This window comes from Ambystoma mexicanum, chromosome 6q, assembly GCF_040938575.1.
Source record: "Ambystoma mexicanum isolate Mex_15411 chromosome 6q, UKY_AmexF1_1, whole genome shotgun sequence".
NCBI lineage: Eukaryota > Metazoa > Chordata > Amphibia > Caudata > Ambystomatidae > Ambystoma > Ambystoma mexicanum.
The window spans coordinates 667,632,498-667,704,586 of NC_090937.1; the positions used below are offsets into that span (position 1 = coordinate 667,632,498).

Sequence of the window (72,089 nt, forward strand, 5' to 3'; positions counted from 1 at the left end):
ATTTGTAATAATGCTGCCAAGTGTGTGAGCTCTAATTAGAGATGGTAGCATTTGAACAGGATGGCTCTTTTCATGTGGTAACGTTACATATACTTATATTCCAGCTAACATTTCTGGAGATCCATGTGCTTTGACTCGATTAGGATTAATGATGTTTTCTTTACACTCAGTGATAACTCGAGGTAAAAGGTCAACCTTTGAATCTATGGGATTATCTCCTGACTGTGATTCACATGCTATCAGAAGCTGAGGTTTTAGCATTAACCCTTACATTAGTAGGTGTTTGGGGTTTAGCTGCTGGAGGTTATAAATCTTTGATGAAATTAGCGTGTTTAGTAGTTAAGAGTCTTAATCATATTTCGCAAGCTTTAGAAGAGTTGTTCCTTGATAGTCAAGTTATTAGAAAAGCTACTTTGCAGAAGAGAGCTGCTGTTGATTACTTATTGCTGAAACATAATTTAGGGTGCCTTTGAGGTATGTGTTGCTTCAATTTGAGTGACCACTCACGATCCATTGAAAGTCATATTAGAGGTTTGAGGGATCTCATTTCTCTAGTGTTTCAAGATCAAAACAGAAACTGGTGGGATTGGTTATTTTCATGGATACCTGATATTGGGGGTGCACTACGTTATATTTTTGCTTGCATTTTTATTAAATTGACTATTATAATTGCTTGTTGTTGTTGCCTTCAATGTGTTCCCAATTTAGTTTTAACATTTCGTAGGTTTTAAAGACCAGTTTCAGTGCCACATGACTACGGAAGATAAATATCCAAAGGGTGGAGATGTTCTGCTCAATTTATGCTTAAAGACCAGTTTCAGTGCCACATGACTACGGAAGATAAATATCCAAAGGGTGGAGATGTTCTGCTCAATTTATGCTTAGTTCAAAATGGCGCAGGCACAATTCATTCTGGGAGTGCTCGGAGCCATGTTGGATATTTACTTCACTCCGCAGTGAAAGGCTGCACACATTTTGCTGAAGTGTTAGATTCACAGTGCTGAGACAAACATGCTTTTTTCAAACTTGGTATGCAGTCAAGGCCATTTCTGTTGGGAAAAGCTAACGTTGTTATGACTTGCTACTGTTCTCCGTGGAGCATATTTTGAGTTTTAGAACAGGGAGGCCCTGCATTCCTTGGGGGGGGGCTCTCGATTGACCCAGCTGGCAACCGACGGCTGTTCCTCAACTGCGCAGGTGCAATTCCAGAAGGTTCGAGAATTAACTCCTTTTTTTTGGAGAGCCTATATAGGCGGAAGATCTGGAGGGGTCAGGTGAGACTTCAGCCAGAGAAGGACGCTCCGTCTGGCCTTCCTGTGAGCTGTGGCACTCTCGTCCTGGCTGTCCTCAGGGTCTTCCAGCCGTGAATGGGCGAGATGAAGAATGATAATACGCTCACGGTGATGTATTCTTTCTTTGACTTCTTTATGTTTTCTGTGATCTATGTCCATGTTAGTTTAATGAGTTATTTCTATGTACTTGTAATCTTTGAATAAATATCTGTAAAGAGCTGATTATCTTCTAAAGCGTGCGTGGCTGTGAATTATTGTGTCTATTTTTGTGTTGAAGTATTTGCTCTATAATTGCATTGGTGATTTATGGTAGTTCTGTGCACTTTTCAGAGGAGAGCAATACACTAACCTCCTGTCTAGGAGGAACTAACTGCGTGCTGAACCGGACTAAATCTGTAAAAGAAACTGCAATCATCATTCTGAGCTGGTGAAGGCGGATGTGCCAGGAGTGGAATGTATCGGCTCTGAAGCCCAGTGACCTGGCTTCCTTGTGGTGACGGTGTTGCATGAGCCACCAGGCCTCATTCTACAGTGGGGCGAGTCCGTCGAAGCTGGCACGAGCCCAAGTGCGTTTGACATTTTAGGTATAAGTTTGAATGAAAAATAGAACTAGACAACCATTGATGGCTGCAGATGTTCCTTGGTGTGGCCTTGATTACCAACATGGTGGACTAATACCAAAGACTTCAAAGGCAATAATCTTCACAGCTAGGCTTTATTCAGAAGCCGTATGTGGACTAGATCTCTGGGATAAAAGTTTGGCTATGTTTAAAAAAAAAAAAAGTATAAGCCAGTGAATCAGGGCAGAAGGGGGACCTACAACCACACAACCCCGACAAAGTGCTAAACAGGTTCTGCCCTTAGCAGTGCAGTCCTTTGCAGGGATGCGCGGCAATGCGACTCCTGAGGTGAGTGGGAAGGAACTGCTTCCTGGTCAATGATAAATTGGCCTTACCTTGTATTGGCCACCAAAGAGAACAAAGTCAGGCAGGACGAGGGTGAAGGCAGCATATGATCCAGATGTTCTCCATCACTCTTTGGAGCAAGCGCGGGCTGTTAGGGGGGCCACTGGGAGCGCAGGGCTCTTGCTAGCTCGCTTTTCATACTGCATGCTACTGGGGTCGTGCAGACACATGTCCTTATCTTGGCCAATGGTATGTCCATGGGAGATACTGTTTCACCTATTGTGTTTGTGTTCTAACTCCTTGAAGCATCTCTTGTGCTAGATGGAATTACCAATAACAATCTCAGACCCAAATAACCCGACAGACTCAAAGAATATGGCAAAGTATTACTTTACTACCAGCATAAAATAAAGTAGGGTAATCTGGTGAACAGCAAGTTGTAGTTCAAACACTCACACCCACATTTGGTTATACAAAGGTTTTATACCTTGATATGCATCATCTATGATGTCATCCTACATGGAAAACTGTAAAATCTATTGAAGGGAGGGATTGGTTAGAGAACATATGTACCTATATATCATGTAACTATTAACAGTATTACTGGATGTTATTTATCTGTTAGGCACGCCTCAAACCACCTCTAAGAACACATAATACTGTTTATAGCAGAATACTGGCAGTGGATTGGTATTTGCAACATTGTATAGCATGTTGCTACATAGACCCTATCAATGGTTGGCATGCTTTCTCAACCTTAGACCTTCGACTTGTTAGCAGCACGTAAGCAAAATGGAATCCAGGTGCCGAGAGTAACATCAGACTACTCCCCACTTTCCCAATTATTCCATCACCTGTCATCAGTCCGGCCCTAAGTTAAGGCTTCTCCTTAGTAGTTGATGTTGCAGCCTGTTCTTGTTTCTGGGACTTTTAAGAGAGTGTAAGCACACCATTATCTTCATCTTGAGCTTAATGAATAGCTGTTTTCGATTTCTGAATCACATGTGAGGAGACCACGAATGTGTCAAATTCAACCTTCTATTTACTGCTATTTAATTCAATTGTGTTGGGTGTCATTACTTCCCTCAGGCCTTTAGGGACTTGCTCACTCCACCTTGCATAGACTTTTGCATTTTTAATTGTCCAATACTTGGTCCTTGCAGGTGTTTTCTTCTTTACTTAATGTAAGATAAATATATCTTACTTACATGGCTTATTCATTTCACTCCCCTTGTGCCTTTCAATTATTACTTGAAGTAGCATTCTTGACCTCAGGGCAATAGACACCTCTTCATTCCTCAAACAAAGCTCTTCTTCCAGCATCTCCTGACACTGGAGAACTGGTCTGTCTCTGAGGTAGTTTAATTGATCTTAATATGAGTCCGGCGTCCATCTTTCCATCATGGCTGCCCCAGCGTCATTATTTTTTCTTCTGCAGCATGCTTCTATATGTCTCGTCTACCTTGCATATCGGCATATATACATTCATTAGCCAACAGGTTACTTTGACTTCTTTGCATACATGATTTCTTCATATCCGATTACATATTTATCTTGTTACTTCAGCAACATCATTACTCTTAAGTATTTGCATATCATTTCAGTGCATCTGAGAATTTTTCCTTCATGACGCCACTCTGCTCTTGTCAGATTTCACTTATAGCTCTATGATGTTCAATGGTGTGCCGATGGTGTTGTCTGAAAATTTGTGGTATGATAATCCAAAGGGGGAGATCAGTTGACTGAGGGATATCTTCCACTCTTCTAGTGCAAGGATACATTTGATACAGTTTTCTGAGTGCATACCATCTTTCATACACTCAATGTGGTATTGGTATGATACCCGGTGTGCCACATAGGGTTCTTATGCTGTACCTGTACCCACCTGCTCCTCTACATTCCCCCCTCTGGTCGAGTCCTCCACCACCTCCTCCTTTTCAATCTTCATACCTAGATTTCTTTGGGATCCATATCTTTGTCACCCCCCTCAGGTCACCTACATTCTTTATATGCTCATCCACACTCCAGGTCATGTGACAGCATTCTCCAGTTGTTTGACAGAATACCTAATATCCTACATTTTTCTTATAATCATTAGGATAGTAGAACTTTGTTCCTGGGGGTGACAGGGGGCTTTTCTTTATGTTCTCATGGGTGGTGTCTTTAGTCTGTGGTGTATGGTGTTCCCATTCAAATCGATCATTTTCTTCATCCCAACAGCTTTCTTAACTGTCTTCTGGCATTGTCCCAAAATGATCCTCCTAAGACAGAATCCTAGCAATACTAGCACTAGTATTGCTCCAAATAGCTTGAAGGCATTTGCCAGCCAAGTTGGAATCCATGAAAACAGAGATGAAAACCAGTAATTTCCTGCTGTCTCATCAACTTCACCCTCCATCTTCCTATGGAGGGTTGCCAGCATAGTTATGGCTTCTGTCAGGGTTCCATTTTCTCCATCATGGGAAGGTGTGAATGTTCAGCAAGAAGGCCCTACCTTGGCACACACGCCTCATTCCATTGCTGTAATTAAGTCCAGGGCATACCTTTTCAGGAGGGTCAGAAGCATAATGGCCCTCTATTCTTCTCTAATTGCATTACATCCTTTTATTGTTGCATACATCATATGCAGCAACTCCCATCTGGTAATCTGCAGCCTCTTGGCATTCACTGCAGTCTGGAGTCCGGACATAAATATAGTTGTCATTATCATCGCTGTCTTGCTGAATAATTTATGCTCATATGTAATATCGGTATAGTATTGTAATGACTTTGATGAGAAATAGTTCTCCCTCTTCTGCAGGCAGAGGTCGAGCGATCTCTTCTTCCACTGGTGTTCATCCATCTTTGCAAATTTGTCACTATGGAGGTCACTTTGGAAAATCACTAATGCAGGAACATGTATGACCACAATGGAGCGTACCCATCCCCAATTTTCAGGCAACTGCATATAAGCGCTGGATCCACAGGCCATATATCAATCCATCAGGATGGCAGTCCCTCTATTCATTCCTGGTACTTTGAGCACCTGCTCACATCCTTTATTTTCTCCAACCAGAACCAGGCATTCATTCTTGAAGCATGTTGTCACATTAGTTATGGGTATAATAGATAATGGCGCTGCTTCATTGTCCACCCATGTTAGTAGCTTACAGTACTTAGCCCATGACTCTAAACACATGTCATCCACTATTTGCACTACGCTTACTGATTCCTTCTTTAATACGTGTGCAGTGCAAGATAAATTCCTTCTTCCCATCCTGTACTGGTGGCGACTCGTCAATATAACAATAGCTGAGGTATATCCCAGCATCCTGTTACTCCTGATCTTTCCACTATGTCTGAACAGTCGACCCTCTTCATTTCGAAAAACCGTTATTCGGTCTCCAATCAGGGTTGGATACATATATTTTTTTGCTTGTCCTTCCCATTACTTTTCCCATCCTCTGTGTCTTCACATAAGTATCTTAATATGGAAATGTTCTCCTTGATCGCCATCGTAGGGTTGCCCATTTTCCTTCGAACTGTCCTCTGGTTGTGCATGGTGCTAGATGACTAAGGCACTTTGCATCATGTGCAGGAACATCTTTTGCAATAAATGTTCTGGCTGCGTTCATTGCATAGGGGATGAGAGAATATACATAGCAGCTTTCATCTGACGTTCTCTTTCTCACCGCCTTCATGTGCTGGTATCAAAGTTTATTTAAGTGAGCAGAATTTTCAAGATTTCATATCATTTGATTTATTGTGCATTTGTTAGGCGCTTATGCAGTAAGTCTATTCTGTTTCAAAGCACCCACAGGGCAACAGGGAGGGAACATGGGATTGAAAGCAATCAATAACATGGAAGATAAAGACAAACCTACTATGCATGTACTTATGTCTTTATGATCCTCGCCAGCTTCTCTTTTAAGTCGAACAAGTTGTTCAGTAAAGTTAGGGAAAATCCTGCTTATGCTTTTGTTAGGGATCATAAAGTTTGTTTTATTGTACCCCACTGTATCTGCATTTTATATCATTATGTGTCTAACTGCCATAATAATAATAAGGAAGAAAAGACAAATCATAAAATTAAATCACAATCATCATTCCAGAAATACTCATCAACTTTCTTGATGGTAGCGAGTACCTCATATTTTGGAACCATCCCATTACGATTTAGTTCAATATATAATTTGTTTTTTATTCGCTGCAGGTCACACTTTATATTAAAAACTGCAGAATAATTGCCACAATGATTCTGAAAATAATATGCTTGTTTTTGGGAGTACTGAGAAATGTCTTAATGTCCACATGTTGTCTTATCAGAACTGGATAAGACTGTAATATGAAGGTGAAAAGATCAATAAATTAGAGGTGCCAGACCTGCAGAATATTGTTCCCCAGAAAACAAAGGGTGCATTCCGGAGCCATGACAAATCTCCAATATGGTTCTCCAGTTCTCTTATTCCATTGAAAGTACTTTTTTCTCATCAAAACTATAAAGTTCACAAGGGGGTTGAGAGGGATTGTATGACTCTTGCCGCTTCCCAGGTTCAATTCGTTAACTACTTTTTTGGATGCCAATTCCTCTAATTTAGCTTCTCTTTGAACCAGAATAGGGGCATGAACTGTTTGTGAAATTGTCTATAGGGGATATACCTAATTTTGTGGTGTTTTGCTATTGTGGTAAAATAGTGGTAGGTTTCACTGTAGTAATGCATTGGTGTCTTCCCTATCTAGAATGGTATTACTCCCCTCAGAACATACACTAATATCTGTATTCCATCCCGGGGCCTCACAAAGTAAAAGTTACTGGACTTATTACACTTGTATTTTGATAGTGTCACTGCTTTTTCCCAGCAACTTATCTACGATGCTGGGCTAATGTCTTGATGGCAGATCTGTTCAGCTGTAAACATGCAAAACAACATACTGCACACTCGCACACTTTCTAACTACAAAGCCCACAATAGATCATTCTCATTAAAGCATTTACCATTAGGCACTTGGCTGTATGAGCAGATTAAATACAATGACCCAAATGCCGTGAAATATCAGAACACAAAGTGATTTTTGTAATGTGTTTTTATCATGATAGATAATTTACCAATTAGATACTGCAAAAATCATACATGGAACACATTTGTCAGTGCGAATGTGGAGAAGAAGAAAACAAAGAAAAAAAACACTATTTCAAAAGGCACAACTCAATAATAGAATGGACTGTAGTCAGCCCAACCCGACCTTGAATTACAGGACTTCGCAGAAGTTACGCTTCATATAAAAAATGTGTAATTTTATAGCTGCATGCACTTTTGACATTGAAACATTACAAATGAAATGAGTTTCCCCAGGCTAACTATGAAACCGCATCCATTCAGGCATGCCCTCTCTTATTGACTGGTATGTTCACCTTAAACTCTGGCGTGATCCTTTCTCTGCTATCTCTGGAACACCTCTCTCTGTGGGTTTGGCAGCCAAAAGAGGTGGTGCGACCTACCCGCTCTCCGGCATCTCGCAGGAATGAAACGACTTCGGAAACACTTCTGAATGAGTGCGATATAAATGAAATATCATGTCATATGCCAGGATAACTGCTTCCCCGGTCCATCGCCCGTCTCCTGCTATCTCCCAGGAAGTTTCTGAAGCTCTGCTCTGCCAGTCCCTCTACACCCCCCCTCTCTTGCTTTTAAAGGTTAAACCTGTCACTCAACAGAATCCTTCCCCTTTGACAATCATACCACTGAAACCCATGTGGTTGGATCACAAAATGATACATTACCTACCTTTTGGCTTCCTGGCTTACAATTGTGCCTCTCAGCAAAGCATATTCCTTTTTCCCAATTTGTGCCATGTTGAGAAAAACTGCATAGCCAGAACAATGTTTGCACATTTTAACTCTATTGCAGAAAAGCACCCACATTCAGTTAATCTCATCTGAATCCATTTTGCACTGATTTGTTAATGACAGGTTACCAGTTGTGGGAAGGGGTTGTTAATTGATTTGTTCATATTAGCATTATGTACATAGTGCTAACCAGATAGTTGATCTGTTTACCCTGAAGTAGACCATTTTGAAATATGTGCCAGTGTCAGAATGTGTGCATTTCATTTACAATGTGCACCAGCCATTCCTGATGCTTGCATTTTCTACATAAGCCCCCTACCACTATCTATTGCTTCCTCTGTGTGTCATTGCCCTCAGTGCCCCTAGATATTCCCTCTTTTTTTCTACTGCTGAGATCCCCCGGGTCATCACTACAAGAGAAAAACAAACCCTTTAAAAGGTATGTGCTCCCAACTGAAATGCCAGATTTGAAAATAAATACTATACACATTAAAATCCAGGCATCATAAATTATATATATCCCCCAGCTTCATGCAAACAATCAACATTCCCAATCATAGATACAATAGTGATATTTCAATACATCAATAAACAGCGTATATTTTTTAGGTAATGTTATTTTTAATCAGATCGCATCATCATTTATCAGTGGTCTGATCTTCAAATTATTATTTTTTTAATGATATATTTTCATCATTTTTTTAAGACCACTTTTTTTAAATAGATCTTTATCTTTTTTATTATTATCCGATCACCATCTTTGAATATATATTTGTTTTCATTATTTCTCTTTTACTGATGATCCAATTATATAAAGTCTTTTTTTAAGTGTTTCAGGCACAATTACACCATCAAAACTTCCAGACAACATACAACACATCTCTGGCATTTACCTAAATACAAAAGAAAAAATGAAAATAAAATAATATATATATTAAAAAACTGTGTGTGTCCTATAGCAAGAGAGCTTGTGGTACTATGCCACAGGTATATGTGGTCCATTATCCTTTGCACTACCAAGGCACATAAAACTGTCATTGGTAGAATTCCTCTAGTCCGGCACTCTATGGGACCTTCCCCTAAGGTGTCATCTGCATGGCATCTCAGGCTCCTTATCTTCACCCCCCCTTTTTCGGTCCGGGGCTTTCCCAGGGTATCCGATCCCATGGCATCCTCCAGTGGTCCAGTGCTCCAAGAACCCAGAGATGACGAGGCAATCAATTAGTTATCTAGAGTAAAAAGAAAAAGACAAATTAAGTACCCAGCACAGTACATTTTTTATTCCTCTTTCACTGGAACACCTAAAAATAAATGCATCATTATACTAATGAAAACATACATATCATATCATGTAACCAAAAGAATTTCACAAAAACACACCTCCCCACATTACATCTGCATACCAGAATCCCATTAATACTTCCCATGTATGACTGTGTACCTTAACTCCCTGGCAAGGACAACCTTCCCTCCTGCACTTTATTTTTTACCAGTTTCAACTTGTTCAAGCCTCTTCACCTCATGTTTCAGATGGAATGGTTTTATTTGATTTACATGGACAAACTGTTCCACAGTCACCTCACCCTCCTTTTTAGCTATCCTGTACACTGCGGGCAAGATCTTGTCTATTATTTTGAATGGTCCTTGCCATGCTGCAAGAAAGTTCGAGTTTTTATGTTTGCTCTTTCCAAAATTGAACTTATAAACCTGATCTCCTACCTCATACTCCTTTACAGATGTTTTCCTGTCGTAATATGTTTCTGCAGCAGCCTTCTCCAGATTCGGCTGCACAAATGCAAATGCATGTTGTAAGTGCTTCCTCAACTCTTTCACATATTCGTGAATTGTGGAGGCATATACAAGTGTCTGCTCATGGGTCTTGTAAAGTAAATGCTGTGGCAACACCATTTTTCTTCCTGTCAGTATTTTATGAGGGCTGAGATTTGTTGATTTAGGGGGAGTCAATCTAATGGCCATCAATACTAAAGGCAGTTGAAGGTCCCAGCTAGAACCTGCTTCAGCCACAAATGTCTTTCATGTATCAACAATTGACCTGTTGTTCCTTTACACCCCACCTGAAGAAGAAGCCCGGTATGAAATGTATAATTTCCTTTTCACATCCAATATCTGTCAAATTTTGGCCATTAATGCACTAGTGAAATGACTTCCTCGTTCTGACTCTATCCTTTGTGGTAACCCAAATCTTGAAAAAATATGATTCACCAGCAATGTGGCTGCCGTTTGGGCACTGCAATCCAGTGCTTGAATGCACTGCACCCATTTGGACATTAAAACAAACTACCGTTAACAAATATTTGGTTCCTCTGGCTGATCTTTTTATAGGCCCGACATAGTCGATTTGCAAATCAGACCATGGAAGTGTCAAACCTCTTTTCATTAATGGTGCTGTATGCGAAGATGAAGCGAGTTGAAATTATGGACATACTAGACACCCTGTGGTATATAGTTTAACATCTTGGGACATGTGTGGCCAATAGGCATAATCTTTTAAAATGTCCAAAGATTTCTGGCAACCTATGTGTCCTGCAGTTATCGCATCATGTGCATGATGTAACGTCAGTCCCCGAAATGACAAGGGCACCACCCATTGGATTTGACCTGTCACGGATTCCCTAATTATCAATCCATCTTGTAATCTAAATCTCTTTTTTTTTAACCACACCCTCTTCCTCTTTCCCTTTACAATCTTCTTCAGTTAGGGGATTTTGTTCTTCATCTGACAGGTGATCATAGAATATGCCTAAAATTGAATCTTCCCTTTGCGCTTTGATCAGGTCCTTATCTGGGGTATCAACACTCCATTGCACTACAGGCTGTTCAACTACTTTTGGAGATTTGGAGCGTGCTATTGCATCTATCTGTATTTCACCAAGTAGGTGTTCAATAGGAAACAACTCTCCTATTACAGCTCCAATTTTGGCTAACTGATCTGCCTTGTCATTCCCCTCCTTGTCCTCACCTGGTGTCTTTAAATGGCCTCTAATTTTTCTCCAATATATTACCAAATCATTTCTGAAACAAGTTTGTCTATGTCTTGAATCATCTTGCTATGTTTAAGGGGTTTTTTGTTATAGGTGAGCATGCCTTTTACCTTCCAGCCAGGTAAATATTCTACAAAACGATTTCATGCATAATCAGAATCAGTCACTACAACAATCTCTTTTAGCCTGTTTTCAACTACAGTAGCAACTGCTTTGTAAATAGTGGCCAACTCTGCTACCTGACTACTTCTCAACCCAATCCTCAGGCTTACTCTTGGAATGTTGTCACATTTAAACCAGATATTTCCTATTCCTGCTACAAGCTCTTTTCCTGTGTTATTTTCTACATGTTATGCACAACCATCTACATATACAGTTGGTAAATCCCTACATACTGCTCATTGAATGCCTTGTGTATTCAAAATCATCCAAACTTGATTCTATCTCTGCTTCATCGGGTGCACATTCGGCCGCACAATCATGCAAATCCGCTAACCCTTGGACAACTGGGTTCTTTTTATTTTGTCCATATTTTACCTCAACAGGAAATCCCTGTAACACTAATGTCCAGGAAGTAATTCTGGATTGCGCCAAAATTCCCTGATCTTATTTTCTTACTTTGCAGAAATTGCAGGTGTTGGTGTTTTGTTTCAATAATTACTCTTTCCCCTTGAATGATTGGACAGAAATGTTGCAACGTCCAGACAGTTGTTAAAAGCGCTTTTTCACATTCACTGAATTTAGTTTCAACCTCTGATGAGGCCTTTCTAGCATATGCAATAGTTTGGTTATTCACATCATGCTTTTGATATAGTACTGCTGACATACACTGATCAGTGAAACCTATCGCTACAAAGAAGTACTGGTTCTTTATGAGATATGCCAGACATGGCTCTTTCATGAGACATTCTTTTAGCCTGGCCACCGCTTCACATTGCTCTTTTTCCCACTTCCAGGGCACACCCTGCTTTAATAAACTTGTTAAAGGTTGTGTAATATCTGCATCATTCTCAATACATTTCCTGTTATAACCTGTCATCCCTAACTAACTTTTTAATCATGTCAAATTAGTAGGATCTTTCAATTTATGTATTGCCTCCACCTTCTTCCTTTGTGGATTTAACCCATTGTCAGTCACCTCATGACCTAAGAAGTTCACTTTCTTTTTACACTATTGCTCTTTCTGTAAAGATACCATGGCTCCAGCCTTCTGCAACTGGCCAAGTACATGTCTAATCTCATTGAAATGATTCTTCAGATTCTCATTTTAGTTAGACTATCATCTACATAAACTATTGTTCCACTTTCCACTGCATCTGGGTGCGCCTTCCTCAAAAATATTCAGAATTCACTCCCACTATTGACATATCCAAAAGATGTCCGGGACCATGCATTTTGGGATTTGTCAAAAGAAAATGCAAACATATTTTGGATATATTCAGCCAGTGGCACACACCAGTAACCAGCTGTAAGATCTAATCTGGTAAACACTTTTGACCCATGGAACTGTGCAAGACCTTGATCAATAAATGGAAGCAGCCACCTGGAAACAGGTACTCTCTTGTTTAACTCTCGTAGGTCTGCACACAAACGCCATTGGCCATTAGGTTTTAACACCCCAAAATGGGAGTATTTGATTTGCTGTGAATGATCCCTCTGGATTCTAAATTCTTAATTATCTCAGCTAATGATTCCCCACATGCCTGGGGAAAGCGACATTGTCACACAAATACTGCTTCCCTAACAAGTCCCTCTGGTAATGTGGCAACATGCAAATCTGTTAGGCCACAATCATACACATCTTTGGCAAAAACGTCTTTAATTTCCATAAATATTTTCCTCAACTGATCCTTTTCTTCTTCATTTGTGCATGCGTTTGCAGCCTGATCCTGCTCTTCTACCATTTTTGAAAATTCGGAGAAGTCCTCTAACAGAGGAACCTCTGTACTCTCCTCTAACTGTGTGGCTGTATCTCTATAGATAGTTGACACATTTTAATATTTTGGAATATTGACTTTCATCTCAATATGCTGTGTTTCTGTTTTATCTTTGTTTACATTAAATAGGATGCAATCATCTCAGTGACAGCACACTGGGCCTTATTATAACAGTGGCAGCCACGGTGTGAATGGTGGCGGTAAGGCACCAGCACTGTTCATACCGGGCCGCCACATTACGGGTTCTGCTTGTGGACTCCTGACAGCCTGCCAGGTCTTATCTGGTGGGCTGTGGACACCCGTGAGCAGAACTCGTGATTGCACTGGCACTGTTATCAATGGTGCCGGTGCAACCATGCTCCCCACCTCCATTCTGCCGCATGGGGCAGAATAGGGACCGGCAGTCCGGCATTACCACCTCCCACGAATGGGCAATTACCTGCCCACTCATCTCGTAATGGGCTAGTTATTGCCCAATCGCGGGAGGCAGTGCCGGTAGCGAGCATGGCGGTAGCCGTGCCTGCCATACAGGCACGGCTACCGCCATGCCCGTAATAAGGCCCACTGTCTCACTTGATTCATAAGGATACACAGACTGAATTTTAAACGTTCCTTTAGGTTGAGAAGCCAATGATTCCTGAAACTCACCCTGCACATTCACATATCTTTCAGGAATATTCCCAATCACTGCATTACTGAAATCTGCAGTGTAAGGAGATCTTTGTATTGCCATTCCTAATGCTGAGTTCTCCTTTAAATGAATGTCCTGGCATCCTTTATTGTCCACCAGAATTCTAATGGGTCCATCCCCAATCTCTACCAGTGGTGTATATTCACATTCTAGCCCTTTTGTCTTTCATTTGGTGGGAACTGTCCCCTATATTGATTTCCATTTTCAATTAATCTATCCACGTACCGTGGTCTTTCTTGGTGGCCATATACCAATGTATTAGGATCAAACCTGCTTTGTGCCCTCAGTGTCTGGAATGGGCCATTGTTCCTTTGATTTTGATTGTTATTCATGCCTGACATATCGGGTCGGAATCCTACTCTATGAGTATCACCCATGTATCTAGGACTAATGTAAGTCTCTCTATTGCTCAGATCAACTGATTGGAACATAGGAGTTTGAGGTGGCGCCCTATGTGGTGGCGTGCCCCTCTGATTAGGTGTCATGTTGTTCCTTGCCTTGGTTTGGGTGGCATTTTTGCAGATTTTATCTCCATTATTGTTGATTTAGATTCTTTAGATTTCAATTTTGTTTCTCTATTCCTAGACCCCCCTCTCTCTGACAATAGATTACCTCATACAGTTTGGTCCCTTGTTCTACTATCCATTCTAATGATTTTTCTCTGTCAAATTCACAAATTAACTGCGATATAATATCTTTTTGGAGACCAGAAAAGTATGCAGTTTGATATTCTACAGACTTAGGGTTAAGACACATCAGAACAGGAAAATGCTCTTTTTAATTCTTGGAGGAACTGTCGAGGTGACATATCTGGCTTTGCTATATTTGTATATGCTGCTTTTTTAGCCTCTTGCATCGAATGGTATGGTAAGAAATGATGTCTAACCTCTTTCTCAAAGTCTGGCCATGACAGGTTTTCGTGCTCATTGAGATCCCGAATGACACTAGCAGCTGCAGAGTCAAGCGTTAGGTGAAAGTACTGTATATACTGTCCCATAGGTATCTGAAGGACTTTAAATATATTCTGTACTGTCTCTAAATGGTATTCCATGCAACAATCACCTCCCTTTTTGAATGGTTTAATCAAAGTTTTGATTGATTTCATTATTTTGATAGGGCTACTTGGCACATACTGGGGTGCATTATTCTGCTGCCCATTTCTTTTCTCTGGTGGGCAGAACTGATGGTAACCACCGGCGGGTGAATTAAACCCCCCAATGGGCTATAATTAGGCCTAGCCACAGGTATAGCTATCGGTACAGTGTTCGCTCAGGCAGAGCTGGGGCTAATCTCAGATCCATTAAATGTAGTGCCCCGTCACTTTTCCTGGGATTTAAATCTAAATATTTGCTGTTCCAAATCTTTGCACTGATTATGAAGTCGTTCTGCCTCCTGACAAAGGTTAGAGTTCTCATCACTAATTTTATTAATCATGGCCTGCAGTTCACTTATTTGCATTTGGCACTGGTCAAACCCCATGTGCTTCTTGTCATTCTCCTCTAATATTGTAACCATTTCTTTTTCTAGATCATGAAATTCCTTATCTTTCTCCATTATTATTCTTCTGAAGCGTTTGCATTTCCAAAATGGTTTCATCCTTGTCTTATTGCTTCCATGACCCCTTTTAAGTGTATCAATTCTTGTCCACTCCTCAAATTGCTTTTTCTTCTGATTCAACTGATTATCCATATCACTACATTTAGACTGCATCTCTATGTTAGATTGCTCTAATTACAATTTTTAAACACTTTATTTGCTCAACTGCATCATCCAAACTGGCCTGTCATTTATTAATTACTTCAGAATCATTCCCCAGCATTTTTAAAGACCGCTTTAGGAGAAACCATAGCTTGGCGCACAATTATATTATGCTATTCTTTTCCCCATTCTTGTCTGAAGCTCTAAAAAGTCTCAGCAGGCAGACATGCACAACACTCCCTTCTTCAAAAATGTCCTGCAATGACTCCTTCTGCACTTCTTCACATATTTGGTCCCTCCATAAAACTGCATGTTCTGATGACCACACCCCGTGGGCAAAGAGTTTTGCCTCAAGGTATTTCGCCAGCTCTGAAAAGTCAGCCCCAATTTGTGACATGGTGATGCTGTGCAGAATACTACAATATCACTTCACAGAGAATTAATTCCCTTTTTAAGTGCACAGAATGGCTGTACGTAATACACTGCCACGCCCAGTAACTACTTTAAAGTTTCCACAGGCCAACACACCATAATATGTAGGTGAAAACATCAATCAATTAGAGGTGACAGACCTTCAGAATATTGTTCCCCAGAAAACATGGGGTGCCTTCCGGAGCCATGACAAATCTCCAACCTGGTTCTCCAATTCTCTTATTCCATTGAAAGTATTTTTTCAATGGGCATGAACTCTTTTCTCCCCAACCTCTAGCTTAAATAGAAAGTGTGAACTACTGGATAACTCAAAATATATTTTCTTTATGTCATGGATTTCATGGACTTGACCTTAGTTTGCCACCATACAGGCATGTTCTTCCCCGAGATCAATTTCATGTGGATTATCTCAGGAATGTGTTGGAATAAAAAAAATAAAAACACACTCAGAAATCAAATATGGAATAGGTGTGTCACCCTTCTTGTCTGACTCTTGTTTCTCCCTGCATTCAGAGAGCAAGACATAAAAGCTTTTACAAGGGAAGATACATGTATTTTTTCTGGGCTTTCACTAAATAGGGTTTTAGTATGTTCAAATTGGACCTTTTGTCTAGGGGCATCTTGTTGAATTTTAATATTGTCAGAAACTGTTTCTTTGATTTTTATGCATTTTTCTTTAAAGGTGTCAACCCACCTCTGAAAGACAGAACCACTAGCTGTCTGCACTGCACTCTCCTCCCTCCCAATTGTATTTTGTTTTACTTCAAGAGATGAGGAATAGTCTTGCTTTCTGTCAGGAGTATTTTCATAGGTAATAAAATAATCTTCCCCTAGGGCTTGCCATATATTTTCCCCTATAACCCCTTTTTTCTCTTAACGCTGGATATTGTAATTATGTTCAGGTTCCTCCTGTTATGGTCAGGCTGATGGGGCTGCTTCACCCAAGGGATTATTTTGTGGAATACTGGAAATGGGAGTGGCCTGTTGAGGGTATCAGGTAATATTATCCCCGCCAATAATATCGCCATATCTATGGTCGTTGGATAAGGCGATAGGCCATATTATTAGTGAGGATAATTTATGGGGTTATTGGGACCAGGGGTTAAGGGGGTGTCCCCTGCTCTATTCAAAAAATGATGGGGTTTCAGGGGTGTCCGCCGCAGGTTCCATGTCTTAATATCGCTGCAGAAATATGGCGATATTTTTGAATGGCAATATTTTTGCGGGGATATTAACACATGGAACCCTGTTGAGTCCTTCACATCTGTCCAATATTCTCAGTCAATTGTTTTATATGATGCTCCAAAAGGGAAATCTTTTTCTCGCCATCTGGGCTACATGGATATCTTTGATCATACCGTTGCTGCTCTCTAGAGGGGTAGCTGTTCCTTCTAGCAAATAAACTGTTGCATGGTTGAAAATTTGGAGTTGTAGGATTGATTTCTGCGTCTCCACTCATCCTGGTAGTGGGACCTATTTTCTGGAACCTAGAAGGCGAAGAAAGAAAATTGTTCTGGGAATTTGGATTTGGGGGAACGTTACTTTGATAAGTTGGATTTGGATGAAAATTGCCTCTGTAACTAGCACTTGGAAGAGGTGTTGGATTCCTTTCCCATGGGGAATTTTGATTTAAATCTCCTTTGAAACCTGCTCCTTGATTTCGGTTTCCCCATGTGGTGGTGGAGTGTGTCTTGTAATGAATGCTGCAGAGTCATCAGTAAACCCCAACCTTGGATCTCCTCCCATGTGGCCAGGGGAAGGCAGCCTGTATCTGATCCTTACCCTTGGAGAAGTGTTGTGAGGGAGAACCACATGGAAAGAGATGACTATCAAAGGGAAGTGGTGGCTCCTTCAAGAGGGATGCAGTATTCATCTTCTTCTTCTAAAGATGAGAGTCCCATAATTTCCAAATACCTAATGGCATGCTGTCACTGCACTCGTCTCTCCCATGAAACTACCCAAAGAACATGCTATGAAAAGTCATCTAAACAGCATAAGGTTTGTACCTTGGGAGATCAGAATTTAAATATAACATTCTCTGATTGTATTGATTCTGTCTCAGGTAAAGGTCCAAACCCAATGTTAATGGACACCTGAGTGGGACTTTTAAACTCAGGAATGAGTTACAGATGGAGAGATACGCAGACGGAGTAGCTGAGGCAGAGGCAGTCCTCATTGCTGAGGTGGTTCTATATTATAAATTCAAAGCCGACAATAACGTGGCTCAATACTGCAAAGCTGAATGATTTGTATTTCTAAAATGCTGAAGGCACTGAAATGACAATTGTCCTCCGCTTTCTGATGTAGTGTTAGCAGGGGACACCCCTGCAACCTTCGTACCCATAATGCCAAACTATCGGAAAGATGGGACACCCCCACAGCCCCTGCTTCCCTTTTTTGGCATTTATGGATTCAAAGTTTCTGACCATCCCGAATGTGCACAAAACTCACATTCTGCATTTCTTATTCATTCTTTTTGGGTAATATGTGCTGAGATTGCAACAGAAGCCGAAGGAGGACCACTAGCTGATGCCGACGTGAGAAGTGAAGGTGAGCGACATTGCAGAGTATGCGCAGCAGGAAGTGGCGTCAGGACTAGAAGCCCAGTCGAGAGTGAGATGTGCTCCGAACCCGATGTGTGGCTCTTCAGTGTGTGAGAGGATGCAGAGGACCAACAGAGCTGACAGAGCACCAGAGAAAAGCAGTACAGACCACTGAAGTTACACAGGAGGTGGTAATGGAGAGAGCAAGAGGTCCACCGCAGCAGCAGACATTGAAGCAGTAACACTAAAGAAGACCAGTGAGTTGGCCCGAAGTTATAGGTGACTTCCATGGGGCACTCCTTGCTGGGGCACACCATGCAGGACTTTTGACTGCAAACAATAACTTTAAATACCAAACAAATAAAAAGAGGCCACAAAGTCACAATTCCCCTTTTATGGGTCACCAACTGGGAGTAACCTGAAACCTGCATTGCCAACAGTCAAGAGTCTGCAAAGAAGTAGTAAAGAGATGACAGGGGCGCAGTTCACTTTCATGGGACACACACTGGGGGAAACCTGTAACCCTTATTGCAAACAGATAAGAGGCTACAAAGAAGCAGTACAGAGGCAACAAGGGTACAATTTTATGGGATAACAACTTAACATGGGGAAACATGTAAACCACAATAACATGAGTCAAGAGACTATAACGAGAGGCAGCCATTGTTCATCCATCCTCACATAGGATACGGGTGTAGATTATCTTAGAACAAATATTGCCAAATCAATTGTAGTTGTAGGAGTTTTTCATCCTGACAGGTGAGTGAACCAGGAAAGGGATCTGTAGTAGTTAGTCCTAGCAGGCGAGCGGACCAGGAAAGAAGATGTTTTGAAGCTGTATGATAGTGGCACAAAGGTGTGATGGTAAGACATTGGGCCTCATTACGACCCTGGTGGACAGCCGTGCCTGTATTACGGAGTCGTTTTTGATTGCCTTCATTTTTTCATTCGGGTGTTTCACAGGTTTTGGTGATTGGCCTTTCTTTCGTTTTTTGTACTTGGGTCCAACCTACCTCAGAGTCAGAGCCAATACTAGAAACTTCTGCCTCCCTGTGATGATGTTGAGAATGCCTGCTAGACAAACACATCAAAGGTTCCTCTCTCTTTCCCTTTTCAAGGGACACAGCTGGGTAATTTTCCCAGTATTACTTTTGGGGGGCTGGTGTAATATGTATTATCTCAACTGCAGGGTAGTCTGTAAGGTTACTTCCTGTCTCCATGGTAAAAAGGGCCTTTAAGAATATACATCCTTGGCTCTTTCTCTTGCCTTTCCAGGTCAGCAAGGTCAGCCAGATGTTTTTTCTGTTGAATAAGCATCTTCAGTTCCAGTTCCCTCAACTCTTCCTGATACTCGTCACTTCTCTCATATGATTCATGGACATTTTATTTTCTGCTCCTGTCCACTTCTGGTATGTTCAGTGGGCCACGCCCCTCCTCTTTCACTGGTAGGTGACAAGTCCCTCCCCTTTTGATAGGGAATAAATCCCTTTCTGGTCAGAGAAAGCACAGGAAGGGGGAGTTATATACCTTGCAGTTTTTAGTTATTTGGAGGCACCAGGATTACTAATGCATCTACATGGATGGGGAATATCGGGGTGATTAAAGGAACTCTCAGGCATAGGCAAGTCATTTCTCCTAGCCACGTCTCCTTTGTGTGTGGCATTATGACTCTAGGTTAGTGAGGTCAGTCTTTTATCAGTCCATTTTTGGTTCAATTTCTCATTGCTGTCCATTTCAGCAATCATCTGCCATTTACAGTGGGTACGTTGGTCTCTTAAATCACACATACTGGCAAGCTACCAGCGCTTTGCTGTTAGAAGTCAATAGCTCATTCTGGTTTTTCACTCAACTTTGAAGGAACTTATTTTTTGCTGGTAGTCCTTCAGTATGTTTGGGGTCTTTATTCCTAGCTTGCCAGTTCAAAGTGTCTTTGGCTAGGGCCCCTTTTGTTGGTCAGTCTCTGCTTGTTTAACTCATTTTTAGGATCAGAATGTCCTCTTTTATTTTGACCAAAGCAAGTGCAGAGGCCTCATTCAGGTCCTCGTGTGAGCGTGCCCGCTTTATTTGTTCATGCAACTATTATTTCTCCAGAGATAGAGCATCTCTTTCATAAGTTAGGTTCTTATAACACATAATTCATGATTTGACTGATTAAAATCTGTTTGGGAATCAACCTCACTTGTTTGAAAAATAATTTGACATTTGCACCTTTTAACTCTTTAATTTGTTCATTTTAATATCACTTTATTATATAACAGGCCATTACTGTATGCAGATCGATCATTACATTTTCCCTGTAATATATTTTTCGCCTGTAGTCATTGGTCATATGTGTCTTTGATAGCCACATTTTGGACATCACTGTGTTATTTTTATTCAACGTGGACCTTACTGTTGCATTTCATGCAGGATAACTTGTTGCTGTTGAACAGAGGTCTTGTGTGACTCCAGTGCCTCTTGCAACTTCTGAATATCCTGCACCATGTGATCATATAGTCTTTGGATGCTCATTAACTCCTCAGAAGGAAGCCTTCTGGGCAGCTTACTGACACCACTGTATTTCAGCATCCCTATCTGTAACCCTACCATCCACCAATTGAAGGTGAAAGAACAAATCACCAGATATGTGTTTCAGTTTAAGGGTCTCCTTATTTTTTGTGTTGCTATTCTGCCAGTCAATTCTAACTTCCAGGCCTCCAAGTCTTTGGCTGCCCATTCCCTCCCTTATTATAATTTGAAGAGCAAACAGGCTTGGGTCATTTCTATATCAAACAACATTTAATTCAGCAAACAAAGCACAGTATTCTTTCCAACATTTTTCTAGATTCTTCAAAACAGTCCAAAACAATTACACAGCTAGTGAACCGTCAGTATAAACCTATTTATTTTATATTTATATTGAAAACCCCTTGACTCTTTGGTGAGATTGCAACACCAATCTGTGCTATTCCCCACAATCAAACGACCCTCACATAAACCTGTGATCTCATCGTTTATACAACGTACTATTAAAGAATATAGGTAGTACAGGCACATGCTAATGACTGGATCCCAAACAAGCCCCCAATCTATCAAATATACATTTAATTTAATTGGGCGGCAACTGATTCAGCATGATTCTTCACCTCACCCCAAACAAGACCTGCACAATTTGGATTATTTCTAGATTGTGTAACAGCCATTTGAAATATTGCTCCAACAGTCTCATGCACAACAATCACATCCCACTCTTTGGAACAAAAATCAAACTGGTTTGCAAATACGATTGTCTGTTTTATCTATATATAAAAAAAAAGAATTGAGCCAGGTAACTTCCCACTGAAATTACATGGAAGTACACTTGTGGCACGGTACAATGAAGCTGTTATATCAAAGAGTCATGCGTGAAATATCTATTATTGCAACTTTTCACCATAACATTTCCAATAGACTATGCAAAAATATCACCCATTCTAAGTTGACACCAACAAGACTTCAAAATCAAAATCAAACTGTCAAAATCATAAAAACTCTAGAATAGGTTATCCAACTAAGCTATATGTCCTAGCCGCTAACTCATTGGTGATTCTTAATATTCACAAAATGTTGGACAAATTAATCAATTAATGGGATTCTTGAAATATAGTCCAGAATATGCGGGGACAGTAAACAATACTCACTGTTGATTCTTAATGACCCAGTCCCCCTTAGCAACAATCGCAATTTGACTGTTTTTCAGGGAAATAGGATTCCATTACTTTATTGACTTTGATATTCTCACTGTGCCAGTTCTTTGAGGTTCTTACTTTCAATCTGTTAGACCCATTTGTATTCAATGCCACAGAGTGTAGAATAGATCATCTGCCAGGTTTGCACCAATGGCTTCTATTTTATTTATTCCAGTTCCCCAAAACACATAAACCTGGGACTACATTCTGATTTCCAGTGATTTAAATGTGTCATCAGTGTGCCCCAAACATACCTTTAAATAAAAAAGGTATATGGGATTTATTTAAATTTCATAAAAAATAAGTACCATTTTGCAGAGCATATATTCTCACAGAGCTTCTGTACCTCTCGAATTCAGGAAAACAGGCAGCGAACATCAGATGGTACCAGATAATGTACTTACTCTTTGGTAACCTGTCCAAGGATATGGCTCTCAAGTCCCTCTAGGTCTGGGCACTCTGTTCTGCTCTGGGATCCTTTCTGCATTCATTCCCCCTGTGTAAGGGAGATTTATCATTTGTATGCTTCATCGCCTCTCTTAGTGAGACCCACATCACTTTTTCCTGGACTTCTGGACCGTTTTCTGAAATCCTGAATGAATGGAGCCTTTTACAATCATTCATTCTTATGGGCTCTGTCCTTTTGAACTCTATTCTTTGTACTTTACCTGTCTTATGGAGTCTATTGTCCCCCATAACTCTTAAAGGCATCTGTATTTTACTATTGCAACACACAGCTCCTTACCGCAGTGCTGCTGGTGACCCTCGGGGTCCTCCTTTGAGATTCTTTCCTTTATCCTAGAGTAACTACAGTTCTTAACGATAGAGAGATACTTAGTATCTCTCCTGAAACGTTATGTGGCGTTCCAAAGGGATACCTAGTATCCCCCTTCTCTCTGATCCTGTGACTTTTTAGTCACATAGACAATTTTCTAGTTATGGCTGGTGGCAGTGGACGTATTCTACCAACTATTGTGTAATATTTGTAACCCAGGCTATATCCATAGCCTTGGTAGTGCACAATAGGGGCACCCAAGTACTAAACTTGGGGTCTCCCTTTTTTTCACCATTACTAGCGTGGTTGTCCTTTGTAAGCCCTTCTTATACCATTCTGGCAGGGGGGTGGCCTGTGTGTGCATTTTGCCTTTGGCGGGATGCCTTGGGTGTCCCCGCCTAGGCTCCAGAGTTTCTGGGCTGGTAGGAAGTGGGGAGGAGTTTTCCTCCCGCCTGTCGTTTGTCTGCCAAAGTGCCTGAATGGGACCAGCTCCCACTGGGGGTCTAGCTGTCCTGATTGGACAGCCACACATCCCTTTCTGTAAACTGCTGAGTGTTCGAATGGATTTCTGAACTCTGTGCTGGTGAACAGATGTTCAGGAGGCCGCTCTAGTTTAGTGAAAAAGGGAACACTTTTGTGAAGTTAGCCATGACAATTCAAGGTAGCTTGGAGAACAGTCAAGGCTGTCTCAAGAGTAGTGGGGGTGATCTAAGGTCTTGGATGAGCACAGACAGTAGGACACAATCATTACTCTTAGACAGTAGTATATCAGAAATATGCAATTTATTAGGCCCAGAACAAACACAGGTGAATAATGAAGAACAAGGTAAAACTATTACTTAAACACACACTAGGTAAAAAATATGTGCAGTCGCGTTTTGGTCAATGCAGTAAAGTGCAGATTCCTGCCAAAACCTGTAAGAAGGGAAACCACACAAAATTTATCACAAAAGCCAACTCCAGAAATGGATATCCCTAACTTAAGAAGTGTAGGGACAATGGGATTTGGCAAGAAGGAGCCTTGAAGTGCGATCTAGCATTATCCTAAAGCTCAATCCAAAACTCGATGTAGCAATGCTCCAGCACGGGTGCCAATGGACAAGCTGGTCAGTCCACTGGAGGGCCCAGGGACACTTCTGAGAAGACTCATTTGCAGGGCACCAAGGAGACATTGCAAGTGGTTGGTCCCACCACTTAAAAGGGTTGAAGCACCTTTGCAGGTCTTCCAAGATTGAGTGCAAAGCAGTGCTCTACCGGGACAACAGCAGGCTCAGGGTGCCAAACCTTCTCTGGTTCCGGACAGTCCCTGGATCTGCTTCGCTTCTCAGGATACTTGGCTCTGTGTAGAGGTCGATTCGGACCTTAGGGTGATCTGCGGGTCTGCATTCAGAGCCTGTTCTCATATCAGAAAGTCCAGTGAGTGCTTGCACCCCAGCTGGCCAATGAGGAGATCTGCCCCACTCATTCATGCTAGCAGTGGTCCAATCAGGGACCACTGAAGCTCTCATGCACACCAGCCATCCTGGCACCAGCGGTGTGGATTGGGACCAGACAGTCTAGCCCACTTCCTGGGTACCCACACACATGACATACATTAGCCAGCGAAAAGCGCCAGCTTTCGCGGGTGAGTGCATGCCCAAATAAGGACTCCCTGGGTCACAAAGAGCAAGGGGAAGGCCAAATGACTAAATGGCCAAAGGAGAACACAAAAGACCTCATGCCATGGCCATGACGGACACTAGCCACAATCATGAGCCAAACGCGGTAGGTAAGCGCAGTATGGCTCTGTAAAATATAATAACAATACACGGAAAGCTTCTGCTGCCACCAGTCTACTCCTAGGCACATTGTCCAGCTATCCAAAAAAATCCTTAAGGGATGTACTTTGTGCACTGAAATACAGTTGCCAAAAGTGGCAAAAAAGTCAAAAGACTACGGAAAACAATGTTTCCCAGTACTGACTGTCAGAAGGACAAGTCAATTTCCCCCAAACAATGAGCGAAAGCCCAGTGGAGCGCAGCTGAAGGCTGTGCTTCACTGTAGGAAAGTCAGGTCAAGAGGCTGAAACAAAATAAAAAAAGTTGGGGGGGGGTCCACAAATATAGAGGGAAAACAGAAGTAAGTGAAATTTTACCTAGCATTGTGGAAGATTGCTAAGGAGTGAGTGCTGCAACTGGATAAAAGGCCAGGCTCCTAGAGTGAAAGCCAAGTCGACCATTGGAAGCTGAAGTAACCAATGAAGAGGATGGCCAGAGATGACTGCAGACTCTTTGCATTACAATAAAGCGACCACTGCTATCCTGATCCTGTTTTCCACGCGACAGACGAACTCCAAAGAGGACGACGCCTTCATTTTGACTGGTGAGAACAACCATTCCCAAGACAAACCTTGATTTGAGCCACCTCCTGAGGTCCTGTGAGTTTCCAGAGCTGTGAAACTCTAATACCAGGAGACCTGCTGCCCATTTCGAGTGTATTATTGCGGAAAGGCCACATTTGTCCAAGTCTTTGCTGAGCCCACAAGGACACTCCAGAGACACAATCAAACTCATCCAGACCCCCTAAGCAGAGTGTGGGACTGCACGAACCAATAAAGGTTGACCGGGCGAATTGTCCTTTGTTGGTGCTGCAGAAAAAGCTCCAAAACCACAGAGTGACCAGAGATTGATGATTGCTGTGCCAAAGGTCCTCCCTCAAGACTGCTGCTGAGAGATCCTGTCCATTGTCCTCCCTTTTCTCATCAGAAACAGGAATCCGGAGGTCGGGGACAGTGCTAGAACATCGAGGAGAATCCTGTCACAATCTTTTCTTCAAACCTTATGTACTGTGGAGAAAAAGGTATTGCTTACCTTATTCCAGAAAGTTGCTCCAGAGCATTGGAGTGCACATAGAGGTGTCCAGGGCACCCCCTCTTACTTCCGACTCAAGCCGCTGGTTGTGTCCCTATAGCGAGTCCTTTAAAAGCGTCTCCAACAATGGGTAACCTCCCTGCATCTTCTTTCCTAGTGACTAGAAAGTATCCACATGAACTTTTGACATCTGCTGCTTTTCAAGGCTTTAACCTCTCCGAACTGCATTTTAGCTAGTGTTGTATTTATTACCAGCCTTTAGCAGTACTGGCGCTCTCCAGTTTTGATTGTTTTTATTGAGAGGTAAGCTGCAACCCGGGTTTTGCTCAGAGACTGGCCTACACTATGACATGCTTGAATAGATTAATAGTCCTGAGTTGCGCTTTGCCTTAAATGATACAATATACTCCTTGTTATGAATACAATTAAGCCTGTTTATTATAATACATTTTTCAAAAATAACCTTTTGAATCTTTGAAATTCTCTTTATGGTCGGGTAGATGTCAAAAGAAAAATCAAGGTTCAGTTAGAATTCACTGATTGTTTTGGATTAAAGTGTCTAACCTCGACACGTGTTTCCCTGATTTTTAATTTGAGCGGTTCTTCAGGAGGTATAATTGCAATTGTACATTCAATTTCAAATGATAAATTCCATTCGTTGCAGCTTGTATTAATTTCATACATGCAATTTCAGGTAATGGATTCTTTTGTTGCCATATGTGTGAGTTTCACCCTGAAAATCAAAAACAGAACCGAGGTGTGGGTCATGTTTTTGTGCAATTAAATTTGGTTTCCAAATTAAAAGTTGTACTTACTATTAGCTACCTATTGGTGTTTGTATCATGCTGTTGGATTCAAATGGGGATGCTGGTAATCTTAATGCGGGTTGTATATAGTATTCCTACAATAAAGCACAATTGTTTGTGTATGATTATTATTGTGCTTGAATTTTGGTAGGGTATACATTGTTATGAATCAACACGTTGTGCCCATAATTACACATTTTTTGAAAATGCTCACCCAGCGTTCGTCACACGTTTCGATTGCCATGGTTTTAAAAAAAATGGCTGCTTTATCGGAATGTCGTCAACGTGTACGGCAACACAATGATGTCATGCGTACACGTGCAGCGGCCATCTTAGATTGGGAAACAGTGTCCCAACGGGATTTCCCTGCTTCAAATAAGATAATAGTTGCTAGATCTGGGGATTATTTGAAAAACGAAAGCTCAATCAATTTGTGTGAAAAAGTCCGCAAATAGGTTCTGTTCCTGATCCAGGAGATTTTGTCTAGATGTTGACCCTAATGGCCACGATTGCCCAACTTTTAGGGTTGAACAGTTTGCTTGTTGAACTTCTAAAACATAAATCAAAGATGAAAGAACTTTATTCATGTAGATGACATCAATCAAAAGTCATTAACAATTTTGCAATTTTACATTTAGCTGGTAAGGGGTCTGAATATGGACAATTATATTAATATTTATCCACAATCATAGAAAATGGAATAACTCCTGATCGAAATTCAGGTCTGAATGGCAAGTATCCATGTTGCAAATCCATTTTGCTTCTCGCTTTCTTAAGAGTTGTCCTAAATTGCCCCCTATAGGAGGGGGATGTATTTGTTCACTGCCAAAAAAACCTAGATCACTGAATGGTTCTTTGCTATGGGCTTTCTGGAAATGCATGGCTATGGGTGATCTTGAGTCTTGATTTTGAATAGCTCTAATATGCTCTCCAATTCTTGTTTTAAGGGGTCAAATTGTGCTTCCTATATAGGTTCTGTTTTTGATTTTCAAGGTGAAACAAATTCACTACCTGAAATTGCATGCATGAAATCAATACAAGCTGCAACAAATGGAATTTATCATTTGAAATTTAATGTACAATTGCAATAATACCTCCTGAAGAACCGCCGACATTAAAAAGCGGGGAATCACTTGTCGAGGTTAGACACTTTAATCCAAAACAATTAGTGAATTCTAACTGAACCTTGATTTTTCTTTTGACATCTATTCGACCATAAAGAGAATTTGAAAGATTCAAAAGCTTACTTTTTAAAAATGTATTATAATAAACAACCCTAATTGTATTCATAATACAGAGTATATTGTATCATTTAAGGCAAAGCGCAACTCAAAACTATTCATCTATTCAAGCATGCCTTTTAGCTAGGATTGCGTTTTGGACTTTAAAATACTTGCTGTGCAGGGAAATTACCTCTAGAACCCGAAGCTCTATTAAGATAGCACTAACTAACTGTTTTCCTTCCCAGAATCACTATCTTATATGTGTATGCTGAGTAAATGCAATTACTGTATTCCTTTGTGGATGCGTGTTATTACTGATAGCACGGTAGACCTGTCAATTGAAACAATTGTAAGCAATCAGCAACTAACAAGTGGCCCTTTGAAAGTATTGTAAAGTCTATCTATGTGTGTTGGTTTATTGTGCCAAGTATTTAACAGTGACTCTTGTGTAAATATAATACATCTATATTTTAATATAAATCTATATGTACATGTTCCTTGATGTGCATTACTAGCTATGTGCAGTGTACTTACCTACAGCTCACATCTTACTCTTAGGATAAGCTTGACTGCTCTGCCACTCTACCAAGGTCTCTGAATAGTACAGACTGATACTAAGAGTTGGGGATCTACAACCCACTGAGATAGCTTACTAAAGTCTTACCTCCAAGTGGGACTTTGGGAAAACTCCCCTAACACTGGTGTTACAGCGGGTAGGATTTGTGTAGGTTGGATTACATTGACTCCTGGTTGTAGTGTATTTCAAATAATCCATCCTCAAGGCTACTGTACTGTAAAGTACCAAACCATGTTCACCATGCAATGGAAAACTATAAGGCAGAAGCACTTATATCTCTTACTGTTGAAACACTGAAAGAAATGTGTATAGATGCATGTTTTGGTACTAAAGGAAAAAAGAAGAGTTAATCCATAGCTTATTTGATTACCAAACTGTGAGTAGGGCTGAAACCCCTACACCCAGAATTGATCTGGAAAAGAATGATGGTCAAAGTTTAACCCTCAGCCCTCAACTTCCAGAAAGTAAGGCAGCTGACGATATGGATATTAATGTGATTCATGATCCACCGTCCAACCCTCTGTCTTCACCCCTACCTGTATCTAAAATGTCAGCTGAGCTGGTTGAGAAGATAGAAAAAATTAAAATACAGTTTGAATTCAGGAAACCGTAGATTCAGTCTGAGTTGAGAGACAAAGAAATGATAAAGAAACTCTGACTCGGGGGAGAAAAAGAGATGCAGTAGGAGCTAGACATGAAAAAGATGTCCCTTGGTTCCACTTCTGTTTCAGAGCCCTCCCTACCAGACCACTCCAGTAGCAGGAAGCCTCCTCTCCTCAAAGATTTGGTGATTTAGCAGGATGCAAAAACTGATATTCTTGATTAGCTGAGTACATTTGAATTTACATGTATAGTGCAAGGTATGTGTGAAAGCAAGCGTGTTCCATGCTTAATCCCTGTGTTCCCCCAGAAGGGCTGTGATGGAGTTGAATGATATTGATAGAAAAGATTACCAGTTGGTAAAAACTCTCATAGCCACATTTGGGAAAGACCCCTTCCAAATACCTTAAAAGGTTTAGGGACCACAAGAAGAGGGATGGAACCTTTTGGGCCATGTGGTACTTTGAAAGCCTGAAAAACTTAGATGAGTGGATTAAGGGCTACAAGGTTAGCTCTTATGAAGGCATGAGGTGTCTCTTCATGCTGGAAAGTATTTCTGATACCTGTTCCCAAAAGCTGAAACAGCACCTTGCTGACTCTAAGGAACTGGAACCCTAGAAGCTGCCAGTGGCTGCTGACTTGTGGGTGCCCAACAGGGCTACTCACAAGGATTCTGGGGCTCCTCACAAGAAAGAGGATGGGAAGATGCATAAGAGGGATGATAAGGATCATTCTAAAAATCCCCCACGAAAAGAAGCCCACACACCTAACAAACCAGAGGAAGGCTATCGAAAACCCCCATTCCAAAAGACATTTAGGAAGTGTGTAGTTTGTGGGTCTGTTGACTATGTGGAAGGAGATCCCAGGTGTAAGGGTAAACCTTCTTTTTTTCAGCCATGCTTCTTTTTTATTTTTTTAGGATTATTGGTCAAAGTCAGTTGTTTCTGGGGGATGCCAAAGGTTCCCTTAAAGAGATTGTGCCTTTCTCCGCTATGCATAGATTTTCAGGGTTCACTGTACCCGTTTTATTGGCTGCAGATACTGGAGGAATATCAGCCTTTGGACCAGCATCCCCCACTAATTGGTTCTTGGGGCTCCCATAGTTAGGCTTCAAACAGTTATTATATTCTGATACACTGATGAGCTTCCGTAAGAGGAACGTATGCAAAGAAAGTTCTTCTAAAATGTTTGCATTAATGTTATCATCTTGAGACCACTCCCTTAGAGTTCCAGAGAGTGTAGGTTGAGGGAAGACAACTCCCAGTCAGCTTCTTTACCCAAAGGATATTGTGACAATGCCAGAAGGGAATTGTCTAAATCTGTTTGACATTAGGAGTCCTCAAAAGCCACTGTCTGCTGCACCTCTGGCTGCCCCCCCACCCTCAACATTCCTATCTCCTTCACCAGATTCAATCAATAGTATCGATTCATCCCCTATTCCCTCTCCATCATTCAGGTTCTGCATGGTAATGTCCATTGAAGATGGAGGGGAAGGGGGCAAGGGCATGGCCATAGCCATCCTCATGGTGCTCCTTGTGGGAGTAAAAATCAAAGGGGCTGAGAGAATGTCATCAAATGACCGTGCCTCGGCCATTGCTTCTCGCCTAGTTAGGGGTACCGTCCTCTGATATGTGTACAATTTGCGCTTTCCCCTCTTCATTACACGTACCATTAACTCAGGGAATTATATTTTAATAGCCCCCACTCTAAGTTGAGACTATTTCCGGACAGTCACACTAAGTATCTTATGAACCTTATGGCCTGAAAATGATTTAGTTAATAAACATGATTGAAATACAAGTTTTCGAGATGTTTAACAAAACATAGTAACAAATCTGGAAAACCAAAATCCTATACCTAGAGTGCCTCCTTGCTGCTTCAGTTCACTTCAGGTGAATGCATACAAGTGCTTAGGAGAATGAATCGACTCTATTAGCCATCAGACAATCACCTACTTGGTCCATAATAGTTCATCTATATGATCATAAATGAGTTCAATAGGCAGCCCGTACCCTGGCCCCAGCTCCAGCCTAACAGCACAACAGCACGGCACTTCCGTGCACTTCCCGGATGCGGGCACACATATGCGCGCGGCGATGATGTAGGTTGTGCAAAGGCAGAGGGTGGGCCCCGGGGCGCACAGCGTTACTGCAACAGAAGAAGAAGAGAGAAATGAGAACCATCAGTTGCGTCACGTTCTATTCACAACCGAGACTTCCCAGTTCCTCACGTAGAGCTTAGTAGTAGCAGGTAGTAATTACTTCAACTTGTAGTTCTCCATGTCTGATGGCGTTTTGCTGCTTTTGTAGCCACTAGTCGTTCCTCTTCAGCGTAAGAAGTTCAATAAAGCAGCTTTTTTGCCACAACGTGCAGTTAGCACACAAATTCAAAGACAGAATTCACAGCGAACCGGGTCCACAGCACAACAGCACGGCACTTTATACAATATTGGTTTGTTGTTCTAATAATCTTTTGCCATTTCTATTGGGAACCGCTTCACCCAAAATTGTACAATTTTAGATGTGTACCTATTATCACAAAGCATGTTTGCATTAAATTTCAAAGTTGCACCAAGTATACTTTTCCCATGATTTACATTTTTCTGCCGTTTACATCCCCCATATGCTAGGGAAATCTACAATGTCTTGTTTTAATCCCACCAAAATTACATTTAAACTGTTAAACTGTCGTATTGTTGTGTTTTCCGGTTGCAGAAATAAAAGTCTTAAAGTTTATTAATTCAGAACAGTCTTTTGCCCCAAATGGCCAGTATTGTCTTCCAAATAAGGGCATACTTCCCAATGTTGCTCTGGAGTTGCCTTTGAAGCTCCCCAGTTTGGGTTGAGGGGAGGTGCTGCTAAAAGGTCACAGCTATGTGTCCCAGAATTCCATTGTACCAGGCTTAAGCACTGCCACAGAGTCTGACGAGGGTGTGAGATTCACCACCCTGGCCTATTCATATGCCCCAGGGGCTGTTCCACTTGAAGGGAGGCAGACTCTGTTCCCATTAAGCAAAATCCTTTGAAGCCAGGCCAGGATAAACCTGTTTTGTGGCTTCAGCAATTTTCTTTTAATTTATTTATTTTCTTCTTTCCTGAAACAGAAAGCAAAACTGTTGGAATTAAATATCCAACATATGTTTTAAAACAAACCTCCCCCACATTTCTATGCAAGGACAGGGCCTTAATTCAACAATTTCCTTTGAAACAGACATTTCCTTAATAAAAAGCACCATTTTACACGTGGTTAATTTTCCTTTGCTAAAGAAACAGAACCGTGTATCACCACACGATAGCCCCATATGCACTCCTATGGGAAAATCTCCCTGGTAACACTCACAGGACTATCTACCCTACAGTCCCTAGGAAGGAATGCAGACGGGAGTATAGCCTTAAACTTTATAAAACTGTTTTAAGAAACCAATATTTTGTACTAGCACTTAATCTGTATAGCTCTCGAGAAGAGAGCAGGCGTGTGTTTACATGGTAAATTTGCAATTTTAAAGAAAAGTGGTAAGAGAGCCGATGCTCAAACATACATAAAAATTCAAATGAGGGTATGCGTATGCATCAGATAGATTTTTTAATGATGCAGAAGAGTATAACAAGTGAAGTACAATAATGAGTTCAAGTGCTACTAATTAACAACATCTGTATACCACACTTTCTAATTTTTCTTCAAACAATAACAAAGACGATCGCTTCTTGCGAGTTTTCAAAACAGGATAAAAGGTCTTCTCAAAGAAATTCACAGTGGCTAGTGTTTACAACATTCACACTAGAATTGTTTTTAAGTAAAACCTCAAAGTCCATTAGGACTATTCCAAATAGCACACTTGAATTCAAACAGTTTCCAACGCGTTTCGGATTACTACAGAATCCATCTTCAGGGCTATAGTTGCTATTTGTTCCAATTCTTCCAAATATATCACATTTCAGGTCTATTAAAATAACAAAGAACATGATCACTAAATGTTTACCATTTTACTACCACAAGAGAACACTAATAGTATTAAGGGGATCACTAACCTCGTAGTCCATCAATAGTAGATGTCAGGTAATCGAGTCAAACTCTCAGGGCCTCAGTGCACTACTGGGGCCAGCCGTAAAGGGTGTTGGACGTGAGGATACCCGGTACCCTATGGGAATGTAAGGATGGGGGATGTGAATTAAAAACAGGGAAACCTCATTGTCAAATAACATCAGGCCCCTAAGGCCTCTCAGCGAGTCTCGAAAAAATCTCATGTACAAGTGGCACACCTTACTCGGCTCCGCGCAGTGAGCAGTTCTCGACATACTGACCCGTGAGGAAAGTAAGGGGGCATAAAGTGTCACTTAGCCAATTTGAAAATCACGGTGCTTCAAACTGAAAACGGTAAGCACCCCAAACATGCGGTCACAGCTGGATTAACTACAAGCACGCTGTAACATTCTATTGGTACTAGCGTGCAGTAACACGGTTCCCCATTGCAGCATTAACCATCAATGCTTGCAAGCGGAGCGTACGTCTTCTATCCTACGTACATCTGTATCAATACAAAAAATGTCGGACACCTATACAATGATAGTTTGATTCGAGGAAACTCCTCTGGCGAGCGCTCACCTCGCTGTGTCTGGAGACAGTCAGCCGTCCGACACAGAAGCGCGGGGCTGTAAGCATCTTGTGTTTATCGGTTGCCGTGGTGACTTCGCGCAAGCACGCGTGTGCCCCCGGCCTCCATCTTGAAGTGGGCAATCGTGAGCCTATTTACAAGCAATGCATAGTACAGTGAATATACTGATGTGGAGGGATCCCTCGATCGCCGAAGCAGCAAAGAACTGCATTTCTAACTAACTAATGGTGGGTCCTTAGTCACACGTGCATGCCGGGTTGGCAATCATGTGTAGAATGTGTAAGGGGTAAAAGGCACTTATGGTGGATATACGGGTAGTAACGGCAGTAAGTTAATTGGGCTACTTGAAGGGGGCATAGGGGTAATGCAGATCCGGGTCTACTGGGGCTCCCATAGCCACCCAATTCAATAGTAATAGAATCTCACAATTGCTTGGAGGTGGACACAGGGGAAATGCAGGTCATTTTTACCAATATATATCGGAATCACAACATACATTGTGTGTTCTATTCCAACAGCCATGAGACTAGCCATAGCCTGTTCCATAGCAACTGCATCTTCAGTCAATTCCAGTATGAATGATGAACCTCAGAGAACAAACCTCTATCTCTCCATTCTGCCGTGCTAGGAACACCCAAGCGCGGCGTCACTTCACAATGCGGTTTTCTTTTACATCTAGATACTAAACGTTATTTGTAGCCCTAGTCAATTTCTCCTACACATAAATCTGTTCAAGGCAAGAGTCCACAGAAACTGACATAAGCATAGAGAGATAGGGCTTCTTTTGAAGAGTTTAGCTGTGATATTTTGTTACAAATACAAGCTTTTTCTGTATGGCTTGGAGTGAAGTTCTATGTTATTTCACAGATCTTGCCTGACACAGTCTGTCATTCAGTGAGAAATGCCCCCTTTTGCTGGAGCACAACCATATGGATGGAGATAGCTGGGTCTCACTGGAATAAAACTCTGTGCTGTTGAAACGGTTGAAAAGAACATCAGGGCACAGTCATTTTAAATGCAAAACATTTCCTTTAAGTGCTGCTTTTCAATTCCTTTCTTTGGTGCACATAAGGAAAACACTGGCAGCCTTTCTCGGGGTGTTCCATGTTCCATCTCACCCCATATGTGCTTGGCAAAGACAGCACGGATATTATTTCGGTGACTGCAAAACGCAGTTTTGGTGCAATGCAATGATGCCCAACAGAGCCAGTAAAACCATTTTGCTGGTACTGCTGAAAAATGCAGTTTGGTGATGTAGGGGAGTTCTGCTGGGCGATTAAATGTACCCCACAGTCGGACACCCCTGCCATTAGAAACACTGGGGCAGATGCAAGTTTCTTTCAACCTGATGAAGTTGCTAAGGCTTCCAAAAGGCTTACCAAGTAAGCAGGAGGTCCAATCCAAATGTGTCCCATACTGCCAGCTATCATTATATGTAATGACATGATTGTTAAGATCACTGTGAATGTTCAGTCTGAAGTGCCAGGTAGGGTACTCTTGAGCAATGACTTGAAGTCCCTGAGTTTAGTTTCCAGGACCCCAAAGCCCGTTTCTAAGAAGAGAAGAGAGCTAACAGGAAAGCAAGGGAGGCAATCTTAAGAGACCTTCCAACTGAGACCATGGGGAAACCCACAGTCTCCAAAGAAAAGAAAGGCCCCAAGCCCAAAACTTCCTCAAGAAAAAAGGTTCCTGTAGAATAGAGGTCACATCTGTGACCCCACCACCAACTGAGGCTCAGTTGGAGCCAGAAGGATCCCCAGCAGAACCATCTTCTGATGAATCAGAGGTGTAGTAGATTCAACCCTGACTGGAAGATCAGGATCCAAGAGACCATCCTGAGCTGCAGACTTTGCTTGCAGAAGGTGGACCCTCAAGGATAGATTTCAGTAGGGACCAGAGAGAGGATCCCTCTCTAGAAGGTTTGCATCAACCGGCAGCTTCCCAGAGTGAAGGGCAAGATCCTGGGAAGCATAGGCTATACTGGGAGGGTGGTCTCCTCTACAGTGAGCCTATGGAGTCTATTCCAAGGGACCTCAGGAAACTTTTGGTAGACCAAGAATTGAGATCCAAATTCCCACAGTTGGTACATGAAGTCCCCCTAGCTGGTCACTTTAGTTTTAATAGGACCAATAAGAGGATGTCATTGTACTTTTACTGGCCGAAGATGGGTGCAGAGATTGACAAACACTGTAGGAGTTGCCACACTTGCCAGTTAGCTCTTTAAAGTGGAGTCAAGATGTGACACCTTTAGGGCCTCTCCCAGTTGTGGGGGTTCCTTTTGAGGGGGTGGAGATTGACATTGTTGGTCCCCTAGACCCTCCAACTTCTTCAGGCAACTGGTTTATATTGGTTGTAAAGGACCATGCCACTATGTACCCTGAAGCTATTTCAATGAGAACTGTTACTGTTCAAGCAGTGGCTAAGGCCCTACTTGGTATTTTTACCTGAGTAGGATTTCCTAAGGAGGTTGTATCTGACAGGGGGGTCACATTTTATGTAGCACTACATGCAGGCCATGTGGAAAACTTGTGGGGTCACCTTCAGGTTCTCAACTGCCTACCACCCTCAGACAAATGGGTTGGTAAAGATATTTACTAGAACAATGAACACAATTGGAGCTTTGGAAGAACCACTTAGAAGAAAGTGGGACCTTCTTCTGCCATGCCTTCTTTTTGCCTATCGAGAAGTTCCTCAAGCTGGAGTGGGCTTTAGCCCCTTTGAGTTACTTTATGGCCATCCTGTCAGACGCCCACTGGCCCTGGAAGGAGGTTCTGGAGAGTGCCCCATTCCCTCAAGCCAGTAAGGATTATTGACTATGTGCTAGGCCTCAGACAGAGTATGGCACACATAATGACAGAGGATTCTGAGAATTTGAAAGCTGGCCATGATCTGGTCAAGCATTGCACGAGCAGAAGGCTTACATGGGGGAGTTTACTCCAGACAACAAGTTCTCATCATGGTTCCAGTGACAAATGGTCTTATAGGACAAATGGACAGGACCCTTCAAAGTTGTGGGAAAACCTGGATAGGTCAATTATTTGGTAGACTTGGGCGGTGCTAAGGTGGTCTTTTATACCAATCATCTGAATGCTTATGTTTCCAGACCAGAGATAGGAGCTTTCCTCTTAGCTTCTGATAAAGAAGTAGAGGACAGTGAACCTCTACCAAATCTTCTAAGGGGACATCCTTCAGATAGATCAGTAGAAGGGGTACAACATTCTACTAATCTGACAATGCAGCAACAGCAGTAGTGCAAAGATTTGTTAACTCACTTTGCCCTTCTGTTCTCACTTACACCAGGCTTGACCCCTTGGGGCCAACATGACGATGACACTGTTGATAGTGTACCTGTTAAAAGCAGGGGCTAGAAAGCAGGGGCTACAGGATGCCAGCTAACGTGAGGAAGCACATAAAGGAAGAGGTCAACAAGATGCTTGACCTTGCAGTGATTGAACATTCCACAAGTCCATGGACTAGCCTACTTGTGTTAATACCCAATGCAGGATTCTGTGTGGACTATAGGGCACTCAATTCAGTTACCAAGACTGATGCCCATCCATTGCCAATGACAGATGAACTGGTGGAGAAGCTGGGCTCAGCAATGTTCCTCTGTACCCTTGACCTGACAAGTGGTTATTGGCAGATTTCCATAACTGACCAGTCCAAGGAAAAGACAGCATTCTCAACCCCCAGAAGGCTTGTACCAGTTCAAGGTCATGCCTTTTGGATTAAAGAATGCACCTGCCACATTCCAGAGAATGGTTAACCATGTTCTGAATGGTTGGAGAACATCTGCATGGCATACTTGGATGACATTACAGTGTTCAGCCCCACCGGAAGGCGCAAGCCGGCCCTCTCACTGAAGGCACCCCATTAAAGGCACTTGCCTGTCCACTCTTGTGTTTTCATACTCCGATCGCCGGGTGGGCAGGAGCCCAACCCCACCACCGACACCAACAGCTGCTGCAGGAGACGACCTCGTCATTGCCGTGATCTGGGTAAGAAGAGCTGAGCGCATATTCATCATGCTACGCGGCTCCACACTGCTCCTTACAGCAGGGAAGGCCATACATGCCCACATCCTCTCTCTTCAGGCAATGATTGCCAAAATCTGCTTCTGCTCGCCACTGTTCGCCATTACCCACGTGGAGAACCACGCAGATGAGCTCAAAATGGCTGCTGCCAGTTATTGTGTGCAGGTTGCTAGGCAACCTGCACGCTCCTCATTGGCGCACGTCTGCATTTCAGGAGACCGGCCCCACCGGAAGGCGCAAGCCTGCCCTCCCACTGAAGACACCCCATTAAAGGCACTTGCCTGTCCGTGCTTGTGTTTTCATACTCCGATCGCCGGGTGGGCAGGAGCCCAACCCCACCACCGACACCAACAGCTGCTGCAGGAGACGACCTTGTCATTGCCGTGATCTGGGTAAGAAGAGCTGAGCGCATATTCATCATGCTACGCGGCTCCACACTGCTCCTTACAGTAGGGAAGGCCATCCATGCCCACATCCTCTCTCTTCAGGCAATGATTGCCAAAATCTGCTTCTGCTCGCCCACTGTTCACCATTACCCACGTGGAGAACCACGCAGATGAGCTCAAAATGGCTGCTGCCAGTTATTGTTTACAGGTTGCCTAGCAACCGGCACGCTCCTCATTGGTGCGCCTCTGCATTTCAGGAAACCGGCCCCACCGGAAGGCGCAAGCCTGCCCTCCCACTGAAGGCACCCCATTAAAGGCACTTGCATGTCCGTGCCTGTCCGGAGCCATACGGACCATTGGCCAGGACCCCTGCACCTGACAACCAGTGCACAGCCAACTGCCGTAACGGGCTCTGTACATTACGCCCTGCGACTTGCTAACCATAGCAGCCATACCCTGCCCTAGTGTGCTCTGAACCACATGTCCACCACCTTCTGGTCCCATCACTAGCTGCATTTACATGCACGCTGGCTTCCCATTACCAGATCTGTATACTACATCTTACCTATCATACTTGTTACTGTGTTTTAACTCGTGAGCATGGAGACTTACTCGTTGCATTGCCCCAGGTGGTGCTGGAGCTCCCCCCCCACTACAGGAGCAGTGGCCTGCCTGGAGGCACACCCTGATCCCAAGGTAGGCACGTTGCCCTACTACGCTGCAATTCTAATCCTGCAGCCCAACATTGTGCATTTTGCCCTTCCCTCGCCGGAGCCCTGCCACATTTCGTCAATTCGATCCCCCGTTATGCTGCTCCATCATCCCTATGCTGCCGCTCCCATTGCCATCACCATGAACTTGCTGCACCGGTAAGCACTATTTCTCACTTCTCCCGAGACACTGATCTTTTTCTCTGACTACCCGGTGCACTCATCACCGCTCGCCAATCCTACCCTCCAGTATTCGACCCATATCTTAATGTACTTGACTGTGTTCACTTGTCATAATCTGTGTATTACCATTTTGATATGATGTTAGATTCTGTATGAAATAATACTCCACAGACCTTACTAAACAACTCCTCCCCAATAGTGGCATGTTCCGTTATCTGTTCCACTCGCACATGCTCAGGCTGCATAGCCTTCTAACTGTCTGGCCACTTAGTAAAACTCTGTAGCTATTACTCCTATTATCCCCTATGACTACTGATGTTATATTGTACTAGCCTGACCCTATGCTATTGGCTGCCTTACTGTACTAGCCTGGCCCTATGCTGTTTACTGCCCTACTGTACTAGCCTGGCCCTATGCTGTTTGCTGCCCTACTGCACTGGCCTGGCCCTATGCTGTTTGCTGCCCTATTGTACTAGCCTGGCCCTCATGCTGCCTGCTGCTACACTGTACTAGCCTGGCGCTATGCTGCTTACTGCCCTACTGTACTAGCCTGGCCCTATGCTGTTTGCTGCACTACTGTACTAGCCTGGCCCTATGCTGTTTGCTGCCCTACTGTACTAGCCCGGCCCTATGCTGCTTGCTGACCTACTGTACTAGCCTGGCCCTATGCCGCCCTACTGTACTAACCTGGCCTTATGCTATTTGCTGCCCTACTGCACTAGCCTGGCCCTTATGCTGTTTGCTGTTACACAGCACTAGCCGCGCCCTATGCTGTGCGCTACCATCTTGAACTAGTTCACTCCTATAGCATACACTTGCCGTCTACAGGCAATCTCACTTACCAACATTGATATGACATCACCCATGCTCAATTGCCCACTTGCTCCCTAGCCATCCTTACCACACTTACTGCCCTATCTACAATGGCAGCTCCCCACTATAGACTCCCGACACTATGGGAACTGTCTAGCAAGACGTATACCCAGCCTCCGATCCAACAGTCATTAGAGCCCATCTTCAAGATCTATCAGAGTCAGGTCTGCCCCACTATTCTAAAAAACCTTAGATTAGGATCTAGACTCCCTAAGCCACCACAAGCCCACCTTTCTCATGGTCACTCCAAGACAGAACCTACACGAGTACCGTACAACTCCTCTAAAAGTAAACCTATCCGTACTCAGAACTAAATCATCTGAAACCTTGATCAACATTGACCACACTAGTGTTATCATGAAAGGAACACAACCTTAAGGGAGGCCTCATCAACGTTAGATCCTTGATAGCCCATGCCTCTGAAATATTGCAGATATCATCCTCTGCAACTAACTCGATTTCCTAGCAGTGACTGAAACATGGCTGCACAAAGCGGCTGGTCCAGCCCTAATGTTCGCCATACCTCCTAACTTCACCATCTTTAGAAAGGACAGAGAAACTTCCAAAGTAGGCGGCATTGCTTTCATCTGTAGAGCCGACATCACTATCAAAGAAATAGATCATATGTCTATGCCTTCAGCAGAACTACTCTCCCTCAAACTGGGAATCTCCGCCTCACGCACCATTACTGTGAACCTTATCTACAGACCTCCGGGCCCACTAGGTACTTTTGAAGAAGAAGACATAACCACCCTTCTTAACACCAATGCTAAACCGTGGACACAAATCATCCTACTTGGTGACTTCAACCTAGGCTACAATGACCCCAAAGACTCTAATGCCTCTATCCTAGCCAACACAATATTGGAAGCAGGCCTCACCATCCGAAACAACGGCCCCACACATGTCAAAGGCCGTACACTGGACTGGGTGGCAGATATCAACTGCGCCTCCACCATAACGGCTATTGAACCATGCATATGGACTGATCATCATCTGAACTCGCTGACCATCTCAGACTTACCTCAATTTAAGACAACCAAACTACCGGCACCTCCAACCCTCACACGCTGTAAAAGAAACAGAACAGTCACGAATCTCCTCCCTCTGATTCAGCCCATCACTAATCATTCCAATCTCATTACTAACCCTAATGATCTGGTCTCCTCACTACCCTCACCAATAGTTACAAGAAACAAATCATTCAGGCAAAAAAAAGAGACCTTTAATGACAGAATTAAAAAAGCTAATTCTAACACTAGGGAAATCTTCACCATCCTCAGAGAATTAGAATCCCCTATCACACCCATAGACTCCTGTACCAAAGATAAAATCGGGTGCACCAACATTCAAAATGCCTTATGCAATAAAATCACCATGTTACAAGACAAAATATCTGCCAAAAGATCCTCCCTCCACAACATTGCGCTCTCCACTCAAGAAGACTGTGCGGTGTATATGAACCCTTTCATTTAAAGCGAGCAGCTTCAACGTTGCAGTATGCAACGTTGAAGCTGCTCGCTTTGGTGTAAATGAAAGTGTTCATATACACCCGTGTGTTGTATATGAACACTTTCATGTACACCAAAGCAAGCAGCTTCAATGTTACAGCAACGTTGAAGGTGCTTGATTTGGTGTACATGAAAGTGTTCATATACAACACACGGGTGTATATGAACACTTTCATTTATACCAAACAAGGCTTCTTGTGGCACTCCTCCAGTTTAACGCCACCAAAAGGGTACCGTATATGTGCGCTGGTTTAGCGCACATATTAAACTCGCAGAGTGCCACAAGAATAGCCTTCCAAAATGCCAGTTTAAGAATGTTGCGGTTGCTAGGTTGGTTTCCAACCCATCCTAGCAACCTGTAATAAGGTGGGATGGTAATCAAACAGGTAAGCACGTTGTTCATTTCATATAGGTTTATTGCTTACAAGTCAAGCCCGTTACATGGGAGAGACACTGGCAGCACCCCACCCGCCGGCACCATCTCCAACTGTCAACCCCCCGAGCACCCGCACGTCATTCCTCACTCAACATTCCATTGCTTGGAACCACGCCTGCACTCACACCAAGATGATACCATCAACTCTAATTACAACACTTCTCTCCCTGATAATCTGATTGAGTCATCAATTCAAAAATGCATGACACGTGGCCACCATGCCATTCACCCCTTCCGACTAAGACAAAGTCTAATGCCCTACACTCATAAAGACCCACTAGGTAAAACTGCAATAAACACCAATTAAAACGGAGCACCTAACGGCCCCTACTGTGTATCCACAACAGGTGTTATCCACAAACAAGATGATACCAATAACCACCCACTAACTAAATCCAAAGAATAACCACCCACTAACTAAATCCAAAGAATAACCACCCACTGACTAAATCCAAAGAAGTTACAACCCACAAAACACTGATCACAAACACCAAATCCCAGTCTACTAATCCCTACCAACATATGCGGGACCTAACTACCCTCAAGAACAAAAACAAGAAAGGAAGCACTGCCACCAAAACCCTGAGCTACCCCTCGGGGCTCAGGCCTGCCACGCCTGACTCCACCACAGATATCCACCTAACCAACTAAACCATCCGTGCACACAACACCTTCCACCCCAGGCTGCCCCCAGGAACCACCAGCCTGCCACGCTGGAGCACAAACCACCGGCCACTGGACCCAACCGGCCATCCATGACCCACAACACGCACACCAACCCGCGATACCCAACACAAAGTACAAACCACTGGGAAACATACCAACTCCTCACACACACACCTAACCCCGTCACCAATGTGGCCCCTGGCCACCACTACCACAACCACCACTACCCATGTTGCACCTCCTCTTACAGAGGCCCCAGGACACTGTCACCAACACAACCGTGGCCCCAGGCCACTGCCTCCTACACCTCACATCTCCGTGGCCCCAGCCCACTGCCACCCACTCATCTGTGGCCCCAAGCCACTGTCACCTACACCACGATTCTCTGTGACCCCAGGCCACTTCTACGGACACCTCACTCCGGGACCCAAAACACCGCCAGTGAAACCCCGGCACCTCCTGAAACAGACCCCTTAGCGCGCCAGCAAAACACCAAGAATAGGCCCACCCGGCTACCCACGTCTACCAGGACACATACATGGGTTCCCTTAACCATACGAAACCCATTGACTAAAATCTTCGAACAATAAGGACTAAGGGAACATACCACTCATACGGCGGCACAATCACAGTTCATCCACGACTATATGCATAATAAACTACGTGCTCATATCCATTCATTCATGAACATGCATTATGCAAAAACACAAAGAACCCAACCTTGCACAATAGAATTAGCTGATTGTACAACGGTATATCCCCAAGCGAGGAAACTGCCTTTTTAATACTCAAAATCACAAGACCCAAAGGTTGTATGGACAGCTTTAACACCCCCAAACTGCAGGATGACGAAACCTCTGTGAAAAACAAAACGCATCAAAAAAATGAAAAGTTCACAGTTCACGAGCCCATACGACCCTTCTGCACCCTGCAAGGAAAACAGGTACACATAAGGCAAAACACATTTAAAGAAAAAGTTCACAGTTTTAAAAGAAAAGTTCACAGTTTTAAAAGAAAAGTTCACAGTCTCAAAGTACATTAGACTTATCCCGCCCTGCAAACAAAACAGTAACTACATTGTGGTTAGATTGCATTTAAAGCAAAAATCGCACACATGACAGGGCCTCTACACGTATCACCACACACGCACACATCCACACCATACGCACCGAACGGCCCATACAAGGACACAACAGAGGCCACAAACAATACCACTCATACACACTCACCCTGGCCTCGACACCACGAATAAAATTAATCCTCACTCAAAGTGAGGGCTTTTATTCCCACGTAGAAATCATGCAGATCTGGATCAAATCCCTTTAGGATGGCAAGAAAGGAACATCTGTCACAGAATTCCCCATCGTTGCATCCTTCAGATCTACACAACACACATCCATGTTCACATTTCTTCTTTGGATGCACAAAGTACCTGCCGCCACTTTCCAGCTCTAAACACCTCTTACGCGAAGTGTGCTGGAAACCCGTAGACTCCTCCATGACAACGCCAAGCTGAGGATCTTTTTTTTCATTCTCACTCCATGAAAGCTCTGTGTCATTTACTTTACAGCAATCATCCGAAAGTTCCTCGCCGCACGTGGAAACCCCAGGGGGAAACCGGAGCAGCGATGTCACTGCACTCCTTTGACGGACCCGCACCGTCTTGCAGTTCGTTCATATGCCCAGCCATGAAAACTCCCAGGTGAGGGAAGCACCAGTCACCCGGAAACTAAATCGCCCTCAAAACGAAACAGGAAAAACACAAATGAAGGCTCAACTCCTCCCTACGGTCGCGCACCACAGCGCCACCCACTGGCTGCAGGGGCAATCAGCCATATGACCAAAGAGCTCTGCTGCTCACCTCCTCCGCTCACTTTCCAGCGTAAAACGCCAACAAACCCCATAACAGCCCTCTTCTAGCCAACGGGGGCTCCTAACCCTGCCATGGAAGATTGTGCAGGGCCAGAATTCACTAGACCGCCGCCGCACCAAAAACTCTGCAGGCACTCCCGACTTTGGTTCTCCGGCTCTGTACCCAGGGGCACTGGACACCCCCACTACGGACCACCGGATCCTCTCACCGGTCTAGGTTCTCCAGTTCCGGACCCAGGGGCACTGGACACCCCCGCTACGGACCACCGGCGTCCCCCAATCAGCCACTTATGTTCCAGTTATGTTCACTTCTTACTTCAATCCTGCAGTCAGACACCAGGAACAACCCACAAACTGGACCAATGACAGTGCCCACATCGCCACGATGGGGTGTGACCCGGACCACCAACAGTCCGCTTCACTAGTTTGCGCCCCGGCGGGTGGGATGAGAAAGCTGGAGGGCAGTGTCACCTTCCTCTCTGCTGCCCCCTCCACAGCAGCTCAATCCTCGTCGCCAGTGTAATAAGGTGGGATGGTAATCAAACAGGTAAGCACGTTGTTCATTTCATGTAGGTTTATTGCTTACAAGTCAAGCCAGTTACATGGGAGAGACACTGGCAGCACCCCACCCGGCAGGCACCATCTCCAACTGTCAACCCCCCGAGCACCCGCACGTCATTCCTCATTCAACATTCCATTGCTTGGAACCGCGCGTGCACTCAGCCCAAGATGATACCATCAACTCTAATTACAACACAACCGCCACATGTATTCCGAAAGCAGCACATTCCTTCCGACTTTGGAAGAAGGCGCCACCTTCAGAATAGGTCTTAAGTACCAAAAAGCTCGTCAACCCTTTTAACTTCCTTTTCGGTACTTAACACATTGATCAGAACATGGGCCTTAGTATCGCTCCTAAAACTTTATAGTGTGAGGGATTGGCACACACCACCTTATGTGGAGTGCCAAAGGGATACCTAGTATACCCCTTCTCTCTGCTCCTGTGACATTTCAGACAATCTCCTAGTTATGGCTGGTGGCAGTCGAAATGTTCTACCAATTATTGTGTCATTTTTCTACCGCAGGCTATGTCCATAGCCTCGGTAGTGCACAAAAGGGGCACCCAAGTACCAAACCTGGGGCCTTCCCTTCTTTTTTGCCACTACTAGCATGTTTGTCTTTTGTCAGCCCTTCTTCTACCATTCTGGGGGGAGAGGCCTGTGTGTGTGTTTTGTCTTTGGAGGAAACACTTGGGTGTCCCTGCATAGGATCCAGAGTGGCTGGGCAGGCAGGAAGTTGTGGGAGGAGTTTGCCACCCTCTTGTCCATTGTCTGACAGAGTTCCTGGATGGGACTAGCTCCCACTTTCTGTAAACTTCTGGGGAAGATTGCAGAGGAGTGACTGCATGAACTGGATAAAAGGTGAGGCTCCTGGAGTGAAAAGCAAGTCGACCATTGGAAGCTGAATTAACCAATGAAGAAGATGGCTAGAGATGCCTGCAGACCCTTTGCAATACCGTAAAGCAACCACTGCTGTTCTGTTGTTCTTTCCCTGTTTTTGTGTGCAACAGAGGAACTCAGAAGAGGATGACTCCTTCCCTTTGACTGGTGGGAACACCCAATCCCAAGACAAACCTTGATTTGAGCTATCTCCAGAGTTCCTGTCAGTTTCCAGATCTGCGGAACCCCAATACCAGGAGGCCTGCTGCCCATTTCGAGTGCATCTTTGTGGAAAGACGGAATTCATCCAAGTATTTGCTGAGCCCACAGGGATACTCCAAAGACACAATCCAACTCATCCAGACCCCCTCAGCAGAGTGTGGGACTGCAGGAAGTGAAGAAGACTGCCCAAGCGAATTGCGTCCTTTGTTGGTGCTGCAGAAAAGGTGACAAAACCACAGAGTGACTAGAGAAGTTGATGAAAAGTTTGCCAGAGGTCCTCCCTCAAGACTGCTGTTGAGAATTTCCATCCATTGTCTTGCCTTTCCTCATCAGACCAAGGAATCTAGATGTTGGGTCCAGTGCTGCAACGTTGAGGAGAATCCAGCCACAATCTTTTCTTCAAACCTAAGGTACTGTGGAAAAAAAGATATCCTTTTTCAGAGCATTGGAGTGCACGTAGAGGTGTCCAGGGCATCCCCCTCTTACCTCTGACTAAAGCCGCTGCTTGTGTCCCTTGCGCAAGCCCTTTAAAAGGGTCTCCAACATTGGTTAAGCCTCCTAAAATATTCCTTCCTGGAAACTAGAAGGTATTCACAGGAACCTTTGACTTCGGCTGCTTTTCAAGACTTTAAGCCTCTCCAAACTGCATTTTAGCTAGAGTTGCCTTTTGGACTTTAAAAGACTTTCTGAACAGGTAAATGGCCTGTAGAAACTGAGGCTCTATTAGGATAACACTAACCAACTGTTTTCCCTCCCGGAAATCACTATCTTATATGTGCATGATGACTAAATGCAATTATTGCATTACTTTGTGGGTGTGCGCTATTACCGATAGTACGTTAGACCTGTTAAACTCCTGTAACAATTGTACGAGTTCAGTAACTACCAACTAAGAAGTGGCCATTTGAAAGGATTGTAAAGTCTACTTATATGTGTTGGTTTATTGTGCTAAGTATTTAACAGTGACTCTTGTGTAAACATAATACATCTGTATTTAATATAGATGTATATCTATGCTTTTCTTTGATATACATTACTAGCTAGGTTCAGTGTACTTACCTACAGGTCACATCTTTCTCTTGATATGATATGATAAGTCATTTATAGCACACCTGTTCACAAGTGTTTTTAGGCACGACAAGACAAGGAAGGGGAAGATAAAGGGGAACAAAAGAAACAATCCTACTAGGCCTTGTGTCATTCATATTGTGCAAGTGCAAGGGGAAGGTAGAGGAAAAGTGCCAGGGGGCGGGGGAAAGGAGAGTGCATAGCAAAGCTGAAGTAAGTGCAGTCGGGGTGGCCGGTTCTAAGTAAGTGCAGGAGGCAGGGGACTGTAGTGTTACAGATACAGTCCCTAGTGCACGGTAGTCCAGGAGGCAGTGCATGGGGTTACTGGTCCTGAAGGAGCCTGGTCCCCATAAGGTTCAGCTGGAGGCCAGGTAACCAGTTAGTGCAGCAGATAAGAACATCAGCAGGGGAGAGAGAGAGAGAAAGCTGAAGCAAAAAGAAAGGTCTTGAGTTGCTTCCGGAACCTGAAGTGGTCCTACTCAAGTTTCAGAGAGGCAGGGAGGCTGTTCCAGAGGGAGGCTTCAGCCGAGGAGTGAGATCTACCCCCACTCTCTGCCTGGAGAAGCGTCTGACCCTCAGAAAGTTGGAGGTGGATGAGAGAAGGGCAGTAGAAGGAAAGTGCGGTGGAAGAGAGCATTGGATGTGGTTTGGGCCCCGGCCCCAGAAAGCCTTGTGGACAATGCAGAGGGTCTTATTTGATCCTTGCAGCCACCAGGAGCCAGTGGAAAGATTTCAGGGCTGGAGAGATACCATTTCTGGGCTTGAGACCAAGGACAAGTCACGTTCTGGATTAGTTGCAGAGGGCAAAAAGTAGAGGCAGGCCGATTTAAAAAGAGGCTGTTACAATCGTCAAGCCTAGAGAGAACCAGGGCTCTGGAGCCAGTAAGCTTCTGGGGGAAAGTGAGAAAGGGCAGAATACCTCTGAGGATGTGCAGCTGGTAGTGGGACTTCTTAGAGATGTCTGTGATGTGAGGAGAGAAAGATAGGGTGGAGATAGGGTGGATTTGAAGATGACACTAAGGTGTTTTGCCTCGCAGGAAGGCGCACGCAGAAGGCTCAAGGAGGGAAAGCGGGTGCAGGGTTCTACATGAGAAGGATCTCTGTCTTACTACCATTCAGGAAGAGATTGTTAGTGGCACATCATTCCTGAATCACGGATAGACATTCAGGAATGAGCAACATACGGGAGGAGGCAGAGGGGAGCCTGAAGGAGAGCTGAGTGTCAGCTGCATGAAACTGAAAGTTAGGAGAGAAGGTAGAGATGAGATGTGCCAGAGGTGCCAACTAAAGGTTGAAGGCCCAGGGTGAGACGTTAGAGCCTTGGGGAACATCACATGTAGAGAGAGATGTGGTGAAGGGAAGTGACCCCAGGTGTACCTTGGAGGGTCGATCTGAGAGGAAGAGGTCAACCAGGCTAGGGCCTGATCCGTGATGCCCAGGTTTTCACATAGAGGATTGATCAGGATGGCATGGTTGACTGTGTCGAAAGCAGAGGAAAGATCAAGGAGGATAAGGACAGAAGGAAGGCTAGAGTCGCGATTTGAGAGCAGGTCTTCATGGGTGTTCAGGAGAGCAGTTTCCATGCTTCTTGCTGATCTAAAGCCAGACTGATGGGCATAGAGACAACCAACAGATTCAATATGGAGATTAAGCTGGGAGATGGCCAGCTTTTCCAGAAGTTTGCCAAGGAACGGAGTGATAGAAATCAGGCAGTAGAGTTTGCCAGAGAAGAAGGATCGGCAGAAGGCTTCTTCAGGAGGGGGTGCACAAAGCAGTGCTTAAGGGGGGAGTGGAAAGTTCCAGTGGCAAACGAGAAATAGTCCAAGGCTGGAACATGGGTGTTGATGTGGTCCTTGATGGTTCTAGAGGAGCAGGGGAGCACCTGCTTGGATGATACTTTCATAGATCGGACTTGTCTAGAAACATCATCAGGGGTGAACACAAGGATAGAGGAGAGTGGAGGAGGAGAGGAAGAAGTGGCTGGGGAGGGGCCGAGAGAGGTAGATGGAGAGGAAGAGGAGAGAGAGGACAGGATGTCTAGATATTTGGTGGTGAAGTTAGAAGCCAGTGCCATGCAGAGGGCCTGGGAGGGAACAAGAGAGTTGGAGACTGCAGCAGGATTGGCCAGCTCCTTGCAGATTTTGAAGAGTTCAGCTGTGTTGTTAGAGGCCGCAGAGATGCAGGCTTTGATGTAGGCTCTCTTCTTGGGCAGGACAGAGAGTCTGTATTTTCTTTGGAGCAGGCGACAGACCAGTTAGTCAGAGGATGCACCTGATGCCTTCCACTTCCTCTCAGCCACCCTGCACTTGCGTTTAAGGGTGGTGAGGTTGGAGTCATACCAAGAGTTTCCCTTGGAGGTGTTCTACAGTTGGATCCTCATTACAGGGGGCAGGACATCAAGAATGTCAGTGATAGAGAGGTGTAGGTTAGAGAGTGCTGTGTCAGAGTGTGAGTCAGCCACAAGCATAGGAGGAGGCAAGAAAGTAGCGGCAAAAGCCTCCACAGACACACGCTTCATGGGCCGGATGCAATAGAAGGTGGGTGGCAGTGCTAGGGTCGGTTTCACCTGGGGGACAGAGAGCATCAGGTGGGAGGAGAGAAGTTAGTGTTCAGTCCAAGAGAGAGGATTGGTGTGAGGGTTTGAGCGGGGGATGTGAAAAGAAATGAGAACATCCACTGTGTTCCCAGTGGAGTATGCTGGGCGCCAGAGGGTAGACTAGAGAGAGAGAGAGAGTCACAGAGACTGCAAAAGAGCCCCAAGCAGGGGTTAGAAGCATTCAGATAGATGTTGCGCTCTTTAAGTAGGAGGAGTTGAGAGCTAGAAGCAAGGAGAGAGGAGGAGAGGTTGCTCCAATCAGAGAGGAATAGGGTGACCTGGCTCAGTGACCTGTAAATGGTGGGCACAGTAAGAGAGAGGCCAGGAGAGATAGAGAGCCTGCAGACCAGACATTCAAAGGAAGAATAGGCTTGCGTAGGAATGACAGAAGCAGGAATCCACTCTGGGAAGATCAGAGCTACTCCACCTCCAGGGTTAAGATAAACCTGACTGCTCTACCAAGTTCTCTGAGTAGTACAGACTGATACTAAGAGTTCTAAACCACTAGGATAGCTTACTAAAGTCTTACCTCCAAGTGGGACTTTAGGAAAACTCCCCTAACACCCTTGGCAAGGCCTTAGATTCAATCCAATCTGCTCTCTCCAATGGCAATGCTGTCTGCAATCAATCCAGTTGGCTCCTAGATTTTAGTTGGTCCTCCCCAAACGCCTTTGTTTTGGGGCTTACAATGACTGCATACTCCACCTCCTAAAGATGTTGTACTTATCTCAGCTCGCAGTAAAGGATCGATTGGTATCTTATTCTAGTAATGTTACTCCTAGAAAACCCCCTCTGTATCTCATAGGACAAGGGCCCTTCATGGCCTGTCCAAGTGGTTTGGCAAAGGCTAACGTCCCTCCACAACCCTGTCATGATGTCCTTTGTTCTTTTACAGCAATTAAATCCTTCTAGTTTCTGTAAATTTGCTTTCTAATTGCCTCATAGGGTTATACATTTTCTGATGAAGTGTGTCTCTGTACGGAAATTAATATGTTTACACTGGAATTTGTAGCTTTAAAAAGGCCAGAGTTATATTTTATGGCAGCAATTTTGGTTGCCTTTTGATTATTGTTATATTTTTGGATTCAGCTCATCGTTCCGGTTCAGCCAATATATTTGATTTATTTCTCCCACTTCGGACCCCAAGATATTAACGTATTTATGAATCCCAACATTTGAAGCAGTCATGTTTTCCCTCTCCCCCGCTTCCCATATAAACACTTACGTTCTGTGTCCTTGAATTACCACGTGAGATCTACAGATTTGGGTTATATATGGAGTTTTGATAATTGCTCTTTTGAAGCTTAGCTCCTTCCTTATGTACAACACTAAAAATAAGACACCTCGACAAGTTCTAAAAACATTCTCTTCTCTAGCTGGTCTTCTCATGCACTCCCTCATGTGTTGAAAACAGAAAATATGCCCCTTTAGTGTCACCAGATTTGAACAGACCATTTCTTCAAAGGCACTTGATATATTGGTGTGATTAGCCAGTCAACCTAATGGGCATATTTGTTTTTAAAATAATCATCAGGAGGGCCACAGGAAAGAGGGAATGTGGCTGTATTTTTAAAGTTAATTGTAATAAAGAAAGATGGGTTGGTGGTCTCTGCTTACACTTGTTCACAAAATGCTCAGCACTCAAGGCTATAAAATACTTCTGAAGCCAAGCCCGAGGCCTGTGTTTATATTGTCAAAACAAAAGTTCCTAAATGTTATGACTTTTCTAGGGAACAGACACATTCAGCCGTCTCAGCAAAGTTATTTTCTTACTTGCATAAACAAGAATTTAAACCCAGGTCACATCTCAGTGTATTGGCTGCAGTGGTCCTTGCATCTGAAACATGGGAATTCTTTTTTATAAACAAATGTATCACTATACGATGCCTTTTTTCTTATGTGAATGTGTTACATTGAAAAACAACACTACTTGTTTTTTCCAGCAACAAAAACATTTCCATTCTTTAAAGAAACAACACTTAAAAGAGGCAGCAAATGTCCATTTACATTATTTTAGCCAGACTGCACCCAATTTCATTTCTGACGTAGAAGACACTGCATGACAGTAGAATCATTTTGGCAGCTCCCCTTTATCACATGTTACATGTGTATAAACTGTGCACACACATTAATCACATTACATAATTGAACCACTCTCTTAAGGTGGCAATGCTTAGTAGTCAGGCTGAGCTAACGAGGGAAGAAGCACTGCTGTGGAGTACAAATAACAACAAGATACTAAATAAAAGCAACCACACATGTAAACACACACGTACTCCCATACTACTTCATATTGCACACTTTACACAATTTAAGTTTTGCAAAATAACACTATTCATATGTATAACACAATTTGGTAGCTCACTATGAGTTACTCACTACTTTAGTATTTAGCACAGATATCACACATATACGCTAACTGCCAAAGTAGGACAATGTTGTAAGAACATTTACAACATAGGGCTTACAATTACAGTTTAGCTCAAACACAGTACAGCTAACATCAGAAGTCTGGTCCCTATGCACAAAGGGTCTTAGGAAGTCATTTAGGTGTCCCAGAAAAATTCTCAGAATCACAGGTGAGTAGCACTAGGAGAGGCCACTCAGATAGTGAGTTCCAAACAAACAAGGGAGCACCCTTAGAGCCAAAGCAGAGCTTGGAATATATATAACCGTTGTAGGATGGAGCTAACGCTCCCAAGGTCCAAAGGGATTTAGCTTAGTAATACTGGCCTTGACACTACCCAACTGGGTCAGCCCTGGATAGTGCTAAGGTAAGCATTACTTTGTGCTCAATGCGGACAGAAGCAGTTCTAGAGATATAAGGGATCTCAGATCCTGGAACCTCCACAAAAGATGAAACACTAATACTATACATATAATACCTGAGGAAGACTTGCCTCCCTGTGGTTGGGGGTGTGCAGAGTTGTCATGTGATATGATATGATATGGCATTTATATTGCACCTATAAACAAGTGTTTCAAGGCGCGACGCGGCAAGGGAGGGGGAACAGAGGGAAACAGAGACAGCGATCCTACTAGGCCAAGTGTCATTCAGATCATGCAAGTACAGGGGAAGGGGGAAGAGGAAAAGTGCAGAGTGGGAGGAGTGTGGCGACAGTGCAGTACATGGGGTAATAGAATAAATAAAACAATAAGAGAAATAGGGCCAGCTAGTGGCAAGTGCAAGGGTAAGTGCAGCCATCCGGTGACAAGTGCTGTTGGGGGACTGTAGGGATACAGAAAACAATCCCCAATTGTGGAGGTTGCCAGGGAGGCAGTGCAGGTGTGTATCTGGTGGGGAGGGGACCTGGGCCCGAGATCAGAGGGTGGCCAGGTACCCGTACAGTTTCAGCAAGAAATTCAGCAGGGGAGAGGGGAGGAGATAGAAGAAGCAAAGAGGAAGGTTTTGAGGTGCTTCCAGAACTGGAGATGGTGCTCCTCAAGTTTCAGGGAGGCAGTTCCAGAGGGAGGCCCCAGCAGAAGAAAGAGATCTACCACCAACTGCTTGCTTGGAGAAGCGACTGATCCTTAGGGAGTTGGAGGCGGATGAGCGAAGAGCTTGAGAAGGAAGATATTTAGGAAGAGAGAGTTGAAGGTATTGAGGCCCCATGCCCCAGAAGGCCTTGTGGACAATGCAGAGGGTTTTGAACTTAATCCTTGCAGCCACTGCCAGTGCAGAGATTTCAGTCCTGGAGAGATACAATTCCTAGGCTTGAGGCCAAGGACAAGTCTTGCAGTCCTGTTCTGGATGAGTTGCAGAGAGCGTAGAGAAGAAGCAGGCGGATTTAGAAAGAGGCTGTTGCATTAGGCCAGCCTGGAGAGAACCAGGGCTCTGGAGACAGCTAGCTTCTGGGGGAAGGAGAGGAAAGGAAGAATACCCCTGAGGAGGTGCAGCTGGTAGTGTGACTTCTTAGAGACATCAGAGATGTGAGGAGACAAGGTGAGTGTGGAGTCAAAGATCACCCCGAGGTTTTAGCCTTGCAGGTGGGCGCAGGAAGAGAGCCAAGAGAGGCCGGCCAGAGAGCAACAGGAATCGAGGGAGCTGGTGTGCTGATGAGGAGAATCTCAGTCTTACTGGCATTAAGGCAGAGATCATTGGCGGCACACCACTCCTGGATAGCAAACAGACAGTCAGAGATGAGAGACGGAGAAGAGGTGGCGAAGGTTGTCTGAAAATGAGCTGAGTGTCATCCGCATAGCACTGACAGTTGGGGCAGAGAGTGGCAATGCAGTGGGCAAGAAGTTCCAGGTATTGGTTGAGCAGCCAGGGAGAGAGGTAAGACCCCTTCGGGACACTGCAGGTAGAGATAGAGATAGAGGAGAGGAAGGACCCAAGTTGGACCTGGGACGGTCGATCAGTAGGGAAAGAAGTCAGCCAAGCCAGGGCCTGACCGGTGATACCCAGGTTATCACAGAGATGGTTGAGCAGGATGGCATGGTTGACCATGTCAAAGGCAGAAGAGAGATCAAGTAAGATGAGGACACAGGGGGTGTTGGAATCAAGGTTGGAGAGCAGGTCTTCACAGACGTTCAGGAGAGAGTTTCTGTGCTTCTGGCAGCTCTGAAGCTAGACTGATGCTCCTGAAGACAACCAACAGATTCAGTATGAAGATTAAGCTGGGAGATGGCCAGCTTTTCCAGGAGTTTGCCCAGGAAGGGAGTGATGGAGATTGGGCCTTTGAGGGTATCCTCTAGCGCCATCTTAAGGTTCCTCTGGATACATCAGACTGGAGTGAGCTGCCCTAGATAAATACAATGGCAGAGTACAGACCATCAAGATCAACTGAACAGATGCATGTCTTGCATTGACCTGGCCAGTTTGGTAGGCCCTCTGCAGTGCAGTCCGACAGTTGGACTTCGGGTTCTTGACCTAATCCTTTTCTGGTGATGGACAGCAGAGTAAGGTTCCAACATCACAGCAGAGCACTGTGAATGCCCACAGCAATTCCAGTCTCCATGCAGGCTAGAATGCAGAGGAATGCTGGTTGTGTGTGATGCAGGCACATTTCAAACCCTGTTAGTTCCTTTGTTGCAGGTATGATAATGCAGCTTGAGCACAGCATCTGGCTCATTATACCTACCATCCAACTGGTGGGAAGCACCTTGTAAAGATGTGCCCTTTAGAGCAGAAGGTTGAGGTCTGAAACACAGTGGAACTGGCTGAGCAATGCGGGTTCATGCAGCTGACCTCCAGTATCCCTCATTCGTCTTCTTCTTTGGATCTCTTCAGGTTACAGTGGTCAACTTAATTCATGGGTCCAGCCCCCATCCTTAAATCCAGAAATGAGACTGGGAGTTAGCCCAGTTCCCCAGTAAGGGACATTGCAACATTCAAACTTGGAAATGGTTGTCCAATAGTGGACAGCCAGCCTAACAGAGGAGCCCTTGCCCAGGAGGAATGTGGATTAGGGCCATGTGGCCCCTTACAATGTCCTGTCAGATTACATACACTAGTCCTATTTCCCGGGAATAGCCCATGAAAGTGCATGAAGAGAGAGGACAGTCCCCACCTGGAACGTCAGAGAGACAGACTACAAATGCAATAACATCCTGAGCAGGACTTGAACACGAGGAGCAGCCATCTTGAGTATATGGTACTCCTAGATGCATTATGGTGGAAAAAGGAAACACGTATCACTGCATCGGAAAAAAAATTAAAAAGGTATTAACTGCCACCATCCTGCCAGGGAGTGCATATAAAGTAAAATGTTGCTCCTGACTAACAAAAGGTGACACAACGTGTCCCCACTGCACTGCACGGACAGTGGCTTGTGCTGCAGTAGTAAAAATAAATATGTCATAAGAAGGAGGTGGCATCCCTTGCACAGGCATGTACACAGTCTAATAAAGTTCCCCTCCCATATTGGAGAACACAGAGCCATAAGGACCCCTGGCTGCATTCAACATAAGGTGACATATTGATCATGGGGAAAACACGGATGCAAAAAGAGGGGCACACTCTCCTATCAGTGACAACCCAAAATGGTTAACCAGTTCCACCAAAACAAAAGGGGATGCAACAGAGGAGGGAGGATGAAAAGTCTCAACGTAAAAGTCAACGAAAAATCCAGAAAGGTCCAGAAATATTGATGGGGGCTGAAAGGAATTAGTTGGAATGTTTGTTTTGTTTTGCCAAAGGTTGATGCTGCAATGGCACAGGTGTTTCGTGGTGTGGGTATTGTGATTCTCTTCCTATTTAAAAGTGCATGAACTGAAGGTGCAGATAAGCTGGTATAAATGCCATGGATGTGGTCACGACACACAATAATGGGCATGAGATTGCAAAGTAAATTGAATTCTAAACAAGAATCGAAGGGTGATATTGGAGTGATATTGCTTACCACATCTTGTGAAATTTGGTGGACTCTTTACTTAAGGAAAGATGTAGGAGAACCAACTGGAGCTCGGGCAAAATGGTTGGCTTGAGATTGGCACAAGTTTAAATGTTCTGGCTTCCCAAAATCAGACTCCTCTCCCGACTGCTGGCACCGGAAACACATCTTTCCTGACCAAGGCTGGGAGATGTCTGGCTGGCCTCATGTCTTGCTTCTAGCAAAGAGCATCGACTCCAGTCATTAAATGATTCCTGGCAAGTGGTGCCTCTAAATCATTGTTCACAGGTATCATTGTTGGCAACGGGAAGTTCATTAGGTGCAAGATAGCAGACATAGCGATGAGTGGGGAAAGGATAATTTTGGGCTTTTTCATGGAACCTGATAGTTTTCGTCATCTGTAATAAGCTATAATAACCGGTCGGCATGTGTCAAACAATATTCACAAACACGTGAACTTGTCACACAGTTTTATGTGCCATGAAAGAGCAGCAGCAAAACCCAGAGCAGATATTATAGGCTGTAATTACATTGCATCCTCATGCAGTACTGGTTTTCTTTTCAGAATGGGGAAAACAAAGCTATAATCCGATTGATTTGATTGTATTTGTTTATTCGGATTAAAACCAAATCTAACGAACAACAATAAAAATTAACAGGATGAAAATAACAGGAAATACAAATACAAAAAATTGAAAAATAAAAACCTACATTAGCAGCCATTACTAATCGTCATAATTCATGCAATGATTAAAACAGTTTCTCAACAAATGAGAACATTTTGCTGTTTTGAGAAAGCCCTCCGGACAACATGGCCCTCTTTAAAAACATTAACAATGCCCAAGCCACGTACGGAACATCAGGTTGCAATAAGAATAACAAAGCAGGGTGGCACTGTCTAAAATTATAATGCCTAAGCACAGGTATAATCGATGCTCGTCTGATTCGATCATATGCTGGACAAAAGATTACAAAGTGCAGACCATCCTCCAACACGTACCCACACAATGGGCACCTTTTAATGTCTGGAAAACCTTTCCAACCAGCCGCGGTTACACATAGCCTTAAACAGTTTAAATGAGCCCCAGCGATTAACCACCATTCAGATTTCTTTTAAATCAGGGTAAGATCAAATTGTAACAAGTCTACCTGACTAACAGATGTAATCAGTCAGTTGGTTCCTCCTGGTAGTTCATTAGACTCCTGCTGTTGGTTAAGCAAATAACTGAAAGAGGTCATGTAAATAGTTTTCTCCAGATCTGACAACAACATGCTGGGAGAAAAAAGTTCAGGTGCATTCAAGGAAGAGACCTTTTCCCATTCATAGTACAACCAGGGAATCTTGAACCAATCCCCCTTCCCCAATAAATATTTAATAATAAACTGGGTTAATCCAGCTTTACCATTAGCCCAAATATAAAGCCAATGAATTATTGGGGTCATGGCCCAATGATCTTCCAAATAAAAAATACAAAACTGGACGTGGGGAAAGGAAGACCCAAAAGTCTTGATTTTTTAAAAGATTTTCCTACCCCTGTTGGGCTTTTGGGGAAATTGGGGAAACTATGTCCCATAACAAGGCACTAAAGTTGGTTGTCGCCTTCGCCAGTGCCACATCTACTTTCAAAGTGATTCAGGGGCACTCTTGGTACATGGCCATACAGCGTGAAAGGCCCCCAAGGCTTGGCCCATGTTGATATTTGGTTTGGACATATGAGCAGAGCCGATAACCACACTAGAAAATGGAATGCCCAGGTAATCACATTCCTTGACTCTCGGAATAACTAGCCCCTTGCATAGCAATTGAACTCATCCTAATTTAAATTCTGCCCTTCTTAAAGGCCATGACCGCAGACTTCTCAGTATTAATCTTTAGCTCTAAATGATTCATAAAACCCAAATAGACATGTATTCACTTTTGAAGGGCAATGGGAGTTCTCGCAATGAGAACAGTATCATCGGCGTGAGCAAAGGTAGGGAAGGGTCTCCCCCCCACCTTCGGAAAGTCAGCCTTTGTGTGCACCAGGGCCTGCAGAAGACCATTCATGTATTAAGTAAAATGTATCGGTGCCAAAACGCAGCCTTGATGACCCCAATATTAACATCAAAATAGTCTGTGCATAGCCCATCGGTCCCATAATGAACTTAGGCCTGATGCCCACTATGTATGGCCTGTAACAAGATAAATAACTCCCCTGGGCAGTTCATGTTCTCAAGCACGGATCTACTCTTTTTGCTTAACATATGGATTTATGTATTTTTCACTTTCGTTTTTAATGTGCTTTTGTGTACTTTTCAAGTCATCTCCTTAAAGCACAGTACCATTTAAACTCTTTCAAGCTGTTAAAATACCACATATGTGTATCATGTAGTGCTGTTCATGCATCCAAAATGTAGAATGAGCTCAAATCCAGCTTCATATTCTGGTTGAAGTGGGTGATGCTTTGTATATCATTTTATCACACTGGAATATCTGTCTAAATTGGGATACCATGTATGGATGTTCTGTGCAGAGAGAGGGTAGGAGGCAGGGATCCAGGCTTAGTTTTTGTCTTGTGGGGTGTAGGGCGGCAGGGGAGCCGGGTGCCAGGTATGGGTTTTGGAATATGAGTTAGGGGGGGACCAGAACTGCACTTTTTCTAGCTCTGCTCAGGTTTGCTTTTTTGAGCCAAACCAGAACCCTTGACTCAGCTCAGGTCTAATTCGGTTCTAACCATGAATTCCCTTGCTCCTCACCCCCACACCCAGAAAGGGGATATGCAAACAGAAAATGCAGGAGAGGTGGCATAGTGGCATATGCATGATAAAAAAAGTAAACTGTTAAGTAACATTTAGTTGGCATTTCCCAGGGGAGGACTGGCAGCATTTGGCATAGTTCAATGGCCCAAGCCCACACTGCAGCAGCCCCAACCTCTAGAAAAAGTAATCTCAGTACCAACCTACCTCTGCCTCTCATTCACAAGTATATGCTGTAGACATTATTGACATTACTTTCCCTTTATGCAACATACTGTTCATTTATGTTTGTGGTTTCTTAAAGACCTAGATCACTTGAAATTCACCCCCTTACCAAACATAGCAACATTATTTCACCAGGATAATATAACTGGTGAAATGGGAAAGCTGAGATGTGAGCACAGTGGCTGCATATCCCCCTTCCCATCTTTAGTATTAGAACAATATATAGAGGTGGAAAGCTAGAGAATGCAGTGGTAGAGCAGAGCCATTGCTGAACCAAGTGATCTGTGATTGCTCTCAGAGTCAAACCTGGGCTGGTATGGCAAAACAATCCATACATGCCTTCCTGCCTCCCTAGCCCACAACACAAAACCCATACCTGCAGCCTGTGTACCCACCCCCCACAACAGAATACTCTCACTTGTCATTCTGCCCCCTGCGTAATATAAGTTAACATAATAATTATTTATAGAGTAACACTATAGAGTATAAACCCATATAAGTCAGGCTTTCTCTCCAGATAGTTAAGGAAAATAAGGTATGGTGATGAAAAGGGATTTGCTCAGGATTAGATTTGATTTCATATGATTTAATTGGTCATTTATAACATGCTTAATACCCAGAGGTCTAAGGTGGGGATTTGATCCCCGTCTTCCTGGCTCCACAGTTTCCATTTCAGAAAGCAGCTGGAGACTTCATCTTCTCCTATCTCATCTTCAATATAAAAAAAATGCTTTATGCAAAGTTGTTATTCAAGGGCTAAACTAGTATACTGTTGAATAAATCTGGTCTCAAAGCACCAATTTATCTGCAACAGGGAAGCCGATTAATCAAATCATCTATATCCCGAGGCAAATACATCTGAGAAACAGACTAAGAATTCATTTTAATGAAAACTTACTATAAATATTATCTTAGTCTTTACAATTGTGTGTACTTTCAAAGCACCAAATTACATGCTATAGCAACCTGAAGAAATATAAGCGAAGTAGTAATTGAAGCATAAGTTCATAAAAGTATGTATCCCTAATTAGAAAATAGAAAGGGGGTCAAGCCAGTCCCACAATCGGATGGAGTGCACGCACGTCAGACATACATATCTGCAACAGTCAATCTGCTGACTGTACTTCAATCTCATTTACCCTATTTATCAGACCCATCATACACAAGTGTCCATCCCATGCAGCAGATTCTCAATGTCTTTGTTTCTTACAATTAACTTTCAAACCTCTCTTCCCCTTTTGCTCCATCCTTTATTAATTCAATCCCCTCCCCTTACGCTTTCACACACATTCTTACCTTGCCCACATTGCCCAGTCACCAATTCCTTGCAACTCACACCCTTTAATTGCCCATCACACCATGCACTCTCCTTTCCCTCACCACCATGTGTTTCCCTGGCTTGCAGTTAGACAGTACACCACCTTGATTTACCAGTCAGCCCCTGCCAGACACGACAAGAAGCCGTGGTCGGGGTCTTGCTGGTAATAGTGGCTATGTGGTCTGCGCTTGGATAATGCTGAGCGAAAGTTGGCTGCATATTTAAACTTGCAGAATCATAGAGAGCTGCAGGGGCAATGTGCCTTGGACCTGGTGATGGAGAGGGAACAAGAGCAGCCTATTATATTTGTGTGTTTTCAAATAAGGTGGAGTGTCTGTGTGTGTTTCAGTTTCTGTGACTGGGTTAATGTTTTAGAGCGTATTTGTGACAGTGTAAAGAATAGGTGGAAGGAAGTATCTTTGTTCATATGACTTTGTATCTATATATCTGAATCTAGTGTTGATTGGCATGTGTCTGAAAAGCGTTCATAGAATTAAGGGGCCATTCAGAGTTGGGTGGTAACAATAAAATCATCAGTATTTGGCAAATACCATTGATTTTACCATACACCCAATTCAGGGTTTGGTGGTATTTTAGTCTGACCGATTGCAGAAAATCCACTTATTTTTTACCTCCATCTTCAAGGTGGAGGTAACAAATCCAAACTATCCCCACATTTTTTAAATCTTTTTACTTTACAGAACGGAAGCACAGGTGCTTCCCATCAGTAGAGTGAAACAGGTTTTTACAAAGGCCCATGTTGAGGGGTTAAAAAGGTGGGCAACCCTGATTGCATCCTATCACCACCATGCCCATATACTATATAAAAAGGCCAGAATTTACCCCCTTTGTGCAACACGAAAATGACCAGTAGTAATATGAGCCACCTCTCTGCATAATCCATTTCTCCCTTCACATTGATGTTGACCATCACTGAACAAAAAATGTTAAAACAAACCTTTTTACAGTAATGCCACAGGAGATGGTATTTCTGAAATCACTAGAGTTATTCCAGAACTACCACCTCTTCTGGTGGTAAACTTTGAGTGGGGCAGATTTTCAGAATTATCACCACCAAAGCTGGTATGTTTCTTCAGGTGTATTAGAAAAATCCACCCATCTCTGAATGACCCCCTTAGTTTTTAATCTTCTAATAATTACTAACTGAATATTACAACTTTCTATGTGTTTTTTTCAAGTGTGTTCGAAATGTTTCACACACAGTCCAACAGCCATTTTTATAGCCACTATATAAGTAACATCCAGGGCTGCTATTCAGTGGGCTATTAAACTATTTTTGTATGAACACACAGGTGATCAAGAAATTCACCAGAACATAGGAGAAGCATTCGTTCAGAATCAAACCGAGAACTCATTCTTTTAAGAAATTGACCATTACTTCCTTGGCAACTTGCGGTGGAGGCCCATGTGCAAGGGCCACACATGCACATCTACAACATTACTGAAATCAAGACAAATGCCTCTCCCCATGTACACAGAATCCGAGCAGGCTTTGCAGCACTCGGTTCCTTTGTGGCAGGCTAGATTCTGAATGTTTTAATTATTATTTTGTTTACATTTTGGAGCTCTGGGTCATGGGGCAATTGCCCAGTCAGCCCAGGGGGGAATTGCTCCTTTGCCCCCCTTGCCTGGCTGCCCATGGCATTGCCAGAGGGTGTGTACAGTGGGTGTCCCACACAAGGCTGTTTTTTGTGAAATTCTCAAACATCCATGAATGCCTAGGCACTGGATAGTGGGGTGCCATTTCATCTGCCATGTCAGCAGCAGAGTGGATAGCTCAGTAAGATAAACGCTTGCTGCTCGTAATTTTATGCTAAATGTGTCCCATAAAACTTTAATCCTGTCAGGGGCTAATCTGCCTTTCATTCCGCTATTGAAAATATATGTACTATATATATATTTATTTTATAGCGCTTCAAAACGGCATGAACTGCGATGGGATGCTGTAGATAAAAACACGGTTTTATTATATGATTCATTGTCACATCTTAATCTGTTTTGGTCTTTTTCTCAGATTTTTTTTTAAATTGTACTTTTTTTTTTGTTAGTATGATTTGGGAAGCACTTCTTTCGCCTGCCATTTTTGTATGTCCAGTAGGTGGTGCTCGCGCCTTGGCAATTCTTGCTTTGAACACAATCTTTGCCACTAGGCAATTTAATGGACATATCATCTCTATTTAATTTATTGTTAACGTTAATGATGTAAAATGCTAGCTTTATAACATGAACGTATTTATACAAATATATTATGCAATCCAGATCTGTTCTCCGTCAAATTAATAATGGATTTCTTTCTACTTTGTACTAAAATGTTCTCTTCAGATGTGAAAAATAAGTGAACATGCCAATGGATTGAGATAATGTCAATTTTTGTATCTGTGGCCAAATAATTCAAACAGTTGCAATCCGATTCCTGGAACACGAGCTGCCCTCTTCCTGCAGTGGTGTGTGACACCTTTATATCCTGTCTCACGGGTTCAATGTAGGCTTGCAGACGGAAAACTGCGCATTGAAGCTATCATGCCCTTTATAACGCAATATTTTGCAATTCTGTACCTCAGGTTGCCAGGGCAGGCATCCCACACATTTTGGTTTGGGTTTGATTTTTTTTTCATCAAAGAAACTGATGTTGATCAATTTGCCAATTGTATTTGTGAAATTGCGGATTCGTTCCCAAAATACACAAGGGATGGTGACGGCCATTTAGTGATTGGCAATAATAGTAACATTACGTGCGGGCTGTCTGATATGAAACCACTTGGACCAGATGGTCTTTGCCGCTAATGAATAACACACGGGTGAATGGTTTCTGCTACATTGCTCCCTTCGTGTTTGAAAAAGAGATCACGATTTTTTTTACAGTAATTTCTAGAAATTGCTATGTGAAGGACCCCTCTCTGTTAGGGAAGATGGCCACTTCTCTCTTCCGCCTCAGGCTCATGATTGACACAGGCCTGAGCTGCGTGGCCGAGCAATCAAGTGCGCCATTTTTATTTCAGAAATATGAACGGTTCATTAAAGGCAATGCAATCTCAAAAAACCCACTGAGAACATGCAGTGAGTAAATATGCACCTCAGATCCTTGTCAAACATTTGGGGGCCGATTCACGGAACAAATGTGCACCGAAATTTGTGGCGCAAGCTGGCGCAAGTGTGAAAAAGCAAGCGCACACGCACACGTACGATTCGTGGAAGGCCCTGCACCTGTTTTCCCCGGGATGTGTGCCAAATCCGCGGGTGGCGCACACAGGTGCCCATATCACTGCTACATCCCGAACGCTGTGCGCGATGCGCACAGTGAAAGTGCACAATGTATAGCGCACACACCAAAAAGGGGGCGGAACATGCGGAATGGGGAACAATGCGTGAAAATGAAGGCGTAACTGAGGAAGTACTGCTGGGAAATACACGGAACGCCCACACGCGCGCGAACAACACGTATTCATGGAATCGAATACCGGAAACCCGCGCACGCCAAAAGACACATACAGGCGTAAACACGTCTGCCACACGAAGGCAGGTGGAAGCGTCCCTGCGCAGTATAAAAGTGCGCACAAACAACAAACACGTATATACAGCTACAATGAATGTCCCATTTCTCGCAGCACTGATCGTGGGACACCGCAGGCGGAGGAGAATAGCCAGGCCCTGCATTTCTTTGCCCAGGACCAGCCTTTTTGGGATGCCTGATGACGAGGTCTATGGCAGGTATAGGTTTCCACCTCGTATCATCCTAGACCTCGTCACTGAGTGGCAGGAGGACCTCACATCACCCACCTTGTGCCCCCAAGCACTGAGCCCCTTGGAAAAGGTGCTCAATGTCCTGCATTTTTTGGCCACTGGGCCATTTCAGCGGACAACTGCCATAGTTGGGGGTGTCTCACAGGCCACGCAGTCACGCTGCCTACACCAGGTGTTGGCAATCATGACTGCGTCCGCAGACACATATACATGCCCAGAATACCCGCAGAAAGGCAGGCCATGGTCCGGGATTTTTACAGGGTGGCACACTTCCCCAAAGTGCTTGGTACCATAGATTGCACCCATGTGGCCCTACGTCCACCTAGGGCCACTGAGCACATCTATCGAAACCACAAGCACTGGCATTCCATCAACGTACAGGTTGTATGCGATGCCCATGGAATCATCACCTCTGTCTATGCAAACTATCCTGGGTCTACCCGTGACAGTTTCATATACAGAATGTCCTCCCTGAGCCGGGTCCTGGAAGCTGGGAAGCATGGCGACACATGGCTCATTGGTGAGTTCAAATGTCTGTGCACATGCATGCATGTCACACACAGACAAATACACAAACCCAACTAATGACAACCATCCTCACCTCCCCAGGGGACAGTGCCTACCCTCTGAGCAACCACATTATGACGCCAATACGGAACCCCACCACACCACCCCAGGTAAGATACAACGCTGCCCAGACTGCAACAAGGGGCATAGTGGAGCGCACATTCAGAGTGCTCAAGTCACGCTTCCGCCCCATTGATCGCTCTGGCGGGCAGCTACTCTATGCACCCCCAGTAGTGTGCAGGATCATTGTGGCAGCATGTGTCCTGCACAATGTTGCAACACGGCGGGGCGTACCGGTGGACATGGTGGTGCTCCCACATCCCCAACCACAGGCACAGGCGCTTCTCATGGGAGGGGAAAGGGCACATGGCGAGACAGCCTGGATCCAGCATGTGGCCACATTTTTCACCTAAACTCCCACCCCTGCCGAGTGCACACAGGCCTGGCACATACCAGGTGACAATCGATTATGACAAAGAGACAGCCAACTGTCACAACCTTACCACCCTCAGAATGTTGCCACGGAAGTGCTACATTGTGTGCATCCCTAGCTACTTAAACATAATCAATCCTGTGTGACCAAAAGGAACACATGCAAGGTGTATATCACACCACCCCCCTGCAAAACAGGCCATGACAATCAGTGGTATGTCACCCAAACCCTCTCAACTCACATCACCCTTGTCGGCCACACCATGATATGGCATGCAACAGCAAAAGAGCAAACCAAAAGCGCAACACATGACCAATTAGATACGAAGTGACACGTGATAAATGGAAAGAGGCCTGAGACAATCACACCTGACATGGAATCAGATGAAATGACTGACCAACAACCTCCCACACATACAAAGTCATACACAAATGCATGCCACCAGCGGTACCATCAAAAAGACAGAATGCCTGTTGGCATGTACATTGGCCAATCCAAATCCGCAATTCCCAAACCCGTGTGCTGTGTGTGTCTCCTGCAACACACATTACAGTGAGCAGCCATTGTGTTGGGGATACACCTTGAGCATCATATAAAAAGGACAAGCAACAAAATAACGCAGTGACGCATGTACACAAACCCCAAATGGTAAGAGATCATGCGCTGCAGGGACACAGCATGCTAGAGAAGGCAATATGTGTGCACGTGTGGGCATGGAAGGGAGTTTGTATGTGTGGTGGAGCATTGTGTAAGTGTGTGTGTCAGTAGTGACATGCACTCAATACATGCATGTGAAATCAAGTGACCCTCAGTGTCCTGTACACATCACATGTGAACATTGGCCATGTGTACACCCCCATATGTCAAACCACAACAATCCCCTGACACCTGAAAAGTAAACCCAACAGGCAGTGACCAGCAGAACACATCATGTACATAGTACCCCACAATGAGAATGTCAGAGAGTGCCCAAGCACATCACCATGACCTTCAGAAGAACTGTGTCTGGGGTCCGTTGGCTTCTTTCTTCTAGTCTGTCTGGCTTCAGGATCCCCCTGACCCTTGGTTTCTTTGTTCTTCCTTTCGTGTAAATAGTGTCCAGCTCCCTCAGAGGCCACCTTGACTGGTAAAAATACCAAATCGCAGAGAACTCCAAGAGACAAACCCCCAAACCAGGGAAAAAGCCTGTATCCACCAAAAAACCCTGGAAAAGTCTCCAGTAGATGACTTGAAGTCACTGAATATGGCCAAGCAAATGTCCAAGCAGAATGATAGAATAACTATCAAGGTAGCAAAGTTGAACAATGGTTCAACAGGATGGGTAGCAATTTCAGTACACAATAATCAATGAGGATGCAACAACTGATGGGTAGCATCACAGCTCCGGTCTCCAGGCACAGGAGTGGCACGAATCAACCACCCCCTCCACGGTCTGGGCGCCTGCAGGGTAAAACTTACACACGCCTCCGAGACTCTGAGACTTTCACGCGGGGAAAGAGGGTTAGGGATCCGTTGGTTGGATAGGCATCGGTATTTAGGATAACCGGAAAGGGGGTCAGGAGAGGGGAGGTGGATGGTCAAGGGAAAGTAGGGAAAATACAACTAATGACAATTACACATACTCAATCAGAGAAACCATGTACTTCATGCACATTGTACAAAATAGCTCAAAGGCGAGCAAAAGAGAGACTTATCACTGGGGTGAGTGCTGGCCTCCTGCCTGCGCACACTCATGTCCGGTCAGAGGAGCAGTTCAATGCTGCAAAGAGAGCGTGAGTTACTATTCTGTGTGTGTTTTCCCCACACACACATAACACCATTCATGCCTTGAACTTAGTGACTCCTCCCCAAACAAGCACTCCTGTCTGCTGCTTCGTCCGCATAGTTTTGCTTGCCCCCGTGATGGTTTATACACTGTTAATGTGGTAAGGTAGCCACACGTGGCCCAGCGTTAACCGGAAGACCATGGCCCTCATTAGGACTCAGGTGCTAAACCATGGTGCTATTAGCACCATGGTCCATGCCGGAGTCCGCCATGGAGAAAAGGGGAATTACCACCCCATTCCAAGGTTGGCGGGGCGGTAATTCCCCCTTTCTCCATGGCCCTTCCCCATTCCCATTTTTACCCCATAGGGCTCAATGGGAATGGGGAAGGCGGCAATTACGGTACCGCAAATTGCGGTACCGTAATTGCCATCAAGGTCCCTTTGCGGGTCCCTACTTTAACGGCTGGTCCAGACCAGCCGTTCAGGTTGGGTCCCACAAAGGGACCTCGTAGTAAGGTGCTAAGGGGTTAACTACGCCGCAGCCTTTTACGGCGCCATTAACCCCTTAGCACCAGGGTCGTAATGACCCCCCCATGTGTTAAGAATCACAGATGATAGAATGGTCCTTGGATGTGCTGTAAGCCGCATGTGGCGAGGTGCAACTTCAGTACAAGTTGCGTTCTGCCAGCCGTGGCTTTCTATAAGCAGCGCACGTGGCTAATTGCATATGCTAATGATATGCACTGCACTCGAGTTTGTGCGTCGCTGGGTTTCCTCCCTTGCGCCGTATTATTTTGTGGCTAGGAACACTACTGCATGAATAATTTAGCTTCTCTGGAGCAGGGGAGACTAGAGGATATGGGCGACGCCCCCTGCGTGTGCCCCTGACAACTTGGAAAGCTTCTTGGCATTTTCTCTTCAGCGCAGCTTTGCTGTACTGTGCGCGTCTTCCCCAACACCTGGCTAAGCTCCCCAGCGCTGGCAATACTTAGCTTGGAGGTGCAAGGGGCCTGGAGGAAGGTTGGCTGGGCGTGGCCCCTCGTGCCGCTCACCTTGCTCGGAGCACCTGCAAACACGTCTGCTTCTGTTGGACGTCTGAGCACAAGCCCCGTGCTTCTGCTCGCGTGCGCATGCACACGTATGCCCCACCCAACATGGCCAGGGTTTTTGTAGTTCTTGGCCTGGTGTCTGCTCGGAAAGGTAGTCTGGAGTCTCCTTTTCCTGCAGAAAGGGCATAAAAGCCTTTCATAAGACTGGAATCTTTTCTGTGTGTGTGTCTTAATGCTGCTTGTTACTGGGCCATGTCTGAGACCAACATCTGACCTCCTCCCACACAACCCCAGGGTCTGTACCCTGACAGGTAGAGCTGTAACTTGAGTAGAAAATAACCAAGGAGGCTGGCACAACTGGATGGTTGAGCTCAAACCCAATCAATCCTTGATAGCATGAACAAAGAAAGGCAGAGACAGCACAAGTCTGGAAAGGCACAGTGAATGCGAGATAGCTGGAAACAGGTGACAGCAAGTTAAGAGCCACAACAGTTGAATAGCATTGTTAAAAGCCAAAAGTCACCATAAAGGCATGGATGTAATAGATGAAAAACAGGAGGAGCGACAGAGAGATGCTGTTGAACAGAACTGTACGGAGGCAAACCGAGGCAGTGTAAGAGTACGTGGAAATAACTGCTCGAGAGACGGGCGGACAGATCTGCAAAAAGGATAGTAGCAGGAAGGAAAACAGGGACCAAAGGCAACAGAGTGTGAAAAACAAGTAAAAGAGATGTAGTACAGTAGGAAAACTGCACCGTCAGGCAGCATCACATTCCAAGAGGGAAGACAGATACAACATGCCGTCCAAACGGAACAGAGGATAGTAGTAGTATAGGCGGACATCTCAGGTGAGGACTGGACCGTGAGTTGTGCCTCTTGGGTCACATTCCTAATGCATCCTCGTTTGACACAATCCCCAGGGGATGAACTCAACACGTACCAACTTGACATTGTCAACACCTGGCCCCCTCCCACCATCAGTGTGACTTTGACAGCTAAAGGGTTCAGGCTACCGTCTACAGCATGAAGTGCATCAAACACGTATACAGGCAAGAAATGAACATACATCACAATCAACATCAATAAATGGCCATTTCAAAAATGTACTCACCAAAATTGATTGCAGACATGCCATGGAGAAAACATCCACAATCCCCACTAGGGATGTAAACACAAGTAGTACAGCAGCAGACAGGCCACAGATATGACAAAAGTCCAATGCCCTTGTGTAAATGGTTGTCACACAGAACCATCCTTGCAAGCCCATGGAGAAGGGAAGCAGGAGTGGCATATGTGTCAGGACCCCAAGTCACAAACACATACACGAGACAAGCTTGAATGGGCCCAGCTGGAACAGACAGTGGATGCTTTCAAAAGCCACAAAGCATCACACCGTCACATGAACGCACAATAGACAAGCAATTTTAAACTATATTAACTAATTAAACAAAAAAAAAAGAAAAATGGCCACATACGACCCGGGGCGCAGGGGAAGGCACGCAGGAGGGGGGCGGTACAGGGTGCACCTCAACACCCACATGCAATGATGTTGAGATCAAGAAAAAAACCTCCATGGGCTCAACACCTGCACGGCCCGACCTGTGTGGGAGATAAGTCATCGTCCGAGTCACTCTCTGGATGCAAAGCAGAAGGTGGACGTGGCACAGTACCCTGACCACACCTATGCACAGCTTGCCCCTCTTCGGCAGCAAGTCTGCATGACTGGTAAGCCTGGTCCTGTGCAGCGATGACACGTAGGTCAGCATGCAGCACCTCACGTGATACGCGTGCTTCCTCTTGCAAGGTAGCACGTGTAACACATAGATCTTCCAGCATGGCCTCACATGACATCCGGAGCACCTCCCGGCATGCACATAGCTCAGCCGAGATGGTATTCTCAAGATGCTCCAACCTCTCCTTTGACCGCTTCCTCTGGGACATGTTGAGCACACCCAGAGTAGATCTGAGGGATTGATGGTCATCCATCAGGGCCTCCCTGTGTGCCTCTGTGTGAGCAGCAAGTGCTTGACGCAGAGACACCATTTCAGCCCGGCTCACCCTGTCTGAGGCCGCCATGCTCAACCTGAGCGAGCGGGCCATGCACTGTGCTGCCCGCTGCTGGAGATCCACCTGCCTAGCATGGGGAAGCACGGATTGGGCCACACGTTCCATGCTCTGAGCGATCTTATCAATAGCTGCCCCCTGTTGTTCAGAATTGCCTGCCCTGGACACGATGGTCAGGAGCACAAGTGGGTTCTCGTGGCCTACCACCCCACGACCCCCACTTGTGCCGGGTTGCTGATGCGATAGCAACCCTGTGTCATGAATGACATCACCATCCTCTAGCTCCATTGCATCATCATCTGTAATGTGGAAAAAACAAACATGAGTACACATGTCAGAAGCGCATAGCCCACACACACATAGACATCACATCGACAGCCAACACATGAAGGAGACATGTCACACACAAATGAAATTCCGGCTTGCATCCAGTGGCATTGATATGCAAACACATCTCAAATGCAGAAATGGATGAGTGTAAATAATGAAGCCTGCACATGTACTGAATGTAGTAAATCACCTCCATCACACACCAACTCTGTCAGGCACATGTCACAGGCAGAAATGACAGATGGCAACAAAGAGATGGCACATACCATAAGCATGTCTGAACTCCCAAATGAGTAACTACAAAAGGAGTCAATGGGTGGTTGCCTCCTGTTCTTTACCAAAATTGTATTATCACAAAAATAACAGGAGAATGATTGTTAACCAATTATTCCTAGAGCTAGGTCCCTAGCGATAATCTTGTTAGCCCTGGGTTTCTGAACCTCTTGTAGAGTCGGTGCCAGCCCTAGTTTATGCTGATGTGCTGACTACAACTGGTATGTAAAGGTCCTGGCCCTTTCCTCTCTCACTACTTTCCTAATCTTTAAGAATGAGTGCACACTACTTGGGGGTCGGTATATCTATTTAATGTTGCCACATCCATTCTGTGTGTCTTAGAGCTTAGGGCCAGGACCTTTACATACCAGTTGTAGTCGGCACATCAGCATACACTAGGGCTGGCACCAACTCTACAAGACGTTCAGAAACACAGGGCTAACAAGATTATCGCTAGGGATCTAGCTATAGGAATAATTTGAACTCCCAAATGGCCACAGCTGCTAGTGAATCCAAACACACCCGGACATACCTAATATGCATGTACACATGCATCACTAAATCATCATCACCAATATAGCTACACCCATCTGCAGCTCAGCCCGTACCGGGCGTCATGGGCAATGTAGACATAGTGAACGTCCAGAGCAAAGCGAGGGCCTGCAACCAGGCATGAGGGACCATAATGCCCAGTACGGTCCAAGCTGCCGGCCACAAAGCCTCCAGGACACCCCTCAGTACCTGATTGAGCACATTGTGCATCGATTGTGCCCTAAACCATTATTCAGTGTGTCAAATCATCACGGCCAGGCCGCAACAGAATAGTTTAGTGGGCCTGGCCGTACACATACTGCACGACAGTGCACCTTCAGGATTGTGCCCGTTGAACATAACGGGCGCAATGCTGAAATCTCAGCAGCATTAATGTTAATCATACATATGAGTCACTCAACAAAAAAGCTGCAGAGGACACATGTGTAAATGAACACTATCACACACACATAAGTGAGTAGCCACAATGTTGCACTACACAACATTGAAGCTGCTTGTGTATGTACATGTGAAAGTGTTCAAAAGCACCCAGGTCCATATACACCCATATGGTGATTATGAACAGCATCCTATACAGCAAAGCAAGCAGCTACAACGCTACTTGCTTTGATGTATGTGAAAGTGTACACATACACACACGCAGGCAGCTCCACAGTCATTACGACCTGATTGGCAGGCTATACTTAATCTGCAGCCTATACCAGTTAGTATAGGCCGCAGATTGACCAATCAACTTTGATGAATACCCGCTAGAGTGTTCCTATACTGAGTAGATGTGTCACAGGATGCACCTGTGCCCGTGCCATTCATGACAGTGAAGGGATGACAATGTGACCATTCATGCCAGGTCACTTTGACATTGCAGCAGTGAGTCGCTAAGTAGAACGGTGTAACATGGCTCAGAAGTGGGTTGGTGCAGTGCAGAACATGTGTACGTAACCGACAATCTACATCAACAAGTACATTATGATGTCAATCAATAAACATGAAGGCAGTGTTAGGGCAAGGTCAGGCATCACGTGCTATGTGCATGCAATGGGTTGCATGGCTGCTGGTGACCCCCCCTTAGTGAAAATGCAGAAATGCAGGGAGGCATAGCATGGCAGTGAAAGGTTGACCAGAGAACTATGTATTGGCAGACAGTGTTGAGTACCGTCAATTGCATCATCTGAGTCAACTGACAACACAGCAGATGAGAATGGACAGT

General features: G+C 44.2%; 1 long non-coding RNA gene across 1 annotated transcript; it reads right to left on the reverse strand.

Annotated features, from left to right (window-relative positions):
- Positions 1-7,243: 7,243 nt before the first annotated feature.
- Positions 7,244-44,016, reverse strand: LOC138516208 (uncharacterized). Its single transcript, XR_011282247.1, has 2 exons — positions 43,708-44,016; positions 7,244-9,253 (listed from the first exon to the last, which is right to left on the reverse strand). It is a non-coding gene; the product is annotated as an uncharacterized lncRNA (long non-coding RNA).
- Positions 44,017-72,089: the final 28,073 nt, after the last annotated feature.